This window comes from Sinohyriopsis cumingii, chromosome 19 (genome assembly GCF_028554795.1).
Source record: "Sinohyriopsis cumingii isolate HCF-2022 chromosome 19, ASM2855479v2, whole genome shotgun sequence".
Classification (NCBI taxonomy): Eukaryota; Metazoa; Mollusca; class Bivalvia; order Unionida; family Unionidae; genus Sinohyriopsis; species Sinohyriopsis cumingii.
Genome location: NC_142979.1, coordinates 37,998,013 through 38,057,402, shown reverse-complemented (window position 1 = coordinate 38,057,402; position 59,390 = coordinate 37,998,013). Strand labels below are relative to the sequence as shown.

The window sequence follows — 59,390 nt, the reverse complement described above, 5'->3', positions numbered from 1 at the left end:
ACTAAAGCTAACTCCCATGACACAGATGAGAGATCAAACTGAAGATGCAGAGCATGTGAAAGCTGCACTATATGTAATTGGCTATCCAGATTTGATATTTTCAAAATTCAAGAGAACAAAAAAAAACACCAAATAAAACCAGTAGTGGCCTAAATAAAACCAAATCAGTATGCCATACATGGTACATCAGAAGTCTAAGCTAGAGTATTCAGACAATACGGGATAATTTATATCAGAAACCATGCAATTCTCTGAGAGAACAACTTTTTGGTAAGGACAAAACATTATTTGAAAAAAATGTGGTGTGGTGTTGAGAATGACTGCTGGTACAGTATATTGGTGAATCTGCAGTGTTAGAAACAAGGATTAAGCAAAACATAAGTAGAGAATCAGCTGTAATATATGAACATTGTAGCAATATGGGACATTCCATCATTCCCAATCAGACCAATGTCATCATGTCTAAGGACAACACGTGGAAAAGGAAGGTGAAAGAGGCAGTTCAAATATGACAGCAGAGCCCAACATTAAACAGGGATGAGCAGTTTGAATTACTACCCATATACACCTGTCTCTTCATATCATGTGAACATTATAAGTCATGTGATCACAGTAGCTGCTGATGAAGGCAATGTGATATTACCAAAAGCTTTGAACTCTAAGATATCTAAGATATTTTTGCTCTGAGTAAGGGAAAATTCTAATAATTAGTTCACAATTACATCTAATATAGCAAAATTATTAGATCACATTATTCAATCTTGAGTAGTTTTGAAAGCATGAAACAGATCGCTGAGTGTAAAATTCAGTACTTCTTACTGACTGATACATTAATTAAAATGCTAGAATTGTTAAATATTTTGCTGATTGAAGCAAATTAATTGTCAGTACAAAACATTAGAGATTGTCCACTAACCATAGACAGCTGGCTTCGGAATCTACCATATTGCTGAGTTGTATCTAATTGATTATAATTGGATGAACATACAACAGCTGATATTTGATCAGAAAATTAATCTGTACTGTAAATGTCAAAGATATTCTCAACACAGGCTAACTTTTATTTCAATATGTACACATCATTATGACATCAATAACCTTTTTATTGGACCTGGTTAATATTGCTTTAACATCGATGCAATAATACCACCCAATATAGTGTAAATGGTGGTCTTACAGATGTGTAGCACTCGGTTATACAGTAAATGTTTTATGGACATTGTGCACACAGTTGGAAATTATGCTGAGTAATTAAAGGGTAATTCAAGAGTAATTGAGACTGATGTTCCATTCCAAATCAATGTGCATCATAAAAACACATAGGTTGGAATTTCTTTGCATCAGAAATGGATAAAATTCAAATTCCAGCATCAATACCTGAGAGTATGTATCTACTAAGAATCCTGTACAGGTATATGCTCTATGTTCCATCTAAAAATTGCAACATTTTTGTATTTAATTTGAAAATTGGTAGAAAATTTAGGAAACACTATAGATTTACATGTCCTTTCATTGAGTCATTTATATCATTCACTAGGCAGTTAGCAACTTAAAAAACAACCCAAACATACAGTTTATTATAACAATTATTTACCTAACGATGATTTGCTATATGAAGATATATTCAAGTCACATGTACATTTAACAATAGATACACATTATCTTTTTCAGGTTGATGTGGCAACAGATTTTATAGACTTTAACAACCATGGAAACCAAGGAAACAGAGCAATTTTTTTGCTGTGTATTTAACTTGCCAAAGAAATGCTATCCAAGATTCGATAAATTCCAGAAGCAGTTGCTTAGAATCAGCACAAGGTTTCAAGTGACACTAGAGAAGTTTAATAAACTGACCAAAACTGAAGGTTTATGTCATTTGTATCAACATATTAGCTGTAAAACATTAGGCAGTTATTGACTAAACTTTTCCTTTCATAATTTGATTTCATTAGTAAGTTTTTGAAGACAATTGGCATTACACTTATGTTCTCAAGAAAACATTTATTAGGAACTTTTTTCTGACCAATAATTTATCAGGTCAATCTAAGAAATTGTATCCTGCTAGAGGTTAATTGAAACAGCTTGTTGGCTATGAGGGAAGAATTGGCAACCCACTGGTTATAAATTAAATGTCCTCAGTTGTCCCACTCCTTGAAAATTACTGTTCTTATTTTAGGTAAACATATGAGTAAAATAATCTAATATTATAACTACTAATTGTGAATGATCTGTCAACAAGAGAAACTGCTATTTGCACCTTAACCATTCTTGAAAGGAAAATGTTTTGCCATTCAGGATTCAAATATGGCTGCCATGAGTAATTTTTTTATTATTTATAGTAATGATTGCAATAAATAATGAAGAAAATTAATCTGACATATTTTCAAATAACCATCAACAGCATTTAGCCAAATTTAGCAGTGTGCATGTTGACATCAATGTCTTTCAAGTTTTTACAAATGTACTTTATTTAAATGTGGCTGTTTTTTCAAAACCAAAAACCATAAGATAAATTTTCCTCAAAAACCCCACAGCAGAAATGAACTGAAATGTGAAAGAACATCTTAAAATTAGACCGTAGTTGTAAAATTGATTTGATTTCTGTAAAATATAAATTCAATAAACATTTAAATAAGCTTTCAAAAATTGAGTTGTCAGAATCAAATAAACTTTAGCCCAGGAACAGTGAAAACATTTAATTCTATACAAATTATATCAGTTTACCATCAGTTATTGTTGCATTCCTATAAATATGATTTCTTTTCTTGAAAAACTAAACGAAATTTAAAAGCAAATATTTAACCAAATAGCAGTGTTTATAAAAGGCAAATGTAAATACAAATCCTTGATGTTTGGGTACTTTATTCAGTAGAAATACAGATATTGTTCTTTAAACACGACATCTGCAATTTAATTCTCTAGAGGGAAAAAACTCCATCATCCTTGCAATCAACCTGCCTAGAGTTGGGTTTTCTTTATGTTGCTTGTTTGGATTTCATTGATAGTTTTGAAAAACAGAGCATTCTGGTTGAAATTAAAATTTGTAGTTTTGGTTGGGTTTAATCACACTTTTAACACATTATTGGCCATGCCATACCTAGAAAGTAGGATCTAAGTGCTTTTCCCAAGGTCACACTAATCCAACTGATGTAGGCTGGCCTGTGATGGTAAGATTACAAGATTAAAACTCTACCAAGTAAGCTACTGCAGTTTTGCCTAATAAAATAAGTGTTAAAGTAATATACATTATGTTAGTTAATGTTTAAAATGTTATTGATGAGTGAGAACCAAAACTGAACATGCCTGATAGGAATCATTAAAACAAGAGACTTTACTAAATCAAAATTAATAATGCAAGCAGTATCAAGGATGGTATTGCAACATTAACATCAGAAATCAACAGGTGCTTTTTGATGCTTTGTCTCAAACTGAATGCCTTCCCACTTGCTTCTACTGAATTAAAGTATATTGTTGTTATGGTGTATTTTTTCAAATGTATTTATGCACATTAAACTTTATTTCTTGCTAAGATAAATGTGTTAAATATGTGTGATGTGATGAATTTATCTCCCTTGATGATGTGGATGCATGCATAGCATATATATATATATATGAGTGTGTGTGTGTGTGTTATTTTCTAATTGTATATTACCAATCTCTTCTCAGGTAGGATGACTATTAATGCATATTACACTTTTGGGATATATATGTGACATAAGATTGGGTTACTGTTACTTTTCTCTTATTCAGTGCTGTTTCCTTTTATATAGGGATCATTTGTTATTTTTTCCTACAGGGACAGAAACTCTTCTGCAGATAAAACAAGCTGTTAAGAATTTGGCAGATGCACCAACTGTAAAGGTTGCCATTTTTGGAAATTTTCATGATGAACTGTCATCTTGTAACTTGGTTACTGCCAGAGACAGCAGACATCTTCCCAATGAATGTTTTCCTTCAAAGCTTAGAAGAAGTGAATGGATCAACAAGTATATGAAATGTGATGATGCTGAAGGAAAGCCATTGACTCATGTCTACATAATATGTGTGGACAAGAATGACAATTTGCAGGCAAGTGTTTTTTATCTCATGATATACCATCACATAGACATTATAAATTTCATGCTGAAGGTTCAATATTATGAGTTTATAATTATTATTTATGAAGAATCTTTGTATCATTCTATTTTTACAATCACCGTCAAGGAAAATTCATGATATTGTAGACAAGATGGGCTTCAGGGTGTGCCCTCCCATGTGTCCTACAAGGCTACTAATGGAGGCAGTAGTCACAACAGCACATTGGTTAGCATGCAGGAATTGCAATGGAGGATGCAGGTTAAAATCCTACAATCATAAATGTCTGGGTCAGTTGTCATGGTGCATCCTTGTACAAGTCACTTTACACCAATTGCCCAGGTATGACATAACTTTACCCCAATCTGCCCTGGTACCATATAACTTTATACCAATTGCCCTGCCATGAGATAACTTGATTATGCTGCAAAAGAAACCTAACCAAGAAAACATAATTGCTGTGATAAGTAGATATTAAAAACTCTCTGATATACCCTTATACAAACATTTGATCCATTTGAGACAAACTGCATCTTCTTTAGTATAATTAGTTTGGAAACAAAGAAAATTCAGACAAATATTTGATTTCACTTTTTTCATGGAGTACCAATTTTGGTGGACTTAATCATTGCTCTAGATCACATATTTGTAGACCTAACAAACCATGGTTCTTCTATGGAAACACAATGAAACATTATCCTACTGTGGAATACTTGGACTTACTCCCCCATACACAACTTTTTGTATTTGACAGAAATGTCATCATTCACAAAACTTTAAATAGGGGTACCCAGGAAGCAATACAAACTTGTTTCTTGGATCCATATCAATTCCAAAGAGGCATTTTCCAGTCAGTATTAAACAGAAAGAGGAAGTTAATATTAATCTTAAACATGCTTAATGTGAAAATAGAGTACAATATGCGTTTGCAAATTTTAATTGGAAAAGTTACATTATCCTCCAAAGATGCACATTTGACACATACAGAGGAAACATTTAACACTGAACAAAGAGATTTGAAAATAGATTTGCTATAACATAACAGAGCCACAAAATGCTCAGCAATTAATATTCCTCACTGTTAAACATTTTTGACCTTTTTCTGAATAATTTCCCATTTTAGCTCAACTAGCAAGAACAATCTGTGTTTATGCTAGGGTCCTTTATTCATTGCCCCACTGTCATCCAGTATGGCCATCATGACTAAAAATAGAAAGCCTGTAAACAAATTCTTCTCAAAAACTGCTCAAGAGAATTTAATCAGATGTGATGAAATCATCCAAGCATGAAGCTTAGATTTTTATAAATGATGCAATCCAGAAAACAAATATATATACCTTTAAGTGGCTTCTTTTCATGCACTGCACTTATAGAATTTGACCAAATTTGATAAAAAGCATTATGATGTAGAGGGGTATCAGAGTTATGCAAATGATACCAATCCATCATCAACTATAGTGACTGCTGCTAATAATTGAAAACCTTCAGTAGCCTTCTTCTCAAAAACTGATCATCAATGGAATTTGATCAAATTTCATAGAAAGCATCCAGGCCTGCAATAATGTGTATATGTGTGTGTGACTTCCATTACTTAAGATAGAAAAGCATTAAAAAATTTCAGATGCTGGACAGCAGAATTTATTCAACATTTAGAGGGTTCTATAAAAGGTGCAAATCTACCAGGAAATATCGATGCCAATACAAAGATTATAAAAATGTCAAACAAGTTCTCAGAAACTGTTCTGCAGAATTTGACCAGAATTGACAGTAGTAGGACAAAATAATGCTATATATTTGTAATCCAGTAATAAAACAACAGTGGAGGAGGGCATTACTATTGTTATGTTTTTATTTGTTTCTCTTTAAGTTTTGATATGTCAGCATCACAGTTTATATGCTGAAGTTACCAGTTCAGCTGTAAAAGATGGGCATGGTCAGTACTGATTTTGTTTTTGTTCCATATACGGTAAACTGTTACAGGGTTAGGGCTGTGATAAAATTGTGCAGGTTGGATTACCAGAATCAAATATACCTTTTGGCCCCAGGACAGTGATGCCTGGAAAATTGTACACAGATAATGCTGATTTGCCATCATACATGGCCATTAGTGTTAGCAATGGTAAATCCTTTAAATGATTTCTTCTCAGAAACACTCATCAGAATCTAACCAAATTTCACCGTTATGGCCTTGAGGGCTTTTAAGTTTGTATCAGTGGTGCCAATCTATGATGAAGTATGACTACTGTTACTTAAAATAGAAAAACTAACTTCTTTTAACAAATGCTTTAGTGAATTTGGCCAGATTTGACGAATATGTCCAACCTTTCATATTTCTGCAATTTTGCTGCTATTCCACCATTAAATATGGCCACCTTTATTAAAAGTAGATGAACATTTAGGCAGCTGTATCTAAATTAAACTGCTAAAAAATGTGACAAATTTTGAGATAATGGGCCATGGTGTAGGGTCCTGACCATATGGAACAAATGATGCTGAATGGCCATAATTATAGATGAGAGTATGAAATACAGAGAACCTTGAAACAGTTTTTTCATACCATATGCAATCAGCTGTACTGGAAGAAATCTCAACAGACAGCATCATATTTAGCAAGATTTCTTAGTTAACCTTTCTTGCATTTGGTCATTAGACAAATGGCATACAGACCAGTGATATCATGCTTATTAGACCTCTTTTTCTTATTATAACCAGTCTGGCAATTATAATTTCAGATGCAAGTTAGTTTTCATTTTTAAAGTTAATTCAGAACATAGTGCAGTTTAAATGGCATGCCCACCCATGTTGCCTAGACATGTGTCATATGTCAGGAATCAGAATCCCTTATGTGATGGAGACTTTTCTGAAAACCTTTTTATTCAATGTACAGTATAGTCTAGGATTTAAAGAACCATTTTATTATAGTCTTCTTCCCTGTCCCGTGTTCTTGTTGTCAAAATAACAAATCTGAGACAGTACCTAGGCACATCATCAGCATAATGGTAATTTCATCAGAAGTGAGTCTGTCCAGTCCTGATAAATGAAGTGGTGTTAATGATGGTGGAAAGAAACTTAATCCTTATTGGGAATGTGTAGAAACTACAGTAGGAGAGTATGTGATGTGTATAAGAGCATGCAGCAGTTATGTTACACTTTCATACTGAAAACACCCAAATCAGATATTATGTTGGGACTACATCTAAGACAGCAAAAGTTAACAATCTAACACAGGTGAATAAAATGTTGCAAGATCTCAGATTTTATCTTTGTTCTCAGAAACAAAATGTCAGATGTCAGAGCTTTCAGATTTTGATCCTGAGTATTGGTTCTTGCTCATAAAGTTTCAAGCATACATGAGTAGGACTAGAAACCTGATGTCCTAGAATTATGCGGCCTTACAAATTTAGATCTCTGCTTAATGACTATTTTTTCTTAACATAGGAATTGTCCCAGAAAATCCAGCAAGATATAGAGTCACTTGGGTTTTCATCCTTCAATGACTTTCTGTTACTGGTTGGGTTGGATCCTTCACTTCAAAGAGAGGATTCTTCCATTAAGAACTTTGAGAAGGCCATGAGAGATGCTTTCCATGACACTGTTGAAGAAGACTGTCAAGGAGAAAGAGTTTGTTTCAAGTCATCTACAGTACAAGATTTGATATCATCCAAAGGAGAGCTGCCTAAAATGATCCAGTGCCATCTAGAATGGAAGGTGATTCAGCCTTTGCTGGATATGAGAGAACTAATTGAATCAAATACCCACAAATACAAGAAGAATTTTGAGGAAAGCTTTCAGGGTCCAGTAGCTATTGAGGAATCCCTAAAAGATAGATTCTCTCAGACTTTCTTAAAGAAGTCTTTCTCAAGCATTCAGGGATATATTTTGGATGTGCTTCTTGGTAAATTATTCTTTCAGGAAGGAAAACTAGACCACAGCAATATGGCAGAAACACTACTGGAAAATTTTGCACGAGCTCTGCAATGCCTTATGGTTGATGTCCTGGCAAAAATCTATGGAATCAAAGAATATCATATTCTTGAAATATTAGAAGGGATGATATTTAAAGAATGCAGTAACACCATAGGCAATTGCATAAAGGAAATATTGCTTCCTAAACTTTCTGAAGGCTTTCAAAATTATGAATGCAGAGATTTGCAAAATGAACCAGATAGAAAAACATTTTGTGGCCTTTTCTCTGCAACTCACTGCAAGTCATTTTTATATAAACTGAAGAAAATTGCAGACACTGGAATGATGATGAAAATTGCATACCGAGTTCATGAAGAGTTAGAAAAGAGAGTGATGCCAACTGATAGAAATCTGGCCATACAGCACAAGCTTAAGTATGAGATAGAGAGCACCCTGAAGCAGACAGTTGCCTCAAACTACATAACTTACCAGCTGTCTTCAAGCGATAGTCTTATTGCAGGACTGAAGGATGATCTGATAAGGTGACTAATATTAGCTTTTGCACTTCAGGAATTTTTCACAACATATCAAATAAGTCCATTTATTATTCCCATGTTCATTTTCTTTTTGAAAGATTCAGGGATATTAATTGCCACACTTGTCAACAGAGCATACAAAATATTGTGCTGGCACCATCTGTTGATGCATCCATTAGGGCACAAATTCATGAAACTTGGTACATTGGTTGCTCATGTGATGGAATTCGGTGAGAGGTGTACAGTTTTTAGTACCAGGTGGGTGGGAGGTATGGAGTCAGAGATCAGAATACATCCATAGAGAAATGTATATCAAGTCAGTGTACATACGTAAATATTAATTATGTACCGAAATAATGCTTCGTGCTAGCCTACTCAGAAGGCATCTCATGAGCATTCGAAAGATCTTTCTAATTAGAGCATGGAACAGGAGACAAGTTAGATTGTTTTGAGAGATTTATCCTGATTAGATGAGCTTTTTTGCAGTACAAAAATATCTGTCACCTTTTCAGCAAATTTGTGAAACTTCAGTTTCTACATGTAAGAATCCAATCAGCACAATATTTGTTCAAGGTTCCATGTTTTGGAGGCACATATAATGTTTTTACTGATTTAGTAAGGCACTGTAATGATTTGCCAATAAGTTTAAAAGATGAAATTATTTATGAATTATGTTTGATATGTATTTACATTTGATCCATTTAAATAAATCCCGATTACATTTTTGTTTGGAACAATTACATTGGAAACAGTTACATTGTTATGTTTCTTTATCAGGATTGAGGGCTTTGTAGGAGTGGCCATGGTTTGTGGAGAGCTTCAGGTCCATTGCACAACATATTCCTCTGAAAAGAAGAAGAAAGAAGTTCTGAAACAGATCGATAATGTTATTGCAAAACACAAATATGGGCAAAGCTACAAGATTGGCATCATCACAAAGAAACCTGAACTATTCTATTCCATTGGTTCGACCTTGCATTGCCCCGTGCTCAATAAACGCGGTACCCTTGGCGGGTTTGTGACTGATACAGATGGGCACTTGTATTGTCTTACATGTGCTCATGTTGTTCCAGATGATGCTGATGTCTATGTTGAGATCGGTGGACAACAAATTGGACCAATAATTATAGGAAGATCTGTAAACATGCAGGTTCCAGCAAAGTTGTCATGTCCGACAGTGGATTGTGCTGATATCATGGCTGTAAAGGTTAATGAGGACCAAAGACCCAGTTGCAATCCTTATTTCAAAACATCAGATGGAGAATCTGGGTCAAATGTTATGATTCAACCTTTTGATTACTCATTGAGAGAATGCCATGAAGTTTACAAATGGGGAGCAAAATCAAATCTTACACATGGACTTTTGCATACAGGAGACTATAGCAGAGAACTTTTTGATACTTTAAGTTTGAATGATAAGAAGTACCTATATGTTTTTGTTGAGCCTCCACCAGTTGATGATGACAGTTATGGGACCTTTGCATTACCAGGTGACAGCGGGGCCATCATTTGCTCAGAAACAGAAGACAATACTATAGAAACTGTTGCTATGATCCAAGGTGGAGATATGAATATTAGGACTGGTTCATTAATTGTGAATTACTCTCTTGGATTTTATCTGTGGTGTGGTCTTGATAAGTTGCTCACGAGGTTAGGTTTAGAATTAACTCCAGTGGAGTTCCACCAGCTGAATGAACGGATGCAAAATGATGAAGTTATATATACACGAATCCCGTAACAGTTATATCAGATTGTTTTGATGACAAAATATAATGATTTCCAGGAGATAAATACAAATTTTTTTTTAGTGTCTATATAGTTCCAAATAAAAATTATCCTTTGACTCCCATAAGAGTTACTTAAAGTTCTTTTAGTGAAAAAATATAATGATTTCCAGGAGACAAATACAAATTTCAGTTTTGGTGTGTATATAGTTCCAAACAAAACTTCTCTTTTTCACTCATGTGATGTGACTGGTTTGGATTCATGTGTTGTTCTTTTTTGCACTTATGGACAATCAGCACCAGAAGAGATTGAGTGAGTTAGCATTATTGTTTTGTGAATTTTTCTTATTCATCTATTATCTTGAAGTAAGATGTTTTTTCACCTGGCATGTTAGTGAAGTTTTATTTTTGTATATACTGTTTTGTATCTTGTGAAATTTATTTTGAAATCATGAAATGCTATTTAACTTTACCCCGTGAATTTGTGTCTTCCTTTGTCAGCAGGAAATGTTTCTTATGTTAAATATAATCAGGTTATACCCATGTTGTAATAATCAGGTAAATAAGAAACTTCATTTTTATGTAATTTTGTATATAAAGTACACTATATTGTATGCTAGACTAGAAAAATATCAATCTGCATTACACAAAGAATTTGTTTTCAGACACAAATTTAGGGCAAGTGACTTTAAAAACAATGATATTCCCAACTCCAGTACCACTAGCCCTGATGCACATTCTCTGTGTCCAAAATGTGCCTATTTTTGTACTGTTATTTTCACACAATGTTGAAATTCCTGTGTTTTAAATATGAACAAAATAAACAAAATTCATATACAATAGACCTGTGTGTTTATTTACCTATCAAAATATTTCACCTAAAGCAGTGTTTTCCTCCAGGTTATGATATCAACCATTGTTCAATTGCCCCAGTGCTCAAATAATTTCTCAGACCAAGCTCAGGGCAAGTATCTTCAGCAAAATCATAATCACTTGCCCTACCATAATATTCACTTACCTTAGAAGGCCATATTTGTTTAATATTATTTTGATAACACCTGCCCTGTCCAGAAAAATTAATTGTTTGTCAATGATATTTGTGATATTGGTTACTGATCAGTGGTGAAGCAAGTGGTGTAGATTGTCTCTACTTTGTTATTTCCTGCTAATTAAATCCCAAGTGAACATTATCTATCCCTCTCTATCTATCCAAATGGGTCCTAATCAAAAATCAATCATGTCCCCAAACAAACAAGTTTAAACCATTGCTGTCTAGTGGTTTATCGCAGGCCTAGCCCATACATCAAAGTTAATTGTTATGTGGCATGCTGACTGTGACAGAATGTGCTGCAAGAACATCTACAAATATTACAAGCTCAGAAGTGAGATCTTTATTGCACCAAGACTAAAGCTAACTCCCATGACACAGATGAGAGATCAAACTGAAGATGCAGAGCATGTGAAAGCTGCACTATATGTAATTGGCTATCCAGATTTGATATTTTCAAAATTCAAGAGAACAAAAAAAAACACCAAATAAAACCAGTAGTGGCCTAAATAAAACCAAATCAGTATGCCATACATGGTACATCAGAAGTCTAAGCTAGAGTATTCAGACAATACGGGATAATTTATATCAGAAACCATGCAATTCTCTGAGAGAACAACTTTTTGGTAAGGACAAAACATTATTTGAAAAAAATGTGGTGTGGTGTTGAGAATGACTGCTGGTACAGTATATTGGTGAATCTGCAGTGTTAGAAACAAGGATTAAGCAAAACATAAGTAGAGAATCAGCTGTAATATATGAACATTGTAGCAATATGGGACATTCCATCATTCCCAATCAGACCAATGTCATCATGTCTAAGGACAACACGTGGAAAAGGAAGGTGAAAGAGGCAGTTCAAATATGACAGCAGAGCCCAACATTAAACAGGGATGAGCAGTTTGAATTACTACCCATATACACCTGTCTCTTCATATCATGTGAACATTATAAGTCATGTGATCACAGTAGCTGCTGATGAAGGCAATGTGATATTACCAAAAGCTTTGAACTCTAAGATATCTAAGATATTTTTGCTCTGAGTAAGGGAAAATTCTAATAATTAGTTCACAATTACATCTAATATAGCAAAATTATTAGATCACATTATTCAATCTTGAGTAGTTTTGAAAGCATGAAACAGATCGCTGAGTGTAAAATTCAGTACTTCTTACTGACTGATACATTAATTAAAATGCTAGAATTGTTAAATATTTTGCTGATTGAAGCAAATTAATTGTCAGTACAAAACATTAGAGATTGTCCACTAACCATAGACAGCTGGCTTCGGAATCTACCATATTGCTGAGTTGTATCTAATTGATTATAATTGGATGAACATACAACAGCTGATATTTGATCAGAAAATTAATCTGTACTGTAAATGTCAAAGATATTCTCAACACAGGCTAACTTTTATTTCAATATGTACACATCATTATGACATCAATAACCTTTTTATTGGACCTGGTTAATATTGCTTTAACATCGATGCAATAATACCACCCAATATAGTGTAAATGGTGGTCTTACAGATGTGTAGCACTCGGTTATACAGTAAATGTTTTATGGACATTGTGCACACAGTTGGAAATTATGCTGAGTAATTAAAGGGTAATTCAAGAGTAATTGAGACTGATGTTCCATTCCAAATCAATGTGCATCATAAAAACACATAGGTTGGAATTTCTTTGCATCAGAAATGGATAAAATTCAAATTCCAGCATCAATACCTGAGAGTATGTATCTACTAAGAATCCTGTACAGGTATATGCTCTATGTTCCATCTAAAAATTGCAACATTTTTGTATTTAATTTGAAAATTGGTAGAAAATTTAGGAAACACTATAGATTTACATGTCCTTTCATTGAGTCATTTATATCATTCACTAGGCAGTTAGCAACTTAAAAAACAACCCAAACATACAGTTTATTATAACAATTATTTACCTAACGATGATTTGCTATATGAAGATATATTCAAGTCACATGTACATTTAACAATAGATACACATTATCTTTTTCAGGTTGATGTGGCAACAGATTTTATAGACTTTAACAACCATGGAAACCAAGGAAACAGAGCAATTTTTTTGCTGTGTATTTAACTTGCCAAAGAAATGCTATCCAAGATTCGATAAATTCCAGAAGCAGTTGCTTAGAATCAGCACAAGGTTTCAAGTGACACTAGAGAAGTTTAATAAACTGACCAAAACTGAAGGTTTATGTCATTTGTATCAACATATTAGCTGTAAAACATTAGGCAGTTATTGACTAAACTTTTCCTTTCATAATTTGATTTCATTAGTAAGTTTTTGAAGACAATTGGCATTACACTTATGTTCTCAAGAAAACATTTATTAGGAACTTTTTTCTGACCAATAATTTATCAGGTCAATCTAAGAAATTGTATCCTGCTAGAGGTTAATTGAAACAGCTTGTTGGCTATGAGGGAAGAATTGGCAACCCACTGGTTATAAATTAAATGTCCTCAGTTGTCCCACTCCTTGAAAATTACTGTTCTTATTTTAGGTAAACATATGAGTAAAATAATCTAATATTATAACTACTAATTGTGAATGATCTGTCAACAAGAGAAACTGCTATTTGCACCTTAACCATTCTTGAAAGGAAAATGTTTTGCCATTCAGGATTCAAATATGGCTGCCATGAGTAATTTTTTTATTATTTATAGTAATGATTGCAATAAATAATGAAGAAAATTAATCTGACATATTTTCAAATAACCATCAACAGCATTTAGCCAAATTTAGCAGTGTGCATGTTGACATCAATGTCTTTCAAGTTTTTACAAATGTACTTTATTTAAATGTGGCTGTTTTTTCAAAACCAAAAACCATAAGATAAATTTTCCTCAAAAACCCCACAGCAGAAATGAACCGAAATGTGAAAGAACATCTTAAAATTAGACCGTAGTTGTAAAATTGATTTGATTTCTGTAAAATATAAATTCAATAAACATTTAAATAAGCTTTCAAAAATTGAGTTGTCAGAATCAAATAAACTTTAGCCCAGGAACAGTGAAAACATTTAATTCTATACAAATTATATCAGTTTACCATCAGTTATTGTTGCATTCCTATAAATATGATTTCTTTTCTTGAAAAACTAAACGAAATTTAAAAGCAAATATTTAACCAAATAGCAGTGTTTATAAAAGGCAAATGTAAATACAAATCCTTGATGTTTGGGTACTTTATTCAGTAGAAATACAGATATTGTTCTTTAAACACGACATCTGCAATTTAATTCTCTAGAGGGAAAAAACTCCATCATCCTTGCAATCAACCTGCCTAGAGTTGGGTTTTCTTTATGTTGCTTGTTTGGATTTCATTGATAGTTTTGAAAAACAGAGCATTCTGGTTGAAATTAAAATTTGTAGTTTTGGTTGGGTTTAATCACACTTTTAACACATTATTGGCCATGCCATACCTAGAAAGTAGGATCTAAGTGCTTTTCCCAAGGTCACACTAATCCAACTGATGTAGGCTGGCCTGTGATGGTAAGATTACAAGATTAAAACTCTACCAAGTAAGCTACTGCAGTTTTGCCTAATAAAATAAGTGTTAAAGTAATATACATTATGTTAGTTAATGTTTAAAATGTTATTGATGAGTGAGAACCAAAACTGAACATGCCTGATAGGAATCATTAAAACAAGAGACTTTACTAAATCAAAATTAATAATGCAAGCAGTATCAAGGATGGTATTGCAACATTAACATCAGAAATCAACAGGTGCTTTTTGATGCTTTGTCTCAAACTGAATGCCTTCCCACTTGCTTCTACTGAATTAAAGTATATTGTTGTTATGGTGTATTTTTTCAAATGTATTTATGCACATTAAACTTTATTTCTTGCTAAGATAAATGTGTTAAATATGTGTGATGTGATGAATTTATCTCCCTTGATGATGTGGATGCATGCATAGCATATATATATATATATGAGTGTGTGTGTGTGTGTTATTTTCTAATTGTATATTACCAATCTCTTCTCAGGTAGGATGACTATTAATGCATATTACACTTTTGGGATATATATGTGACATAAGATTGGGTTACTGTTACTTTTCTCTTATTCAGTGCTGTTTCCTTTTATATAGGGATCATTTGTTATTTTTTCCTACAGGGACAGAAACTCTTCTGCAGATAAAACAAGCTGTTAAGAATTTGGCAGATGCACCAACTGTAAAGGTTGCCATTTTTGGAAATTTTCATGATGAACTGTCATCTTGTAACTTGGTTACTGCCAGAGACAGCAGACATCTTCCCAATGAATGTTTTCCTTCAAAGCTTAGAAGAAGTGAATGGATCAACAAGTATATGAAATGTGATGATGCTGAAGGAAAGCCATTGACTCATGTCTACATAATATGTGTGGACAAGAATGACAATTTGCAGGCAAGTGTTTTTTATCTCATGATATACCATCACATAGACATTATAAATTTCATGCTGAAGGTTCAATATTATGAGTTTATAATTATTATTTATGAAGAATCTTTGTATCATTCTATTTTTACAATCACCGTCAAGGAAAATTCATGATATTGTAGACAAGATGGGCTTCAGGGTGTGCCCTCCCATGTGTCCTACAAGGCTACTAATGGAGGCAGTAGTCACAACAGCACATTGGTTAGCATGCAGGAATTGCAATGGAGGATGCAGGTTAAAATCCTACAATCATAAATGTCTGGGTCAGTTGTCATGGTGCATCCTTGTACAAGTCACTTTACACCAATTGCCCAGGTATGACATAACTTTACCCCAATCTGCCCTGGTACCATATAACTTTATACCAATTGCCCTGCCATGAGATAACTTGATTATGCTGCAAAAGAAACCTAACCAAGAAAACATAATTGCTGTGATAAGTAGATATTAAAAACTCTCTGATATACCCTTATACAAACATTTGATCCATTTGAGACAAACTGCATCTTCTTTAGTATAATTAGTTTGGAAACAAAGAAAATTCAGACAAATATTTGATTTCACTTTTTTCATGGAGTACCAATTTTGGTGGACTTAATCATTGCTCTAGATCACATATTTGTAGACCTAACAAACCATGGTTCTTCTATGGAAACACAATGAAACATTATCCTACTGTGGAATACTTGGACTTACTCCCCCATACACAACTTTTTGTATTTGACAGAAATGTCATCATTCACAAAACTTTAAATAGGGGTACCCAGGAAGCAATACAAACTTGTTTCTTGGATCCATATCAATTCCAAAGAGGCATTTTCCAGTCAGTATTAAACAGAAAGAGGAAGTTAATATTAATCTTAAACAGGCTTAATGTGAAAATAGAGTACAATATGCGTTTGCAAATTTTAATTGGAAAAGTTACATTATCCTCCAAAGATGCACATTTGACACATACAGAGGAAACATTTAACACTGAACAAAGAGATTTGAAAATAGATTTGCTATAACATAACAGAGCCACAAAATGCTCAGCAATTAATATTCCTCACTGTTAAACATTTTTGACCTTTTTCTGAATAATTTCCCATTTTAGCTCAACTAGCAAGAACAATCTGTGTTTATGCTAGGGTCCTTTATTCATTGCCCCACTGTCATCCAGTATGGCCATCATGACTAAAAATAGAAAGCCTGTAAACAAATTCTTCTCAAAAACTGCTCAAGAGAATTTAATCAGATGTGATGAAATCATCCAAGCATGAAGCTTAGATTTTTATAAATGATGCAATCCAGAAAACAAATATATATACCTTTAAGTGGCTTCTTTTCATGCACTGCACTTATAGAATTTGACCAAATTTGATAAAAAGCATTATGATGTAGAGGGGTATCAGAGTTATGCAAATGATACCAATCCATCATCAACTATAGTGACTGCTGCTAATAATTGAAAACCTTCAGTAGCCTTCTTCTCAAAAACTGATCATCAATGGAATTTGATCAAATTTCATAGAAAGCATCCAGGCCTGCAATAATGTGTGTATGTGTGTGTGACTTCCATTACTTAAGATAGAAAAGCATTAAAAAATTTCAGATGCTGGACAGCAGAATTTATTCAACATTTAGAGGGTTCTATAAAAGGTGCAAATCTACCAGGAAATATCGATGCCAATACAAAGATTATAAAAATGTCAAACAAGTTCTCAGAAACTGTTCTGCAGAATTTGACCAGAATTGACAGTAGTAGGACAAAATAATGCTATATATTTGTAATCCAGTAATAAAACAACAGTGGAGGAGGGCATTACTATTGTTATGTTTTTATTTGTTTCTCTTTAAGTTTTGATATGTCAGCATCACAGTTTATATGCTGAAGTTACCAGTTCAGCTGTAAAAGATGGGCATGGTCAGTACTGATTTTGTTTTTGTTCCATATACGGTAAACTGTTACAGGGTTAGGGCTGTGATAAAATTGTGCAGGTTGGATTACCAGAGTCAAATATACCTTTTGGCCCCAGGACAGTGATGCCCGGAAAATTGTACACAGATAATGCTGATTTGCCATCATACATGGCCATTAGTGTTAGCAATGGTAAATCCTTTAAATGATTTCTTCTCAGAAACACTCATCAGAATCTAACCAAATTTCACCGTTATGGCCTTGAGGGCTTTTAAGTTTGTATCAGTGGTGCCAATCTATGATGAAGTATGACTACTGTTACTTAAAATAGAAAAACTAACTTCTTTTAACAAATGCTTTAGTGAATTTGGCCAGATTTGACGAATATGTCCAACCTTTCATATTTCTGCAATTTTGCTGCTATTCCACCATTAAATATGGCCACCTTTATTAAAAGTAGATGAACATTTAGGCAGCTGTATCTAAATTAAACTGCTAAAAAATGTGACAAATTTTGAGATAATGGGCCATGGTGTAGGGTCCTGACCATATGGAACAAATGATGCTGAATGGCCATAATTATAGATGAGAGTATGAAATACAGAGAACCTTGAAACAGTTTTTTCATACCATATGCAATCAGCTGTACTGGAAGAAATCTCAACAGACAGCATCATATTTAGCAAGATTTCTTAGTTAACCTTTCTTGCATTTGGTCATTAGACAAATGGCATACAGACCAGTGATATCATGCTTATTAGACCTCTTTTTCTTATTATAACCAGTCTGGCAATTATAATTTCAGATGCAAGTTAGTTTTCATTTTTAAAGTTAATTCAGAACATAGTGCAGTTTAAATGGCATGCCCACCCATGTTGCCTAGACATGTGTCATATGTCAGGAATCAGAATCCCTTATGTGATGGAGACTTTTCTGAAAACCTTTTTATTCAATGTACAGTATAGTCTAGGATTTAAAGAACCATTTTATTATAGTCTTCTTCCCTGTCCCGTGTTCTTGTTGTCAAAATAACAAATCTGAGACAGTACCTAGGCACATCATCAGCATAATGGTAATTTCATCAGAAGTGAGTCTGTCCAGTCCTGATAAATGAAGTGGTGTTAATGATGGTGGAAAGAAACTTAAATGCACGCACCAAATCCTTATTGGGAATGTGTAGAAACTACAGTAGGAGACTATGTGATGTGTATAAGAGCATGCAGCAGTTATGTTACACTTTCATACTGAAAACACCCAAATCAGATATTATGTTGGGACTACATCTAAGACAGCAAAAGTTAACAATCTAACACAGGTGAATAAAATGTTGCAAGATCTCAGATTTTATCTTTGTTCTCAGAAACAAAATGTCAGATGTCAGAGCTTTCAGATTTTGATCCTGAGTATTGGTTCTTGCTCATAAAGTTTCAAGCATACATGAGTAGGACTAGAAACCTGATGTCCTAGAATTATGCGGCCTTACAAATTTAGATCTCTGCTTAATGACTATTTTTTCTTAACATAGGAATTGTCCCAGAAAATCCAGCAAGATATAAAGTCACTTGGGTTTTCATCCTTCAATGACTTTCTGTTACTGGTTGGGTTGGATCCTTCACTTCAAAGAGAGGATTCTTCCATTAAGAACTTTGAGAAGGCCATGAGAGATGCTTTCCATGACACTGTTGAAGAAGACTGTCAAGGAGAAAGAGTCTGTTTCAAGTCATCTACAGTACAAGATTTGATATCATCCAAAGGAGAGCTGCCTAAAATGATCCAGTGCCATCTAGAATGGAAGGTGATTCAGCCTTTGCTGGATATGAGAGAACTAATTGAATCAAATACCCACAAATACAAGAAGAATTTTGAGGAAAGCTTTCAGGGTCCAGTAGCTATTGAGGAATCCCTAAAAGATAGATTCTCTCAGACTTTCTTAAAGAAGTCTTTCTCAAGCATTCAGGGATATATTTTGGATGTGCTTCTTGGTAAATTATTCTTTCAGGAAGGAAAACTAGACCACAGCAATATGGCAGAAACACTACTGGAAAATTTTGCACGAGCTCTGCAATGCCTTATGGTTGATGTCCTGGCAAAAATCTATGGAATCAAAGAATATCATATTCTTGAAATATTAGAAGGGATGATATTTAAAGAATGCAGTAACACCATATGCAATTGCATAAAGGAAATATTGCTTCCTAAACTTTCTGAAGGCTTTCAAAATTATGAATGCAGAGATTTGCAAAATGAACCAGATAGAAAAACATTTTGTGGCCTTTTCTCTGCAACTCACTGCAAGTCATTTTTATATAAACTGAAGAAAATTGCAGACACTGGAATGATGATGAAAATTGCATACCGAGTTCATGAAGAGTTAGAAAAGAGAGTGATGCCAACTGATAGAAATCTGGCCATACAGCACAAGCTTAAGTATGAGATAGAGAGCATCCTGAAGCAGACAGTTGCCTCAAACTACATAACTTACCAGCTGTCTCCAAGCGATAGTCTTATTGCAGGACTGAAGGATGATCTGATAAGGTGACTAATATTAGCTTTTGCACTTGAGGAATTTTTCACAACATATCAAATAAGTCCATTTATTATTCCCATGTTCATTTTCTTTTTGAAAGATTCAGGGATATTAATTGCCACACTTGTCAACAGAGCATACAAAATATTGTGCTGGCACCATCTGTTGATGCATCCATTAGGGCACAAATTCATGAAACTTGGTACATTGGTTGCTCATGTGATGGAATTCGGTGAGAGGTGTACAGTTTTTAGTACCAGGTGGGTGGGAGGTATGGAGTCAGAGATCAGAATACACCCATAGGGAAATGTATATCAAGTCAGTGTACATACGTAAATATTAATTATGTACCGAAATAATGCTTCGTGCTAGCCTACTTAGAAGGCATCTCATGAGCATTCGAAAGATCTTTCTAATTAGAGCATGGAACAGGAGACAAGTTAGATTGTTTTGAGAGATTTATCCTGATTAGATGAGCTTTTTTGCAGTACAAAAATATCTGTCACCTTTTCAGCAAATTTGTGAAACTTCAGTTTCTACATGTAAGAATCCAATCAGCACAATATTTGTTCAAGGTTCCATGTTTTGGAGGCACATATAATGTTTTTACTGATTTAGTAAGGCACTGTAATGATTTGCCAATAAGTTTAAAAGATGAAATTATTTATGAATTATGTTTGATATGTATTTACATTTGATCCATTTAAATAAATCCCGATTACATTTTTGTTTGGAACAATTACATTGGAAACAGTTACATTGTTATGTTTCTTTATCAGGATTGAGGGCTTTGTAGGAGTGGCCATGGTTTGTGGAGAGCTTCAGGTCCATTGCACAACATATTCCTCTGAAAAGAAGAAGAAAGAAGTTCTGAAACAGATCGATAATGTTATTGCAAAACACAAATATGGGCAAAGCTACAAGATTGGCATCATCACAAAGAAACCTGAACTATTCTATTCCATTGGTTCGACCTTGCATTGCCCCGTGCTCAATAAACGCGGTACCCTTGGCGGGTTTGTGACTGATACAGATGGGCACTTGTATTGTCTTACATGTGCTCATGTTGTTCCAGATGATGCTGATGTCTATGTTGAGATCGGTGGACAACAAATTGGACCAATAATTATAGGAAGATCTGTAAACATGCAGGTTCCAGCAAAGTTGTCATGTCCGACAGTGGATTGTGCTGATATCATGGCTGTAAAGGTTAATGAGGACCAAAGACCCAGTTGCAATCCTTATTTCAAAACATCAGATGGAGAATCTGGGTCAAATGTTATGATTCAACCTTTTGATTACTCATTGAGAGAATGCCATGAAGTTTACAAATGGGGAGCAAAATCAAATCTTACACATGGACTTTTGCATACAGGAGACTATAGCAGAGAACTTTTTGATACTTTAAGTTTGAATGATAAGAAGTACCTATATGTTTTTGTTGAGCCTCCACCAGTTGATGATGACAGTTATGGGACCTTTGCATTACCAGGTGACAGCGGGGCCATCATTTGCTCAGAAACAGAAGACAATACTATAGAAACTGTTGCTATGATCCAAGGTGGAGATATGAATATTAGGACTGGTTCATTAATTGTGAATTACTCTCTTGGATTTTATCTGTGGTGTGGTCTTGATAAGTTGCTCACGAGGTTAGGTTTAGAATTAACTCCAGTGGAGTTCCACCAGCTGAATGAACGGATGCAAAATGATGAAGTTATATATACACGAATCCCGTAACAGTTATATCAGATTGTTTTGATGACAAAATATAATGATTTCCAGGAGATAAATACAAATTTTTTTTTAGTGTCTATATAGTTCCAAATAAAAATTATCCTTTGACTCCCATAAGAGTTACTTAAAGTTCTTTTAGTGAAAAAATATAATGATTTCCAGGAGACAAATACAAATTTCAGTTTTGGTGTGTATATAGTTCCAAACAAAACTTCTCTTTTTCACTCATGTGATGTGACTGGTTTGGATTCATGTGTTGTTCTTTTTTGCACTTATGGACAATCAGCACCAGAAGAGATTGAGTGAGTTAGCATTATTGTTTTGTGAATTTTTCTTATTCATCTATTATCTTGAAGTAAGATGTTTTTTCACCTGGCATGTTAGTGAAGTTTTATTTTTGTATATACTGTTTTGTATCTTGTGAAATTTATTTTGAAATCATGAAATGCTATTTAACTTTACCCCGTGAATTTGTGTCTTCCTTTGTCAGCAGGAAATGTTTCTTATGTTAAATATAATCAGGTTATACCCATGTTGTAATAATCAGGTAAATAAGAAACTTCATTTTTATGTAATTTTGTATATAAAGTACACTATATTGTATGCTAGACTAGAAAAATATCAATCTGCATTACACAAAGAATTTGTTTTCAGACACAAATTTAGGGCAAGTGACTTTAAAAACAATGATATTCCCAACTCCAGTACCACTAGCCCTGATGCACATTCTCTGTGTCCAAAATGTGCCTATTTTTGTACTGTTATTTTCACACAATGTTGAAATTCCTGTGTTTTAAATATGAACAAAATAAACAAAATTCATATACAATAGACCTGTGTGTTTATTTACCTATCAAAATATTTCACCTAAAGCAGTGTTTTCCTCCAGGTTATGATATCAACCATTGTTCAATTGCCCCAGTGCTCAAATAATTTCTCAGACCAAGCTCAGGGCAAGTATCTTCAGCAAAATCATAATCACTTGCCCTACCATAATATTCACTTACCTTAGAAGGCCATATTTGTTTAATATTATTTTGATAACACCTGCCCTGTCCAGAAAAATTAATTGTTTGTCAATGATATTTGTGATATTGGTTACTGATCAGTGGTGAAGCAAGTGGTGTAGATTGTCTCTACTTTGTTATTTCCTGCTAATTAAATCCCAAGTGAACATTATCTATCCCTCTCTATCTATCCAAATGGGTCCTAATCAAAAATCAATCATGTCCCCAAACAAACAAGTTTAAACCATTGCTGTCTAGTGGTTTATCGCAGGCCTAGCCCATACATCAAAGTTAATTGTTATGTGGCATGCTGACTGTGACAGAATGTGCTGCAAGAACATCTACAAATATTACAAGCTCAGAAGTGAGATCTTTATTGCACCAAGACTAAAGCTAACTCCCATGACACAGATGAGAGATCAAACTGAAGATGCAGAGCATGTGAAAGCTGCACTATATGTAATTGGCTATCCAGATTTGATATTTTCAAAATTCAAGAGAACAAAAAAAAACACCAAATAAAACCAGTAGTGGCCTAAATAAAACCAAATCAGTATGCCATACATGGTACATCAGAAGTCTAAGCTAGAGTATTCAGACAATACGGGATAATTTATATCAGAAACCATGCAATTCTCTGAGAGAACAACTTTTTGGTAAGGACAAAACATTATTTGAAAAAAATGTGGTGTGGTGTTGAGAATGACTGCTGGTACAGTATATTGGTGAATCTGCAGTGTTAGAAACAAGGATTAAGCAAAACATAAGTAGAGAATCAGCTGTAATATATGAACATTGTAGCAATATGGGACATTCCATCATTCCCAATCAGACCAATGTCATCATGTCTAAGGACAACACGTGGAAAAGGAAGGTGAAAGAGGCAGTTCAAATATGACAGCAGAGCCCAACATTAAACAGGGATGAGCAGTTTGAATTACTACCCATATACACCTGTCTCTTCATATCATGTGAACATTATAAGTCATGTGATCACAGTAGCTGCTGATGAAGGCAATGTGATATTACCAAAAGCTTTGAACTCTAAGATATCTAAGATATTTTTGCTCTGAGTAAGGGAAAATTCTAATAATTAGTTCACAATTACATCTAATATAGCAAAATTATTAGATCACATTATTCAATCTTGAGTAGTTTTGAAAGCATGAAACAGATCGCTGAGTGTAAAATTCAGTACTTCTTACTGACTGATACATTAATTAAAATGCTAGAATTGTTAAATATTTTGCTGATTGAAGCAAATTAATTGTCAGTACAAAACATTAGAGATTGTCCACTAACCATAGACAGCTGGCTTCGGAATCTACCATATTGCTGAGTTGTATCTAATTGATTATAATTGGATGAACATACAACAGCTGATATTTGATCAGAAAATTAATCTGTACTGTAAATGTCAAAGATATTCTCAACACAGGCTAACTTTTATTTCAATATGTACACATCATTATGACATCAATAACCTTTTTATTGGACCTGGTTAATATTGCTTTAACATCGATGCAATAATACCACCCAATATAGTGTAAATGGTGGTCTTACAGATGTGTAGCACTCGGTTATACAGTAAATGTTTTATGGACATTGTGCACACAGTTGGAAATTATGCTGAGTAATTAAAGGGTAATTCAAGAGTAATTGAGACTGATGTTCCATTCCAAATCAATGTGCATCATAAAAACACATAGGTTGGAATTTCTTTGCATCAGAAATGGATAAAATTCAAATTCCAGCATCAATACCTGAGAGTATGTATCTACTAAGAATCCTGTACAGGTATATGCTCTATGTTCCATCTAAAAATTGCAACATTTTTGTATTTAATTTGAAAATTGGTAGAAAATTTAGGAAACACTATAGATTTACATGTCCTTTCATTGAGTCATTTATATCATTCACTAGGCAGTTAGCAACTTAAAAAACAACCCAAACATACAGTTTATTATAACAATTATTTACCTAACGATGATTTGCTATATGAAGATATATTCAAGTCACATGTACATTTAACAATAGATACACATTATCTTTTTCAGGTTGATGTGGCAACAGATTTTATAGACTTTAACAACCATGGAAACCAAGGAAACAGAGCAATTTTTTTGCTGTGTATTTAACTTGCCAAAGAAATGCTATCCAAGATTCGATAAATTCCAGAAGCAGTTGCTTAGAATCAGCACAAGGTTTCAAGTGACACTAGAGAAGTTTAATAAACTGACCAAAACTGAAGGTTTATGTCATTTGTATCAACATATTAGCTGTAAAACATTAGGCAGTTATTGACTAAACTTTTCCTTTCATAATTTGATTTCATTAGTAAGTTTTTGAAGACAATTGGCATTACACTTATGTTCTCAAGAAAACATTTATTAGGAACTTTTTTCTGACCAATAATTTATCAGGTCAATCTAAGAAATTGTATCCTGCTAGAGGTTAATTGAAACAGCTTGTTGGCTATGAGGGAAGAATTGGCAACCCACTGGTTATAAATTAAATGTCCTCAGTTGTCCCACTCCTTGAAAATTACTGTTCTTATTTTAGGTAAACATATGAGTAAAATAATCTAATATTATAACTACTAATTGTGAATGATCTGTCAACAAGAGAAACTGCTATTTGCACCTTAACCATTCTTGAAAGGAAAATGTTTTGCCATTCAGGATTCAAATATGGCTGCCATGAGTAATTTTTTTATTATTTATAGTAATGATTGCAATAAATAATGAAGAAAATTAATCTGACATATTTTCAAATAACCATCAACAGCATTTAGCCAAATTTAGCAGTGTGCATGTTGACATCAATGTCTTTCAAGTTTTTACAAATGTACTTTATTTAAATGTGGCTGTTTTTTCAAAACCAAAAACCATAAGATAAATTTTCCTCAAAAACCCCACAGCAGAAATGAACCGAAATGTGAAAGAACATCTTAAAATTAGACCGTAGTTGTAAAATTGATTTGATTTCTGTAAAATATAAATTCAATAAACATTTAAATAAGCTTTCAAAAATTGAGTTGTCAGAATCAAATAAACTTTAGCCCAGGAACAGTGAAAACATTTAATTCTATACAAATTATATCAGTTTACCATCAGTTATTGTTGCATTCCTATAAATATGATTTCTTTTCTTGAAAAACTAAACGAAATTTAAAAGCAAATATTTAACCAAATAGCAGTGTTTATAAAAGGCAAATGTAAATACAAATCCTTGATGTTTGGGTACTTTATTCAGTAGAAATACAGATATTGTTCTTTAAACACGACATCTGCAATTTAATTCTCTAGAGGGAAAAAACTCCATCATCCTTGCAATCAACCTGCCTAGAGTTGGGTTTTCTTTATGTTGCTTGTTTGGATTTCATTGATAGTTTTGAAAAACAGAGCATTCTGGTTGAAATTAAAATTTGTAGTTTTGGTTGGGTTTAATCACACTTTTAACACATTATTGGCCATGCCATACCTAGAAAGTAGGATCTAAGTGCTTTTCCCAAGGTCACACTAATCCAACTGATGTAGGCTGGCCTGTGATGGTAAGATTACAAGATTAAAACTCTACCAAGTAAGCTACTGCAGTTTTGCCTAATAAAATAAGTGTTAAAGTAATATACATTATGTTAGTTAATGTTTAAAATGTTATTGATGAGTGAGAACCAAAACTGAACATGCCTGATAGGAATCATTAAAACAAGAGACTTTACTAAATCAAAATTAATAATGCAAGCAGTATCAAGGATGGTATTGCAACATTAACATCAGAAATCAACAGGTGCTTTTTGATGCTTTGTCTCAAACTGAATGCCTTCCCACTTGCTTCTACTGAATTAAAGTATATTGTTGTTATGGTGTATTTTTTCAAATGTATTTATGCACATTAAACTTTATTTCTTGCTAAGATAAATGTGTTAAATATGTGTGATGTGATGAATTTATCTCCCTTGATGATGTGGATGCATGCATAGCATATATATATATATATGAGTGTGTGTGTGTGTGTTATTTTCTAATTGTATATTACCAATCTCTTCTCAGGTAGGATGACTATTAATGCATATTACACTTTTGGGATATATATGTGACATAAGATTGGGTTACTGTTACTTTTCTCTTATTCAGTGCTGTTTCCTTTTATATAGGGATCATTTGTTATTTTTTCCTACAGGGACAGAAACTCTTCTGCAGATAAAACAAGCTGTTAAGAATTTGGCAGATGCACCAACTGTAAAGGTTGCCATTTTTGGAAATTTTCATGATGAACTGTCATCTTGTAACTTGGTTACTGCCAGAGACAGCAGACATCTTCCCAATGAATGTTTTCCTTCAAAGCTTAGAAGAAGTGAATGGATCAACAAGTATATGAAATGTGATGATGCTGAAGGAAAGCCATTGACTCATGTCTACATAATATGTGTGGACAAGAATGACAATTTGCAGGCAAGTGTTTTTTATCTCATGATATACCATCACATAGACATTATAAATTTCATGCTGAAGGTTCAATATTATGAGTTTATAATTATTATTTATGAAGAATCTTTGTATCATTCTATTTTTACAATCACCGTCAAGGAAAATTCATGATATTGTAGACAAGATGGGCTTCAGGGTGTGCCCTCCCATGTGTCCTACAAGGCTACTAATGGAGGCAGTAGTCACAACAGCACATTGGTTAGCATGCAGGAATTGCAATGGAGGATGCAGGTTAAAATCCTACAATCATAAATGTCTGGGTCAGTTGTCATGGTGCATCCTTGTACAAGTCACTTTACACCAATTGCCCAGGTATGACATAACTTTACCCCAATCTGCCCTGGTACCATATAACTTTATACCAATTGCCCTGCCATGAGATAACTTGATTATGCTGCAAAAGAAACCTAACCAAGAAAACATAATTGCTGTGATAAGTAGATATTAAAAACTCTCTGATATACCCTTATACAAACATTTGATCCATTTGAGACAAACTGCATCTTCTTTAGTATAATTAGTTTGGAAACAAAGAAAATTCAGACAAATATTTGATTTCACTTTTTTCATGGAGTACCAATTTTGGTGGACTTAATCATTGCTCTAGATCACATATTTGTAGACCTAACAAACCATGGTTCTTCTATGGAAACACAATGAAACATTATCCTACTGTGGAATACTTGGACTTACTCCCCCATACACAACTTTTTGTATTTGACAGAAATGTCATCATTCACAAAACTTTAAATAGGGGTACCCAGGAAGCAATACAAACTTGTTTCTTGGATCCATATCAATTCCAAAGAGGCATTTTCCAGTCAGTATTAAACAGAAAGAGGAAGTTAATATTAATCTTAAACAGGCTTAATGTGAAAATAGAGTACAATATGCGTTTGCAAATTTTAATTGGAAAAGTTACATTATCCTCCAAAGATGCACATTTGACACATACAGAGGAAACATTTAACACTGAACAAAGAGATTTGAAAATAGATTTGCTATAACATAACAGAGCCACAAAATGCTCAGCAATTAATATTCCTCACTGTTAAACATTTTTGACCTTTTTCTGAATAATTTCCCATTTTAGCTCAACTAGCAAGAACAATCTGTGTTTATGCTAGGGTCCTTTATTCATTGCCCCACTGTCATCCAGTATGGCCATCATGACTAAAAATAGAAAGCCTGTAAACAAATTCTTCTCAAAAACTGCTCAAGAGAATTTAATCAGATGTGATGAAATCATCCAAGCATGAAGCTTAGATTTTTATAAATGATGCAATCCAGAAAACAAATATATATACCTTTAAGTGGCTTCTTTTCATGCACTGCACTTATAGAATTTGACCAAATTTGATAAAAAGCATTATGATGTAGAGGGGTATCAGAGTTATGCAAATGATACCAATCCATCATCAACTATAGTGACTGCTGCTAATAATTGAAAACCTTCAGTAGCCTTCTTCTCAAAAACTGATCATCAATGGAATTTGATCAAATTTCATAGAAAGCATCCAGGCCTGCAATAATGTGTGTATGTGTGTGTGACTTCCATTACTTAAGATAGAAAAGCATTAAAAAATTTCAGATGCTGGACAGCAGAATTTATTCAACATTTAGAGGGTTCTATAAAAGGTGCAAATCTACCAGGAAATATCGATGCCAATACAAAGATTATAAAAATGTCAAACAAGTTCTCAGAAACTGTTCTGCAGAATTTGACCAGAATTGACAGTAGTAGGACAAAATAATGCTATATATTTGTAATCCAGTAATAAAACAACAGTGGAGGAGGGCATTACTATTGTTATGTTTTTATTTGTTTCTCTTTAAGTTTTGATATGTCAGCATCACAGTTTATATGCTGAAGTTACCAGTTCAGCTGTAAAAGATGGGCATGGTCAGTACTGATTTTGTTTTTGTTCCATATACGGTAAACTGTTACAGGGTTAGGGCTGTGATAAAATTGTGCAGGTTGGATTACCAGAGTCAAATATACCTTTTGGCCCCAGGACAGTGATGCCCGGAAAATTGTACACAGATAATGCTGATTTGCCATCATACATGGCCATTAGTGTTAGCAATGGTAAATCCTTTAAATGATTTCTTCTCAGAAACACTCATCAGAATCTAACCAAATTTCACCGTTATGGCCTTGAGGGCTTTTAAGTTTGTATCAGTGGTGCCAATCTATGATGAAGTATGACTACTGTTACTTAAAATAGAAAAACTAACTTCTTTTAACAAATGCTTTAGTGAATTTGGCCAGATTTGACGAATATGTCCAACCTTTCATATTTCTGCAATTTTGCTGCTATTCCACCATTAAATATGGCCACCTTTATTAAAAGTAGATGAACATTTAGGCAGCTGTATCTAAATTAAACTGCTAAAAAATGTGACAAATTTTGAGATAATGGGCCATGGTGTAGGGTCCTGACCATATGGAACAAATGATGCTGAATGGCCATAATTATAGATGAGAGTATGAAATACAGAGAACCTTGAAACAGTTTTTTCATACCATATGCAATCAGCTGTACTGGAAGAAATCTCAACAGACAGCATCATATTTAGCAAGATTTCTTAGTTAACCTTTCTTGCATTTGGTCATTAGACAAATGGCATACAGACCAGTGATATCATGCTTATTAGACCTCTTTTTCTTATTATAACCAGTCTGGCAATTATAATTTCAGATGCAAGTTAGTTTTCATTTTTAAAGTTAATTCAGAACATAGTGCAGTTTAAATGGCATGCCCACCCATGTTGCCTAGACATGTGTCATATGTCAGGAATCAGAATCCCTTATGTGATGGAGACTTTTCTGAAAACCTTTTTATTCAATGTACAGTATAGTCTAGGATTTAAAGAACCATTTTATTATAGTCTTCTTCCCTGTCCCGTGTTCTTGTTGTCAAAATAACAAATCTGAGACAGTACCTAGGCACATCATCAGCATAATGGTAATTTCATCAGAAGTGAGTCTGTCCAGTCCTGATAAATGAAGTGGTGTTAATGATGGTGGAAAGAAACTTAAATGCACGCACCAAATCCTTATTGGGAATGTGTAGAAACTACAGTAGGAGACTATGTGATGTGTATAAGAGCATGCAGCAGTTATGTTACACTTTCATACTGAAAACACCCAAATCAGATATTATGTTGGGACTACATCTAAGACAGCAAAAGTTAACAATCTAACACAGGTGAATAAAATGTTGCAAGATCTCAGATTTTATCTTTGTTCTCAGAAACAAAATGTCAGATGTCAGAGCTTTCAGATTTTGATCCTGAGTATTGGTTCTTGCTCATAAAGTTTCAAGCATACATGAGTAGGACTAGAAACCTGATGTCCTAGAATTATGCGGCCTTACAAATTTAGATCTCTGCTTAATGACTATTTTTTCTTAACATAGGAATTGTCCCAGAAAATCCAGCAAGATATAAAGTCACTTGGGTTTTCATCCTTCAATGACTTTCTGTTACTGGTTGGGTTGGATCCTTCACTTCAAAGAGAGGATTCTTCCATTAAGAACTTTGAGAAGGCCATGAGAGATGCTTTCCATGACACTGTTGAAGAAGACTGTCAAGGAGAAAGAGTCTGTTTCAAGTCATCTACAGTACAAGATTTGATATCATCCAAAGGAGAGCTGCCTAAAATGATCCAGTGCCATCTAGAATGGAAGGTGATTCAGCCTTTGCTGGATATGAGAGAACTAATTGAATCAAATACCCACAAATACAAGAAGAATTTTGAGGAAAGCTTTCAGGGTCCAGTAGCTATTGAGGAATCCCTAAAAGATAGATTCTCTCAGACTTTCTTAAAGAAGTCTTTCTCAAGCATTCAGGGATATATTTTGGATGTGCTTCTTGGTAAATTATTCTTTCAGGAAGGAAAACTAGACCACAGCAATATGGCAGAAACACTACTGGAAAATTTTGCACGAGCTCTGCAATGCCTTATGGTTGATGTCCTGGCAAAAATCTATGGAATCAAAGAATATCATATTCTTGAAATATTAGAAGGGATGATATTTAAAGAATGCAGTAACACCATATGCAATTGCATAAAGGAAATATTGCTTCCTAAACTTTCTGAAGGCTTTCAAAATTATGAATGCAGAGATTTGCAAAATGAACCAGATAGAAAAACATTTTGTGGCCTTTTCTCTGCAACTCACTGCAAGTCATTTTTATATAAACTGAAGAAAATTGCAGACACTGGAATGATGATGAAAATTGCATACCGAGTTCATGAAGAGTTAGAAAAGAGAGTGATGCCAACTGATAGAAATCTGGCCATACAGCACAAGCTTAAGTATGAGATAGAGAGCATCCTGAAGCAGACAGTTGCCTCAAACTACATAACTTACCAGCTGTCTCCAAGCGATAGTCTTATTGCAGGACTGAAGGATGATCTGATAAGGTGACTAATATTAGCTTTTGCACTTGAGGAATTTTTCACAACATATCAAATAAGTCCATTTATTATTCCCATGTTCATTTTCTTTTTGAAAGATTCAGGGATATTAATTGCCACACTTGTCAACAGAGCATACAAAATATTGTGCTGGCACCATCTGTTGATGCATCCGTTAGGGCACAAATTCATGAAACTTGGTACATTGGTTGCTCATGTGATGGAATTCGGTGAGAGGTGTACAGTTTTTAGTACCAGGTGGGTGGGAGGTATGGAGTCAGAGATCAGAATACACCCATAGGGAAATGTATATCAAGTCAGTGTACATACGTAAATATTAATTATGTACCGAAATAATGCTTCGTGCTAGCCTACTTAGAAGGCATCTCATGAGCATTCGAAAGATCTTTCTAATTAGAGCATGGAACAGGAGACAAGTTAGATTGTTTTGAGAGATTTATCCTGATTAGATGAGCTTTTTTGCAGTACAAAAATATCTGTCACCTTTTCAGCAAATTTGTGAAACTTCAGTTTCTACATGTAAGAATCCAATCAGCACAATATTTGTTCAAGGTTCCATGTTTTGGAGGCACATATAATGTTTTTACTGATTTAGTAAGGCACTGTAATGATTTGCCAATAAGTTTAAAAGATGAAATTATTTATGAATTATGTTTGATATGTATTTACATTTGATCCATTTAAATAAATCCCGATTACATTTTTGTTTGGAACAATTACATTGGAAACAGTTACATTGTTATGTTTCTTTATCAGGATTGAGGGCTTTGTAGGAGTGGCCATGGTTTGTGGAGAGCTTCAGGTCCATTGCACAACATATTCCTCTGAAAAGAAGAAGAAAGAAGTTCTGAAACAGATCGATAATGTTATTGCAAAACACAAATATGGGCAAAGCTACAAGATTGGCATCATCACAAAGAAACCTGAACTATTCTATTCCATTGGTTCGACCTTGCATTGCCCCGTGCTCAATAAACGCGGTACCCTTGGCGGGTTTGTGACTGATACAGATGGGCACTTGTATTGTCTTACATGTGCTCATGTTGTTCCAGATGATGCTGATGTCTATGTTGAGATCGGTGGACAACAAATTGGACCAATAATTATAGGAAGATCTGTAAACATGCAGGTTCCAGCAAAGTTGTCATGTCCGACAGTGGATTGTGCTGATATCATGGCTGTAAAGGTTAATGAGGACCAAAGACCCAGTTGCAATCCTTATTTCAAAACATCAGATGGAGAATCTGGGTCAAATGTTATGATTCAACCTTTTGATTACTCATTGAGAGAATGCCATGAAGTTTACAAATGGGGAGCAAAATCAAATCTTACACATGGACTTTTGCATACAGGAGACTATAGCAGAGAACTTTTTGATACTTTAAGTTTGAATGATAAGAAGTACCTATATGTTTTTGTTGAGCCTCCACCAGTTGATGATGACAGTTATGGGACCTTTGCATTACCAGGTGACAGCGGGGCCATCATTTGCTCAGAAACAGAAGACAATACTATAGAAACTGTTGCTATGATCCAAGGTGGAGATATGAATATTAGGACTGGTTCATTAATTGTGAATTACTCTCTTGGATTTTATCTGTGGTGTGGTCTTGATAAGTTGCTCACGAGGTTAGGTTTAGAATTAACTCCAGTGGAGTTCCACTAGCTGAATGAACGGATGCAAAATGATGAAGTTATATATACACGAATCCCGTAACAGTTATATCAGATTGTTTTGATGACAAAATATAATGATTTCCAGGAGATAAATACAAATTTTTTTTTAGTGTCTATATAGTTCCAAATAAAAATTATCCTTTGACTCCCTTAAGAGTTACTTAAAGTTCTTTTAGTGAAAAAATATAATGATTTCCAGGAGACAAATACAAATTTCAGTTTTGGTGTGTATATAGTTCCAAACAAAACTTCTCTTTTTCACTCATGTGATGTGACTGGTTTGGATTCATGTGTTGTTCTTCTTGGCACTTATGGACAATCAGCACCAGAAGAGATTGAGTGAGTTAGCATTATTGTTTTGTGAATTTTTCTTATTCATCTATTATCTTGAAGTAAGATGTTTTTTCACCTGGCATGTTAGTGAAGTTTTATTTTTGTATATACTGTTTTGTATCTTGTGAAATTTATTTTGAAATCATGAAATGCTATTTAACTTTACCCCGTGAATTTGTGTCTTCCTTTGTCAGCAGGAAATGTTTCTTATGTTAAATATAATCAGGTTATACCCATGTTGTAATAATCAGGTAAATAAGAAACTTCATTTTTATGTAATTTTGTATATAAAGTACACTATATTGTATGCTAGACTAGAAAAATATCAATCTGCATTACACAAAGAATTTGTTTTCAGACACAAATTTAGGGCAAGTGACTTTAAAAACAATGATATTCCCAACTCCAGTACCACTAGCCCTGATGCACATTCTCTGTGTCCAAAATGTGCCTATTTTTGTACTGTTATTTTCACACAATGTTGAAATTCCTGTGTTTTAAATATGAACAAAATAAACAAAATTCATATACAATAGACCTGTGTGTTTATTTACCTATCAAAATATTTCACCTAAAGCAGTGTTTTCCTCCAGGTTATGATATCAACCATTGTTCAATTGCCCCAGTGCTCAAATAATTTCTCAGACCAAGCTCAGGGCAAGTATCTTCAGCAAAATCATAATCACTTGCCCTACCATAATATTCACTTACCTTAGAAGGCCATATTTGTTTAATATTATTTTGATAACACCTGCCCTGTCCAGAAAAATTAATTGTTTGTCAATGATATTTGTGATATTGGTTACTGATCAGTGGTGAAGCAAGTGGTGTAGATTGTCTCTACTTTGTTATTTCCTGCTAATTAAATCCCAAGTGAACATTATCTATCCCTCTCTATCTATCCAAATGGGTCCTAATCAAAAATCAATCATGTCCCCAAACAAACAAGTTTAAACCATTGCTGTCTAGTGGTTTATCGCAGGCCTAGCCCATACATCAAAGTTAATTGTTATGTGGCATGCTGACTGTGACAGAATGTGCTGCAAGAACATCTACAAATATTACAAGCTCAGAAGTGAGATCTTTATTGCACCAAGACTAAAGCTAACTCCCATGACACAGATGAGAGATCAAACTGAAGATGCAGAGCATGTGAAAGCTGCACTATATGTAATTGGCTATCCAGATTTGATATTTTCAAAATTCAAGAGAACAAAAAAAAACACCAAATAAAACCAGTAGTGGCCTAAATAAAACCAAATCAGTATGCCATACATGGTACATCAGAAGTCTAAGCTAGAGTATTCAGACAATACGGGATAATTTATATCAGAAACCATGCAATTCTCTGAGAGAACAACTTTTTGGTAAGGACAAAACATTATTTGAAAAAAATGTGGTGTGGTGTTGAGAATGACTGCTGGTACAGTATATTGGTGAATCTGCAGTGTTAGAAACAAGGATTAAGCAAAACATAAGTAGAGAATCAGCTGTAATATATGAACATTGTAGCAATATGGGACATTCCATCATTCCCAATCAGACCAATGTCATCATGTCTAAGGACAACACGTGGAAAAGGAAGGTGAAAGAGGCAGTTCAAATATGACAGCAGAGCCCAACATTAAACAGGGATGAGCAGTTTGAATTACTACCCATATACACCTGTCTCTTCATATCATGTGAACATTATAAGTCATGTGATCACAGTAGCTGCTGATGAAGGCAATGTGATATTACCAAAAGCTTTGAACTCTAAGATATCTAAGATATTTTTGCTCTGAGTAAGGGAAAATTCTAATAATTAGTTCACAATTACATCTAATATAGCAAAATTATTAGATCACATTATTCAATCTTGAGTAGTTTTGAAAGCATGAAACAGATCGCTGAGTGTAAAATTCAGTACTTCTTACTGACTGATACATTAATTAAAATGCTAGAATTGTTAAACATTTTGCTGATTGAAGCAAATTAATTGTCAGTACAAAACATTAGAGATTGTCCACTAACCATAGACAGCTGGCTTCGGAATCTACCATATTGCTGAGTTGTATCTAATTGATTATAATTGGATGAACATACAACAGCTGATATTTGATCAGAAAATTAATCTGTACTGTAAATGTCAAAGATATTCTCAACACAGGCTAACTTTTATTTCAATATGTACACATCATTATGACATCAATAACCTTTTTATTGGACCTGGTTAATATTGATTTAACATCGATGCAATAATACCACCCAATATAGTGTAAATGGTGGTCTTACAGATGTGTAGCACTCGGTTATACAGTAAATGTTTTATGGACATTGTGCACACAGTTGGAAATTATGCTGAGTAATTAAAGGGTAATTCAAGAGTAATTAAGACTGATGTTCCATTCCAAATCAATGTGCATCATAAAAACACATAGGTTGGAATTTCTTTGCATCAGAAATGGATAAAATTCAAATTCCAGCATCAATACCTGAGAGTATGTATCTACTAAGAATCCTGTACAGGTATATGCTCTATGTTCCATCTAAAAATTGCAACATTTTTGTATTTAATTTGAAAATTGGTAGAAAATTTAGGAAACACTATAGATTTACATGTCCTTTCATTGAGTCATTTATATCATTCACTAGGCAGTTAGCAACTTAAAAAACAACCCAAACATACAGTTTATTATAACAATTATTTACCTAACGATGATTTGCTATATGAAGATATATTCAAGTCACATGTACATTTAACAATAGATACACATTATCTTTTTCAGGTTGATGTGGCAACAGATTTTATAGACTTTAACAACCATGGAAACCAAGGAAACAGAGCAATTTTTTTGCTGTGTATTTAACTTGCCAAAGAAATGCTATCCAAGATTCGATAAATTCCAGAAGCAGTTGCTTAGAATCAGCACAAGGTTTCAAGTGACACTAGAGAAGTTTAATAAACTGACCAAAACTGAAGGTTTATGTCATTTGTATCAACATATTAGCTGTAAAACATTAGGCAGTTATTGACTAAACTTTTCCTTTCATAATTTGATTTCATTAGTAAGTTTTTGAAGACAATTGGCATTACACTTATGTTCTCAAGAAAACATTTATTAGGAACTTTTTTCTGACCAATAATTTATCAGGTCAATCTAAGAAATTGTATCCTGCTAGAGGTTAATTGAAACAGCTTGTTGGCTATGAGGGAAGAATTGGCAACCCACTGGTTATAAATTAAATGTCCTCAGTTGTCCCACTCCTTGAAAATTACTGTTCTTATTTTAGGTAAACATATGAGTAAAATAATCTAATATTATAACTACTAATTGTGAATGATCTGTCAACAAGAGAAACTGCTATTTGCACCTTAACCATTCTTGAAAGGAAAATGTTTTGCCATTCAGGATTCAAATATGGCTGCCATGAGTAATTTTTTTATTATTTATAGTAATGATTGCAATAAATAATGAAGAAAATTAATCTGACATATTTTCAAATAACCATCAACAGCATTTAGCCAAATTTAGCAGTGTGCATGTTGACATCAATGTCTTTCAAGTTTTTACAAATGTACTTTATTTAAATGTGGCTGTTTTTTCAAAACCAAAAACCATAAGATAAATTTTCCTCAAAAACCCCACAGCAGAAATGAACCGAAATGTGAAAGAACATCTTAAAATTAGACCATAGTTGTAAAATTGATTTGATTTCTGTAAAATATAAATTCAATAAACATTTAAATAAGCTTTCAAAAATTGAGTTGTCAGAATCAAATAAACTTTAGCCCAGGAACAGTGAAAACATTTAATTCTATACAAATTATATCAGTTTACCATCAGTTATTGTTGCATTCCTATAAATATGATTTCTTTTCTTGAAAAACTAAACGAAATTTAAAAGCAAATATTTAACCAAATAGCAGTGTTTATAAAAGGCAAATGTAAATACAAATCCTTGATGTTTGGGTACTTTATTCAGTAGAAATACAGATATTGTTCTTTAAACACGACATCTGCAATTTAATTCTCTAGAGGGAAAAAACTCCATCATCCTTGCAATCAACCTGCCTAGAGTTGGGTTTTCTTTATGTTGCTTGTTTGGATTTCATTGATAGTTTTGAAAAACAGAGCATTCTGGTTGAAATTAAAATTTGTAGTTTTGGTTGGGTTTAATCACACTTTTAACACATTATTGGCCATGCCATACCTAGAAAGTAGGATCTAAGTGCTTTTCCCAAGGTCACACTAATCCAACTGATGTAGGCTGGCCTGTGATGGTGAGATTACAAGATTAAAACTCTACCAAGTAAGCTACTGCAGTTTTGCCTAATAAAATAAGTGTTAAAGTAATATACATTATGTTAGTTAATGTTTAAAATGTTATTGATGAGTGAGAACCAAAACTGAACATGCCTGATAGGAATCATTAAAACAAGAGACTTTACTAAATCAAAATTAATAATGCAAGCAGTATCAAGGATGGTATTGCAACATTAACATCAGAAATCAACAGGTGCTTTTTGATGCTTTGTCTCAAACTGAATGCCTTCCCACTTGCTTCTACTGAATTAAAGTATATTGTTGTTATGGTGTATTTTTTCAAATGTATTTATGCACATTAAACTTTATTTCTTGCTAAGATAAATGTGTTAAATATGTGTGATGTGATGAATTTATCTCCCTTGATGATGTGGATGCATGCATAGCATATATATATATATATGAGTGTGTGTGTGTGTGTTATTTTCTAATTGTATATTACCAATCTCTTCTCAGGTAGGATGACTATTAATGCATATTACACTTTTGGGATATATATGTGACATAAGATTGGGTTACTGTTACTTTTCTCTTATTCAGTGCTGTTTCCTTTTATATAGGGATCATTTGTTATTTTTTCCTACAGGGACAGAAACTCTTCTGCAGATAAAACAAGCTGTTAAGAATTTGGCAGATGCACCAACTGTAAAGGTTGCCATTTTTGGAAATTTTCATGATGAACTGTCATCTTGTAACTTGGTTACTGCCAGAGACAGCAGACATCTTCCCAATGAATGTTTTCCTTCAAAGCTTAGAAGAAGTGAATGGATCAACAAGTATATGAAATGTGATGATGCTGAAGGAAAGCCATTGACTCATGTCTACATAATATGTGTGGACAAGAATGACAATTTGCAGGCAAGTGTTTTTTATCTCATGATATACCATCACATAGACATTATAAATTTCATGCTGAAGGTTCAATATTATGAGTTTATAATTATTATTTATGAAGAATCTTTGTATCATTCTATTTTTACAATCACCGTCAAGGAAAATTCATGATATTGTAGACAAGATGGGCTTCAGGGTGTGCCCTCCCATGTGTCCTACAAGGCTACTAATGGAGGCAGTAGTCACAACAGCACATTGGTTAGCATGCAGGAATTGCAATGGAGGATGCAGGTTAAAATCCTACAATCATAAATGTCTGGGTCAGTTGTCATGGTGCATCCTTGTACAAGTCACTTTACACCAATTGCCCAGGTATGACATAACTTTACCCCAATCTGCCCTGGTACCATATAACTTTATACCAATTGCCCTGCAATGAGATAACTTGATTATGCTGCAAAAGAAACCTAACCAAGAAAACATAATTGCTGTGATAAGTAGATATTAAAAACTCTCTGATATACCCTTATACAAACATTTGATCCATTTGAGACAAACTGCATCTTCTTTAGTATAATTAGTTTGGAAACAAAGAAAATTCAGACAAATATTTGATTTCACTTTTTTCATGGAGTACCAATTTTGGTGGACTTAATCATTGCTCTAGATCACATATTTGTAGACCTAACAAACCATGGTTCTTCTATGGAAACACAATGAAACATTATCCTACTGTGGAATACTTGGACTTACTCCCCCATACACAACTTTTTGTATTTGACAGAAATGTCATCATTCACAAAACTTTAAATAGGGGTACCCAGGAAGCAATACAAACTTGTTTCTTGGATCCATATCAATTCCAAAGAGGCATTTTCCAGTCAGTATTAAACAGAAAGAGGAAGTTAATATTAATCTTAAACAGGCTTAATGTGAAAATAGAGTACAATATGCGTTTGCAAATTTTAATTGGAAAAGTTACATTATCCTCCAAAGATGCACATTTGACACATACAGAGGAAACATTTAACACTGAACAAAGAGATTTGAAAATAGATTTGCTATAACATAACAGAGCCACAAAATGCTCAGCAATTAATATTCCTCACTGTTAAACATTTTTGACCTTTTTCTGAATAATTTCCCATTTTAGCTCAACTAGCAAGAACAATCTGTGTTTATGCTAGGGTCCTTTATTCATTGCCCCACTGTCATCCAGTATGGCCATCATGACTAAAAATAGAAAGCCTGTAAACAAATTCTTCTCAAAAACTGCTCAAGAGAATTTAATCAGATGTGATGAAATCATCCAAGCATGAAGCTTAGATTTTTATAAATGATGCAATCCAGAAAACAAATATATATACCTTTAAGTGGCTTCTTTTCATGCACTGCACTTATAGAATTTGACCAAATTTGATAAAAAGCATTATGATGTAGAGGGGTATCAGAGTTATGCAAATGATACCAATCCATCATCAACTATAGTGACTGCTGCTAATAATTGAAAACCTTCAGTAGCCTTCTTCTCAAAAACTGATCATCAATGGAATTTGATCAAATTTCATAGAAAGCATCCAGGCCTGCAATAATGTGTGTATGTGTGTGTGACTTCCATTACTTAAGATAGAAAAGCATTAAAAAATTTCAGATGCTGGACAGCAGAATTTATTCAACATTTAGAGGGTTCTATAAAAGGTGCAAATCTACCAGGAAATATCGATGCCAATACAAAGATTATAAAAATGTCAAACAAGTTCTCAGAAACTGTTCTGCAGAATTTGACCAGAATTGACAGTAGTAGGACAAAATAATGCTATATATTTGTAATCCAGTAATAAAACAACAGTGGAGGAGGGCATTACTATTGTTATGTTTTTATTTGTTTCTCTTTAAGTTTTGATATGTCAGCATCACAGTTTATATGCTGAAGTTACCAGTTCAGCTGTAAAAGATGGGCATGGTCAGTACTGATTTTGTTTTTGTTCCATATACGGTAAACTGTTACAGGGTTAGGGCTGTGATAAAATTGTGCAGGTTGGATTACCAGAATCAAATATACCTTTTGGCCCCAGGACAGTGATGCCCGGAAAATTGTACACAGATAATGCTGATTTGCCATCATACATGGCCATTAGTGTTAGCAATGGTAAATCCTTTAAATGATTTCTTCTCAGAAACACTCATCAGAATCTAACCAAATTTCACCGTTATGGCCTTGAGGGCTTTTAAGTTTGTATCAGTGGTGCCAATCTATGATGAAGTATGACTACTGTTACTTAAAATAGAAAAACTAACTTCTTTTAACAAATGCTTTAGTGAATTTGGCCAGATTTGACGAATATGTCCAACCTTTCATATTTCTGCAATTTTGCTGCTATTCCACCATTAAATATGGCCACCTTTATTAAAAGTAGATGAACATTTAGGCAGCTGTATCTAAATTAAACTGCTAAAAAATGTGACAAATTTTGAGATAATGGGCCATGGTGTAGGGTCCTGACCATATGGAACAAATGATGCTGAATGGCCATAATTATAGATGAGAGTATGAAATACAGAGAACCTTGAAACAGTTTTTTCATACCATATGCAATCAGCTGTACTGGAAGAAATCTCAACAGACAGCATCATATTTAGCAAGATTTCTTAGTTAACCTTTCTTGCATTTGGTCATTAGACAAATGGCATACAGACCAGTGATATCATGCTTATTAGACCTCTTTTTCTTATTATAACCAGTCTGGCAATTATAATTTCAGATGCAAGTTAATTTTCATTTTTAAAGTTAATTCAGAACATAGTGCAGTTTAAATGGCATGCCCACCCATGTTGCCTAGACATGTGTCATATGTCAGGAATCAGAATCCCTTATGTGATGGAGACTTTTCTGAAAACCTTTTTATTCAATGTACAGTATAGTCTAGGATTTAAAGAACCATTTTATTATAGTCTTCTTCCCTGTCCCGTGTTCTTGTTGTCAAAATAACAAATCTGAGACAGTACCTAGGCACATCATCAGCATAATGGTAATTTCATCAGAAGTGAGTCTGTCCAGTCCTGATAAATGAAGTGGTGTTAATGATGGTGGAAAGAAACTTAAATGCACGCACCAAATCCTTATTGGGAATGTGTAGAAACTACAGTAGGAGAGTATGTGATGTGTATAAGAGCATGCAGCAGTTATGTTACACTTTCATACTGAAAACACCCAAATCAGATATTATGTTGGGACTACATCTAAGACAGCAAAAGTTAACAATCTAACACAGGTGAATAAAATGTTGCAAGATCTCAGATTTTATCTTTGTTCTCAGAAACAAAATGTCAGATGTCAGAGCTTTCAGATTTTGATCCTGAGTATTGGTTCTTGCTCATAAAGTTTCAAGCATACATGAGTAGGACTAGAAACCTGATGTCCTAGAATTATGCGGCCTTACAAATTTAGATCTCTGCTTAATGACTATTTTTTCTTAACATAGGAATTGTCCCAGAAAATCCAGCAAGATATAAAGTCACTTGGGTTTTCATCCTTCAATGACTTTCTGTTACTGGTTGGGTTGGATCCTTCACTTCAAAGAGAGGATTCTTCCATTAAGAACTTTGAGAAGGCCATGAGAGATGCTTTCCATGACACTGTTGAAGAAGACTGTTAAGGAGAAAGAGTCTGTTTCAAGTCATCTACAGTACAAGATTTGATATCATCCAAAGGAGAGCTGCCTAAAATGATCCAGTGCCATCTAGAATGGAAGGTGATTCAGCCTTTGCTGGATATGAGAGAACTAATTGAATCAAATACCCACAAATACAAGAAGAATTTTGAGGAAAGCTTTCAGGGTCCAGTAGCTATTGAGGAATCCCTAAAAGATAGATTCTCTCAGACTTTCTTAAAGAAGTCTTTCTCAAGCATTCAGGGATATATTTTGGATGTGCTTCTTGGTAAATTATTCTTTCAGGAAGGAAAACTAGACCACAGCAATATGGCAGAAACACTACTGGAAAATTTTGCACGAGCTCTGCAATGCCTTATGGTTGATGTCCTGGCAAAAATCTATGGAATCAAAGAATATCATATTCTTGAAATATTAGAAGGGATGATATTTAAAGAATGCAGTAACACCATATGCAATTGCATAAAGGAAATATTGCTTCCTAAACTTTCTGAAGGCTTTCAAAATTATGAATGCAGAGATTTGCAAAATGAACCAGATAGAAAAACATTTTGTGGCCTTTTCTCTGCAACTCACTGCAAGTCATTTTTATATAAACTGAAGAAAATTGCAGACACTGGAATGATGATGAAAATTGCATACCGAGTTCATGAAGAGTTAGAAAAGAGAGTGATGCCAACTGATAGAAATCTGGCCATACAGCACAAGCTTAAGTATGAGATAGAGAGCATCCTGAAGCAGACAGTTGCCTCAAACTACATAACTTACCAGCTGTCTCCAAGCGATAGTCTTATTGCAGGACTGAAGGATGATCTGATAAGGTGACTAATATTAGCTTTTGCACTTGAGGAATTTTTCACAACATATCAAATAAGTCCATTTATTATTCCCATGTTCATTTTCTTTTTGAAAGATTCAGGGATATTAATTGCCACACTTGTCAACAGAGCATACAAAATATTGTGCTGGCACCATCTGTTGATGCATCCGTTAGGGCACAAATTCATGAAACTTGGTACATTGGTTGCTCATGTGATGGAATTCGGTGAGAGGTGTACAGTTTTTAGTACCAGGTGGGTGGGAGGTATGGAGTCAGAGATCAGAATACACCCATAGGGAAATGTATATCAAGTCAGTGTACATACGTAAATATTAATTATGTACCGAAATAATGCTTCGTGCTAGCCTACTTAGAAGGCATCTCATGAGCATTCGAAAGATCTTTCTAATTAGAGCATGGAACAGGAGACAAGTTAGATTGTTTTGAGAGATTTATCCTGATTAGATGAGCTTTTTTGCAGTACAAAAATATCTGTCACCTTTTCAGCAAATTTGTGAAACTTCAGTTTCTACATGTAAGAATCCAATCAGCACAATATTTGTTCAAGGTTCCATGTTTTGGAGGCACATATAATGTTTTTACTGATTTAGTAAGGCACTGTAATGATTTGCCAATAAGTTTAAAAGATGAAATTATTTATGAATTATGTTTGATATGTATTTACATTTGATCCATTTAAATAAATCCCGATTACATTTTTGTTTGGAACAATTACATTGGAAACAGTTACATTGTTATGTTTCTTTATCAGGATTGAGGGCTTTGTAGGAGTGGCCATGGTTTGTGGAGAGCTTCAGGTCCATTGCACAACATATTCCTCTGAAAAGAAGAAGAAAGAAGTTCTGAAACAGATCGATAATGTTATTGCAAAACACAAATATGGGCAAAGCTACAAGATTGGCATCATCACAAAGAAACCTGAACTATTCTATTCCATTGGTTCGACCTTGCATTGCCCCGTGCTCAATAAACGCGGTACCCTTGGCGGGTTTGTGACTGATACAGATGGGCACTTGTATTGTCTTACATGTGCTCATGTTGTTCCAGATGATGCTGATGTCTATGTTGAGATCGGTGGACAACAAATTGGACCAATAATTATAGGAAGATCTGTAAACATGCAGGTTCCAGCAAAGTTGTCATGTCCGACAGTGGATTGTGCTGATATCATGGCTGTAAAGGTTAATGAGGACCAAAGACCCAGTTGCAATCCTTATTTCAAAACATCAGATGGAGAATCTGGGTCAAATGTTATGATTCAACCTTTTGATTACTCATTGAGAGAATGCCATGAAGTTTACAAATGGGGAGCAAAATCAAATCTTACACATGGACTTTTGCATACAGGAGACTATAGCAGAGAACTTTTTGATACTTTAAGTTTGAATGATAAGAAGTACCTATATGTTTTTGTTGAGCCTCCACCAGTTGATGATGACAGTTATGGGACCTTTGCATTACCAGGTGACAGCGGGGCCATCATTTGCTCAGAAACAGAAGACAATACTATAGAAACTGTTGCTATGATCCAAGGTGGAGATATGAATATTAGGACTGGTTCATTAATTGTGAATTACTCTCTTGGATTTTATCTGTGGTGTGGTCTTGATAAGTTGCTCACGAGGTTAGGTTTAGAATTAACTCCAGTGGAGTTCCACTAGCTGAATGAACGGATGCAAAATGATGAAGTTATATATACACGAATCCCGTAACAGTTATATCAGATTGTTTTGATGACAAAATATAATGATTTCCAGGAGATAAATACAAATTTTTTTTTAGTGTCTATATAGTTCCAAATAAAAATTATCCTTTGACTCCCTTAAGAGTTACTTAAAGTTCTTTTAGTGAAAAAATATAATGATTTCCAGGAGACAAATACAAATTTCAGTTTTGGTGTGTATATAGTTCCAAACAAAACTTCTCTTTTTCACTCATGTGATGTGACTGGTTTGGATTCATGTGTTGTTCTTCTTGGCACTTATGGACAATCAGCACCAGAAGAGATTGAGTGAGTTAGCATTATTGTTTTGTGAATTTTTCTTATTCATCTATTATCTTGAAGTAAGATGTTTTTTCACCTGGCATGTTAGTGAAGTTTTATTTTTGTATATACTGTTTTGTATCTTGTGAAATTTATTTTGAAATCATGAAATGCTATTTAACTTTACCCCGTGAATTTGTGTCTTCCTTTGTCAGCAGGAAATGTTTCTTATGTTAAATATAATCAGGTTATACCCATGTTGTAATAATCAGGTAAATAAGAAACTTCATTTTTATGTAATTTTGTATATAAAGTACACTATATTGTATGCTAGACTAGAAAAATATCAATCTGCATTACACAAAGAATTTGTTTTCAGACACAAATTTAGGGCAAGTGACTTTAAAAACAATGATATTCCCAACTCCAGTACCACTAGCCCTGATGCACATTCTCTGTGTCCAAAATGTGCCTATTTTTGTACTGTTATTTTCACACAATGTTGAAATTCCTGTGTTTTAAATATGAACAAAATAAACAAAATTCATATACAATAGACCTGTGTGTTTATTTACCTATCAAAATATTTCACCTAAAGCAGTGTTTTCCTCCAGGTTATGATATCAACCATTGTTCAATTGCCCCAGTGCTCAAATAATTTCTCAGACCAAGCTCAGGGCAAGTATCTTCAGCAAAATCATAATCACTTGCCCTACCATAATATTCACTTACCTTAGAAGGCCATATTTGTTTAATATTATTTTGATAACACCTGCCCTGTCCAGAAAAATTAATTGTTTGTCAATGATATTTGTGATATTGGTTACTGATCAGTGGTGAAGCAAGTGGTGTAGATTGTCTCTACTTTGTTATTTCCTGCTAATTAAATCCCAAGTGAACATTATCTATCCCTCTCTATCTATCCAAATGGGTCCTAATCAAAAATCAATCATGTCCCCAAACAAACAAGTTTAAACCATTGCTGTCTAGTGGTTTATCGCAGGCCTAGCCCATACATCAAAGTTAATTGTTATGTGGCATGCTGACTGTGACAGAATGTGCTGCAAGAACATCTACAAATATTACAAGCTCAGAAGTGAGATCTTTATTGCACCAAGACTAAAGCTAACTCCCATGACACAGATGAGAGATCAAACTGAAGATGCAGAGCATGTGAAAGCTGCACTATATGTAATTGGCTATCCAGATTTGATATTTTCAAAATTCAAGAGAACAAAAAAAAACACCAAATAAAACCAGTAGTGGCCTAAATAAAACCAAATCAGTATGCCATACATGGTACATCAGAAGTCTAAGCTAGAGTATTCAGACAATACGGGATAATTTTTATCAGAAACCATGCAATTCTCTGAGAGAACAACTTTTTGGTAAGGACAAAACATTATTTGAAAAAAATGTGGTGTGGTGTTGAGAATGACTGCTGGTACAGTATATTGGTGAATCTGCAGTGTTAGAAACAAGGATTAAGCAAAACATAAGTAGAGAATCAGCTGTAATATATGAACATTGTAGCAATATGGGACATTCCATCATTCCCAATCAGACCAATGTCATCATGTCTAAGGACAACACGTGGAAAAGGAAGGTGAAAGAGGCAGTTCAAATATGACAGCAGAGCCCAACATTAAACAGGGATGAGCAGTTTGAATTACTACCCATATACACCTGTCTCTTCATATCATGTGAACATTATAAGTCATGTGATCACAGTAGCTGCTGATGAAGGCAATGTGATATTACCAAAAGCTTTGAACTCTAAGATATCTAAGATATTTTTGCTCTGAGTAAGGGAAAATTCTAATAATTAGTTCACAATTACATCTAATATAGCAAAATTATTAGATCACATTATTCAATCTTGAGTAGTTTTGAAAGCATGAAACAGATCGCTGAGTGTAAAATTCAGTACTTCTTACTGACTGATACATTAATTAAAATGCTAGAATTGTTAAATATTTTGCTGATTGAAGCAAATTAATTGTCAGTACAAAACATTAGAGATTGTCCACTAACCATAGACAGCTGGCTTCGGAATCTACCATATTGCTGAGTTGTATCTAATTGATTATAATTGGATGAACATACAACAGCTGATATTTGATCAGAAAATTAATCTGTACTGTAAATGTCAAAGATATTCTCAACACAGGCTAACTTTTATTTCAATATGTACACATCATTATGACATCAATAACCTTTTTATTGGACCTGGTTAATATTGATTTAACATCGATGCAATAATACCACCCAATATAGTGTAAATGGTGGTCTTACAGATGTGTAGCACTCGGTTATACAGTAAATGTTTTATGGACATTGTGCACACAGTTGGAAATTATGCTGAGTAATTAAAGGGTAATTCAAGAGTAATTAAGACTGATGTTCCATTCCAAATCAATGTGCATCATAAAAACACATAGGTTGGAATTTCTTTGCATCAGAAATGGATAAAATTCAAATTCCAGCATCAATACCTGAGAGTATGTATCTACTAAGAATCCTGTACAGGTATATGCTCTATGTTCCATCTAAAAATTGCAACATTTTTGTATTTAATTTGAAAATTGGTAGAAAATTTAGGAAACACTATAGATTTACATGTCCTTTCATTGAGTCATTTATATCATTCACTAGGCAGTTAGCAACTTAAAAAACAACCCAAACATACAGTTTATTATAACAATTATTTACCTAACGATGATTTGCTATATGAAGATATATTCAAGTCACATGTACATTTAACAATAGATACACATTATCTTTTTCAGGTTGATGTGGCAACAGATTTTATAGACTTTAACAACCATGGAAACCAAGGAAACAGAGCAATTTTTTTGCTGTGTATTTAACTTGCCAAAGAAATGCTATCCAAGATTCGATAAATTCCAGAAGCAGTTGCTTAGAATCAGCACAAGGTTTCAAGTGACACTAGAGAAGTTTAATAAACTGACCAAAACTGAAGGTTTATGTCATTTGTATCAACATATTAGCTGTAAAACATTAGGCAGTTATTGACTAAACTTTTCCTTTCATAATTTGATTTCATTAGTAAGTTTTTGAAGACAATTGGCATTACACTTATGTTCTCAAGAAAACATTTATTAGGAACTTTTTTCTGACCAATAATTTATCAGGTCAATCTAAGAAATTGTATCCTGCTAGAGGTTAATTGAAACAGCTTGTTGGCTATGAGGGAAGAATTGGCAACCCACTGGTTATAAATTAAATGTCCTCAGTTGTCCCACTCCTTGAAAATTACTGTTCTTATTTTAGGTAAACATATGAGTAAAATAATCTAATATTATAACTACTAATTGTGAATGATCTGTCAACAAGAGAAACTGCTATTTGCACCTTAACCATTCTTGAAAGGAAAATGTTTTGCCATTCAGGATTCAAATATGGCTGCCATGAGTATTTTTTTTATTATTTATAGTAATGATTGCAATAAATAATGAAGAAAATTAATCTGACATATTTTCAAATAACCATCAACAGCATTTAGCCAAATTTAGCAGTGTGCATGTTGACATCAATGTCTTTCAAGTTTTTACAAATGTACTTTATTTAAATGTGGCTGTTTTTTCAAAACCAAAAACCATAAGATAAATTTTCCTCAAAAACCCCACAGCAGAAATGAACCGAAATGTGAAAGAACATCTTAAAATTAGACCATAGTTGTAAAATTGATTTGATTTCTGTAAAATATAAATTCAATAAACATTTAAATAAGCTTTCAAAAATTGAGTTGTCAGAATCAAATAAACTTTAGCCCAGGAACAGTGAAAACATTTAATTCTATACAAATTATATCAGTTTACCATCAGTTATTGTTGCATTCCTATAAATATGATTTCTTTTCTTGAAAAACTAAACGAAATTTAAAAGCAAATATTTAACCAAATAGCAGTGTTTATAAAAGGCAAATGTAAATACAAATCCTTGATGTTTGGGTACTTTATTCAGTAGAAATACAGATATTGTTCTTTAAACACGACATCTGCAATTTAATTCTCTAGAGGGAAAAAACTCCATCATCCTTGCAATCAACCTGCCTAGAGTTGGGTTTTCTTTATGTTGCTTGTTTGGATTTCATTGATAGTTTTGAAAAACAGAGCATTCTGGTTGAAATTAAAATTTGTAGTTTTGGTTGGGTTTAATCACACTTTTAACACATTATTGGCCATGCCATACCTAGAAAGTAGGATCTAAGTGCTTTTCCCAAGGTCACACTAATCCAACTGATGTAGGCTGGCCTGTGATGGTGAGATTACAAGATTAAAACTCTACCAAGTAAGCTACTGCAGTTTTGCCTAATAAAATAAGTGTTAAAGTAATATACATTATGTTAGTTAATGTTTAAAATGTTATTGATGAGTGAGAACCAAAACTGAACATGCCTGATAGGAATCATTAAAACAAGAGACTTTACTAAATCAAAATTAATAATGCAAGCAGTATCAAGGATGGTATTGCAACATTAACATCAGAAATCAACAGGTGCTTTTTGATGCTTTGTCTCAAACTGAATGCCTTCCCACTTGCTTCTACTGAATTAAAGTATATTGTTGTTATGGTGTATTTTTTCAAATGTATTTATGCACATTAAACTTTATTTCTTGCTAAGATAAATGTGTTAAATATGTGTGATGTGATGAATTTATCTCCCTTGATGATGTGGATGCATGCATAGCATATATATATATATATGAGTGTGTGTGTGTGTGTTATTTTCTAATTGTATATTACCAATCTCTTCTCAGGTAGGATGACTATTAATGCATATTACACTTTTGGGATATATATGTGACATAAGATTGGGTTACTGTTACTTTTCTCTTATTCAGTGCTGTTTCCTTTTATATAGGGATCATTTGTTATTTTTTCCTACAGGGACAGAAACTCTTCTGCAGATAAAACAAGCTGTTAAGAATTTGGCAGATGCACCAACTGTAAAGGTTGCCATTTTTGGAAATTTTCATGATGAACTGTCATCTTGTAACTTGGTTACTGCCAGAGACAGCAGACATCTTCCCAATGAATGTTTTCCTTCAAAGCTTAGAAGAAGTGAATGGATCAACAAGTATATGAAATGTGATGATGCTGAAGGAAAGCCATTGACTCATGTCTACATAATATGTGTGGACAAGAATGACAATTTGCAGGCAAGTGTTTTTTATCTCATGATATACCATCACATAGACATTATAAATTTCATGCTGAAGGTTCAATATTATGAGTTTATAATTATTATTTATGAAGAATCTTTGTATCATTCTATTTTTACAATCACCGTCAAGGAAAATTCATGATATTGTAGACAAGATGGGCTTCAGGGTGTGCCCTCCCATGTGTCCTACAAGGCTACTAATGGAGGCAGTAGTCACAACAGCACATTGGTTAGCATGCAGGAATTGCAATGGAGGATGCAGGTTAAAATCCTACAATCATAAATGTCTGGGTCAGTTGTCATGGTGCATCCTTGTACAAGTCACTTTACACCAATTGCCCAGGTATGACATAACTTTACCCCAATCTGCCCTGGTACCATATAACTTTATACCAATTGCCCTGCCATGAGATAACTTGATTATGCTGCAAAAGAAACCTAACCAAGAAAACATAATTGCTGTGATAAGTAGATATTAAAAACTCTCTGATATACCCTTATACAAACATTTGATCCATTTGAGACAAACTGCATCTTCTTTAGTATAATTAGTTTGGAAACAAAGAAAATTCAGACAAATATTTGATTTCACTTTTTTCATGGAGTACCAATTTTGGTGGACTTAATCATTGCTCTAGATCACATATTTGTAGACCTAACAAACCATGGTTCTTCTATGGAAACACAATGAAACATTATCCTACTGTGGAATACTTGGACTTACTCCCCCATACACAACTTTTTGTATTTGACAGAAATGTCATCATTCACAAAACTTTAAATAGGGGTACCCAGGAAGCAATACAAACTTGTTTCTTGGATCCATATCAATTCCAAAGAGGCATTTTCCAGTCAGTATTAAACAGAAAGAGGAAGTTAATATTAATCTTAAACAGGCTTAATGTGAAAATAGAGTACAATATGCGTTTGCAAATTTTAATTGGAAAAGTTACATTATCCTCCAAAGATGCACATTTGACACATACAGAGGAAACATTTAACACTGAACAAAGAGATTTGAAAATAGATTTGCTATAACATAACAGAGCCACAAAATGCTCAGCAATTAATATTCCTCACTGTTAAACATTTTTGACCTTTTTCTGAATAATTTCCCATTTTAGCTCAACTAGCAAGAACAATCTGTGTTTATGCTAGGGTCCTTTATTCATTGCCCCACTGTCATCCAGTATGGCCATCATGACTAAAAATAGAAAGCCTGTAAACAAATTCTTCTCAAAAACTGCTCAAGAGAATTTAATCAGATGTGATGAAATCATCCAAGCATGAAGCTTAGATTTTTATAAATGATGCAATCCAGAAAACAAATATATATACCTTTAAGTGGCTTCTTTTCATGCACTGCACTTATAGAATTTGACCAAATTTGATAAAAAGCATTATGATGTAGAGGGGTATCAGAGTTATGCAAATGATACCAATCCATCATCAACTATAGTGACTGCTGCTAATAATTGAAAACCTTCAGTAGCCTTCTTCTCAAAAACTGATCATCAATGGAATTTGATCAAATTTCATAGAAAGCATCCAGGCCTGCAATAATGTGTGTATGTGTGTGTGACTTCCATTACTTAAGATAGAAAAGCATTAAAAAATTTCAGATGCTGGACAGCAGAATTTATTCAACATTTAGAGGGTTCTATAAAAGGTGCAAATCTACCAGGAAATATCGATGCCAATACAAAGATTATAAAAATGTCAAACAAGTTCTCAGAAACTGTTCTGCAGAATTTGACCAGAATTGACAGTAGTAGGACAAAATAATGCTATATATTTGTAATCCAGTAATAAAACAACAGTGGAGGAGGGCATTACTATTGTTATGTTTTTATTTGTTTCTCTTTAAGTTTTGATATGTCAGCATCACAGTTTATATGCTGAAGTTACCAGTTCAGCTGTAAAAGATGGGCATGGTCAGTACTGATTTTGTTTTTGTTCCATATACGGTAAACTGTTACAGGGTTAGGGCTGTGATAAAATTGTGCAGGTTGGATTACCAGAATCAAATATACCTTTTGGCCCCAGGACAGTGATGCCCGGAAAATTGTACACAGATAATGCTGATTTGCCATCATACATGGCCATTAGTGTTAGCAATGGTAAATCCTTTAAATGATTTCTTCTCAGAAACACTCATCAGAATCTAACCAAATTTCACCGTTATGGCCTTGAGGGCTTTTAAGTTTGTATCAGTGGTGCCAATCTATGATGAAGTATGACTACTGTTACTTAAAATAGAAAAACTAACTTCTTTTAACAAATGCTTTAGTGAATTTGGCCAGATTTGACGAATATGTCCAACCTTTCATATTTCTGCAATTTTGCTGCTATTCCACCATTAAATATGGCCACCTTTATTAAAAGTAGATGAACATTTAGGCAGCTGTATCTAAATTAAACTGCTAAAAAATGTGACAAATTTTGAGATAATGGGCCATGGTGTAGGGTCCTGACCATATGGAACAAATGATGCTGAATGGCCATAATTATAGATGAGAGTATGAAATACAGAGAACCTTGAAACAGTTTTTTCATACCATATGCAATCAGCTGTACTGGAAGAAATCTCAACAGACAGCATCATATTTAGCAAGATTTCTTAGTTAACCTTTCTTGCATTTGGTCATTAGACAAATGGCATACAGACCAGTGATATCATGCTTATTAGACCTCTTTTTCTTATTATAACCAGTCTGGCAATTATAATTTCAGATGCAAGTTAGTTTTCATTTTTAAAGTTAATTCAGAACATAGTGCAGTTTAAATGGCATGCCCACCCATGTTGCCTAGACATGTGTCATATGTCAGGAATCAGAATCCCTTATGTGATGGAGACTTTTCTGAAAACCTTTTTATTCAATGTACAGTATAGTCTAGGATTTAAAGAACCATTTTATTATAGTCTTCTTCCCTGTCCCGTGTTCTTGTTGTCAAAATAACAAATCTGAGACAGTACCTAGGCACATCATCAGCATAATGGTAATTTCATCAGAAGTGAGTCTGTCCAGTCCTGATAAATGAAGTGGTGTTAATGATGGTGGAAAGAAACTTAAATGCACGCACCAAATCCTTATTGGGAATGTGTAGAAACTACAGTAGGAGACTATGTGATGTGTATAAGAGCATGCAGCAGTTATGTTACACTTTCATACTGAAAACACCCAAATCAGATATTATGTTGGGACTACATCTAAGACAGCAAAAGTTAACAATCTAACACAGGTGAATAAAATGTTGCAAGATCTCAGATTTTATCTTTGTTCTCAGAAACAAAATGTCAGATGTCAGAGCTTTCAGATTTTGATCCTGAGTATTGGTTCTTGCTCATAAAGTTTCAAGCATACATGAGTAGGACTAGAAACCTGATGTCCTAGAATTATGCGGCCTTACAAATTTAGATCTCTGCTTAATGACTATTTTTTCTTAACATAGGAATTGTCCCAGAAAATCCAGCAAGATATAAAGTCACTTGGGTTTTCATCCTTCAATGACTTTCTGTTACTGGTTGGGTTGGATCCTTCACTTCAAAGAGAGGATTCTTCCATTAAGAACTTTGAGAAGGCCATGAGAGATGCTTTCCATGACACTGTTGAAGAAGACTGTCAAGGAGAAAGAGTCTGTTTCAAGTCATCTACAGTACAAGATTTGATATCATCCAAAGGAGAGCTGCCTAAAATGATCCAGTGCCATCTAGAATGGAAGGTGATTCAGCCTTTGCTGGATATGAGAGAACTAATTGAATCAAATACCCACAAATACAAGAAGAATTTTGAGGAAAGCTTTCAGGGTCCAGTAGCTATTGAGGAATCCCTAAAAGATAGATTCTCTCAGACTTTCTTAAAGAAGTCTTTCTCAAGCATTCAGGGATATATTTTGGATGTGCTTCTTGGTAAATTATTCTTTCAGGAAGGAAAACTAGACCACAGCAATATGGCAGAAACACTACTGGAAAATTTTGCACGAGCTCTGCAATGCCTTATGGTTGATGTCCTGGCAAAAATCTATGGAATCAAAGAATATCATATTCTTGAAATATTAGAAGGGATGATATTTAAAGAATGCAGTAACACCATATGCAATTGCATAAAGGAAATATTGCTTCCTAAACTTTCTGAAGGCTTTCAAAATTATGAATGCAGAGATTTGCAAAATGAACCAGATAGAAAAACATTTTGTGGCCTTTTCTCTGCAACTCACTGCAAGTCATTTTTATATAAACTGAAGAAAATTGCAGACACTGGAATGATGATGAAAATTGCATACCGAGTTCATGAAGAGTTAGAAAAGAGAGTGATGCCAACTGATAGAAATCTGGCCATACAGCACAAGCTTAAGTATGAGATAGAGAGCATCCTGAAGCAGACAGTTGCCTCAAACTACATAACTTACCAGCTGTCTCCAAGCGATAGTCTTATTGCAGGACTGAAGGATGATCTGATAAGGTGACTAATATTAGCTTTTGCACTTGAGGAATTTTTCACAACATATCAAATAAGTCCATTTATTATTCCCATGTTCATTTTCTTTTTGAAAGATTCAGGGATATTAATTGCCACACTTGTCAACAGAGCATACAAAATATTGTGCTGGCACCATCTGTTGATGCATCCATTAGGGCACAAATTCATGAAACTTGGTACATTGGTTGCTCATGTGATGGAATTCGGTGAGAGGTGTACAGTTTTTAGTACCAGGTGGGTGGGAGGTATGGAGTCAGAGATCAGAATACACCCATAGGGAAATGTATATCAAGTCAGTGTACATACGTAAATATTAATTATGTACCGAAATAATGCTTCGTGCTAGCCTACTTAGAAGGCATCTCATGAGCATTCGAAAGATCTTTCTAATTAGAGCATGGAACAGGAGACAAGTTAGATTGTTTTGAGAGATTTATCCTGATTAGATGAGCTTTTTTGCAGTACAAAAATATCTGTCACCTTTTCAGCAAATTTGTGAAACTTCAGTTTCTACATGTAAGAATCCAATCAGCACAATATTTGTTCAAGGTTCCATGTTTTGGAGGCACATATAATGTTTTTACTGATTTAGTAAGGCACTGTAATGATTTGCCAATAAGTTTAAAAGATGAAATTATTTATGAATTATGTTTGATATGTATTTACATTTGATCCATTTAAATAAATCCCGATTACATTTTTGTTTGGAACAATTACATTGGAAACAGTTACATTGTTATGTTTCTTTATCAGGATTGAGGGCTTTGTAGGAGTGGCCATGGTTTGTGGAGAGCTTCAGGTCCATTGCACAACATATTCCTCTGAAAAGAAGAAGAAAGAAGTTCTGAAACAGATCGATAATGTTATTGCAAAACACAAATATGGGCAAAGCTACAAGATTGGCATCATCACAAAGAAACCTGAACTATTCTATTCCATTGGTTCGACCTTGCATTGCCCCGTGCTCAATAAACGCGGTACCCTTGGCGGGTTTGTGACTGATACAGATGGGCACTTGTATTGTCTTACATGTGCTCATGTTGTTCCAGATGATGCTGATGTCTATGTTGAGATCGGTGGACAACAAATTGGACCAATAATTATAGGAAGATCTGTAAACATGCAGGTTCCAGCAAAGTTGTCATGTCCGACAGTGGATTGTGCTGATATCATGGCTGTAAAGGTTAATGAGGACCAAAGACCCAGTTGCAATCCTTATTTCAAAACATCAGATGGAGAATCTGGGTCAAATGTTATGATTCAACCTTTTGATTACTCATTGAGAGAATGCCATGAAGTTTACAAATGGGGAGCAAAATCAAATCTTACACATGGACTTTTGCATACAGGAGACTATAGCAGAGAACTTTTTGATACTTTAAGTTTGAATGATAAGAAGTACCTATATGTTTTTGTTGAGCCTCCACCAGTTGATGATGACAGTTATGGGACCTTTGCATTACCAGGTGACAGCGGGGCCATCATTTGCTCAGAAACAGAAGACAATACTATAGAAACTGTTGCTATGATCCAAGGTGGAGATATGAATATTAGGACTGGTTCATTAATTGTGAATTACTCTCTTGGATTTTATCTGTGGTGTGGTCTTGATAAGTTGCTCACGAGGTTAGGTTTAGAATTAACTCCAGTGGAGTTCCACCAGCTGAATGAACGGATGCAAAATGATGAAGTTATATATACACGAATCCCGTAACAGTTATATCAGATTGTTTTGATGACAAAATATAATGATTTCCAGGAGATAAATACAAATTTTTTTTTAGTGTCTATATAGTTCCAAATAAAAATTATCCTTTGACTCCCATAAGAGTTACTTAAAGTTCTTTTAGTGAAAAAATATAATGATTTCCAGGAGACAAATACAAATTTCAGTTTTGGTGTGTATATAGTTCCAAACAAAACTTCTCTTTTTCACTCATGTGATGTGACTGGTTTGGATTCATGTGTTGTTCTTTTTTGCACTTATGGACAATCAGCACCAGAAGAGATTGAGTGAGTTAGCATTATTGTTTTGTGAATTTTTCTTATTCATCTATTATCTTGAAGTAAGATGTTTTTTCACCTGGCATGTTAGTGAAGTTTTATTTTTGTATATACTGTTTTGTATCTTGTGAAATTTATTTTGAAATCATGAAATGCTATTTAACTTTACCCCGTGAATTTGTGTCTTCCTTTGTCAGCAGGAAATGTTTCTTATGTTAAATATAATCAGGTTATACCCATGTTGTAATAATCAGGTAAATAAGAAACTTCATTTTTATGTAATTTTGTATATAAAGTACACTATATTGTATGCTAGACTAGAAAAATATCAATCTGCATTACACAAAGAATTTGTTTTCAGACACAAATTTAGGGCAAGTGACTTTAAAAACAATGATATTCCCAACTCCAGTACCACTAGCCCTGATGCACATTCTCTGTGTCCAAAATGTGCCTATTTTTGTACTGTTATTTTCACACAATGTTGAAATTCCTGTGTTTTAAATATGAACAAAATAAACAAAATTCATATACAATAGACCTGTGTGTTTATTTACCTATCAAAATATTTCACCTAAAGCAGTGTTTTCCTCCAGGTTATGATATCAACCATTGTTCAATTGCCCCAGTGCTCAAATAATTTCTCAGACCAAGCTCAGGGCAAGTATCTTCAGCAAAATCATAATCACTTGCCCTACCATAATATTCACTTACCTTAGAAGGCCATATTTGTTTAATATTATTTTGATAACACCTGCCCTGTCCAGAAAAATTAATTGTTTGTCAATGATATTTGTGATATTGGTTACTGATCAGTGGTGAAGCAAGTGGTGTAGATTGTCTCTACTTTGTTATTTCCTGCTAATTAAATCCCAAGTGAACATTATCTATCCCTCTCTATCTATCCAAATGGGTCCTAATCAAAAATCAATCATGTCCCCAAACAAACAAGTTTAAACCATTGCTGTCTAGTGGTTTATCGCAGGCCTAGCCCATACATCAAAGTTAATTGTTATGTGGCATGCTGACTGTGACAGAATGTGCTGCAAGAACATCTACAAATATTACAAGCTCAGAAGTGAGATCTTTATTGCACCAAGACTAAAGCTAACTCCCATGACACAGATGAGAGATCAAACTGAAGATGCAGAGCATGTGAAAGCTGCACTATATGTAATTGGCTATCCAGATTTGATATTTTCAAAATTCAAGAGAACAAAAAAAAACACCAAATAAAACCAGTAGTGGCCTAAATAAAACCAAATCAGTATGCCATACATGGTACATCAGAAGTCTAAGCTAGAGTATTCAGACAATACGGGATAATTTTTATCAGAAACCATGCAATTCTCTGAGAGAACAACTTTTTGGTAAGGACAAAACATTATTTGAAAAAAATGTGGTGTGGTGTTGAGAATGACTGCTGGTACAGTATATTGGTGAATCTGCAGTGTTAGAAACAAGGATTAAGCAAAACATAAGTAGAGAATCAGCTGTAATATATGAACATTGTAGCAATATGGGACATTCCATCATTCCCAATCAGACCAATGTCATCATGTCTAAGGACAACACGTGGAAAAGGAAGGTGAAAGAGGCAGTTCAAATATGACAGCAGAGCCCAACATTAAACAGGGATGAGCAGTTTGAATTACTACCCATATACACCTGTCTCTTCATATCATGTGAACATTATAAGTCATGTGATCACAGTAGCTGCTGATGAAGGCAATGTGATATTACCAAAAGCTTTGAACTCTAAGATATCTAAGATATTTTTGCTCTGAGTAAGGGAAAATTCTAATAATTAGTTCACAATTACATCTAATATAGCAAAATTATTAGATCACATTATTCAATCTTGAGTAGTTTTGAAAGCATGAAACAGATCGCTGAGTGTAAAATTCAGTACTTCTTACTGACTGATACATTAATTAAAATGCTAGAATTGTTAAATATTTTGCTGATTGAAGCAAATTAATTGTCAGTACAAAACATTAGAGATTGTCCACTAACCATAGACAGCTGGCTTCGGAATCTACCATATTGCTGAGTTGTATCTAATTGATTATAATTGGATGAACATACAACAGCTGATATTTGATCAGAAAATTAATCTGTACTGTAAATGTCAAAGATATTCTCAACACAGGCTAACTTTTATTTCAATATGTACACATCATTATGACATCAATAACCTTTTTATTGGACCTG

At 33.9% G+C, this 59,390-nt stretch overlaps 9 protein-coding genes across 9 annotated transcripts; all 9 read left to right on the top strand.

The window, feature by feature from the left end:
- Window positions 1-1,449: 1,449 nt before the first annotated feature.
- On the top strand, window positions 1,450-11,080 carry LOC149775512 (uncharacterized). The gene is made up of 4 exons (XM_089943721.1): window positions 1,450-1,865; window positions 3,797-4,068; window positions 7,513-8,522; window positions 9,294-11,080. Exons 1-4 carry the CDS (start codon window positions 1,709-1,711, stop codon window positions 10,252-10,254), a joined length of 2,400 nt encoding a protein of 799 aa, XP_089799847.1. The 5' UTR covers window positions 1,450-1,708; the 3' UTR covers window positions 10,255-11,080.
- Window positions 11,081-13,074: 1,994 nt separating this feature from the next.
- LOC149775511 (uncharacterized) lies at window positions 13,075-17,854 on the top strand. The gene is made up of 3 exons (XM_089943490.1): window positions 13,075-13,509; window positions 15,441-15,712; window positions 17,705-17,854. The coding sequence occupies exons 1-3, from the start codon at window positions 13,353-13,355 to the stop codon at window positions 17,852-17,854; spliced, it is 579 nt and encodes a 192-aa protein (XP_089799616.1). The 5' UTR covers window positions 13,075-13,352.
- A 1,297-nt stretch (window positions 17,855-19,151) lies between these two features.
- LOC149775510 (uncharacterized) lies at window positions 19,152-22,738 on the top strand. The gene is made up of 2 exons (XM_089943774.1): window positions 19,152-20,180; window positions 20,952-22,738. The coding sequence occupies exons 1-2, from the start codon at window positions 19,303-19,305 to the stop codon at window positions 21,910-21,912; spliced, it is 1,839 nt and encodes a 612-aa protein (XP_089799900.1). The 5' UTR covers window positions 19,152-19,302; the 3' UTR covers window positions 21,913-22,738.
- A 1,994-nt stretch (window positions 22,739-24,732) lies between these two features.
- LOC149775509 (uncharacterized) lies at window positions 24,733-29,512 on the top strand. Its single transcript, XM_089943489.1, has 3 exons — window positions 24,733-25,167; window positions 27,099-27,370; window positions 29,363-29,512. Exons 1-3 carry the CDS (start codon window positions 25,011-25,013, stop codon window positions 29,510-29,512), a joined length of 579 nt encoding a protein of 192 aa, XP_089799615.1. The 5' UTR covers window positions 24,733-25,010.
- A 1,295-nt stretch (window positions 29,513-30,807) lies between these two features.
- Window positions 30,808-34,396, top strand: LOC149775508 (uncharacterized). Its single transcript, XM_089943838.1, has 2 exons — window positions 30,808-31,838; window positions 32,610-34,396. The coding sequence occupies exons 1-2, from the start codon at window positions 30,961-30,963 to the stop codon at window positions 33,517-33,519; spliced, it is 1,788 nt and encodes a 595-aa protein (XP_089799964.1). The 5' UTR covers window positions 30,808-30,960; the 3' UTR covers window positions 33,520-34,396.
- A 1,461-nt stretch (window positions 34,397-35,857) lies between these two features.
- Window positions 35,858-42,660, top strand: LOC149775507 (uncharacterized). The gene is made up of 3 exons (XM_089943487.1): window positions 35,858-36,825; window positions 38,757-39,028; window positions 42,487-42,660. Exons 1-3 carry the CDS (start codon window positions 36,669-36,671, stop codon window positions 42,658-42,660), a joined length of 603 nt encoding a protein of 200 aa, XP_089799613.1. The 5' UTR covers window positions 35,858-36,668.
- Window positions 42,661-42,679: 19 nt separating this feature from the next.
- LOC149775506 (uncharacterized) lies at window positions 42,680-46,054 on the top strand. The gene is made up of 2 exons (XM_089943052.1): window positions 42,680-43,496; window positions 44,268-46,054. Exons 1-2 carry the CDS (start codon window positions 42,730-42,732, stop codon window positions 45,175-45,177), a joined length of 1,677 nt encoding a protein of 558 aa, XP_089799178.1. The 5' UTR covers window positions 42,680-42,729; the 3' UTR covers window positions 45,178-46,054.
- A 962-nt stretch (window positions 46,055-47,016) lies between these two features.
- On the top strand, window positions 47,017-52,828 carry LOC149775505 (uncharacterized). The gene is made up of 3 exons (XM_089943486.1): window positions 47,017-48,483; window positions 50,415-50,686; window positions 52,679-52,828. The coding sequence occupies exons 1-3, from the start codon at window positions 48,327-48,329 to the stop codon at window positions 52,826-52,828; spliced, it is 579 nt and encodes a 192-aa protein (XP_089799612.1). The 5' UTR covers window positions 47,017-48,326.
- A 1,297-nt stretch (window positions 52,829-54,125) lies between these two features.
- On the top strand, window positions 54,126-57,712 carry LOC149775504 (uncharacterized). The gene is made up of 2 exons (XM_089943803.1): window positions 54,126-55,154; window positions 55,926-57,712. Exons 1-2 carry the CDS (start codon window positions 54,277-54,279, stop codon window positions 56,884-56,886), a joined length of 1,839 nt encoding a protein of 612 aa, XP_089799929.1. The 5' UTR covers window positions 54,126-54,276; the 3' UTR covers window positions 56,887-57,712.
- Window positions 57,713-59,390: the final 1,678 nt, after the last annotated feature.

Excerpts from the sequence above, each read along its gene's own strand:
- LOC149775507 (XM_089943487.1), top strand. The coding sequence starts at position 36,669 with ATGGAAACCAAGGAAACAGAGCAATTTTTTTGCTGTGTATTTAACTTG. Across the intron at positions 36,826-38,756 it reads TAAACTGACCAAAACTGAAG|GGACAGAAACTCTTCTGCAG; the intron begins GTTTATGTCATT and ends TTTTTCCTACAG. Across the intron at positions 39,029-42,486 it reads ACAAGAATGACAATTTGCAG|GAATTGTCCCAGAAAATCCA; the intron begins GCAAGTGTTTTT and ends TTCTTAACATAG.
- LOC149775511 (XM_089943490.1), top strand. The coding sequence starts at position 13,353 with ATGGAAACCAAGGAAACAGAGCAATTTTTTTGCTGTGTATTTAACTTG. Across the intron at positions 13,510-15,440 it reads TAAACTGACCAAAACTGAAG|GGACAGAAACTCTTCTGCAG; the intron begins GTTTATGTCATT and ends TTTTTCCTACAG. Across the intron at positions 15,713-17,704 it reads ACAAGAATGACAATTTGCAG|GGCTGTGATAAAATTGTGCA; the intron begins GCAAGTGTTTTT and ends TTACAGGGTTAG.
- LOC149775506 (XM_089943052.1), top strand. The coding sequence starts at position 42,730 with ATGATCCAGTGCCATCTAGAATGGAAGGTGATTCAGCCTTTGCTGGAT. Across the intron at positions 43,497-44,267 it reads CTGAAGGATGATCTGATAAG|GATTGAGGGCTTTGTAGGAG; the intron begins GTGACTAATATT and ends TTTCTTTATCAG.
- LOC149775509 (XM_089943489.1), top strand. The coding sequence starts at position 25,011 with ATGGAAACCAAGGAAACAGAGCAATTTTTTTGCTGTGTATTTAACTTG. Across the intron at positions 25,168-27,098 it reads TAAACTGACCAAAACTGAAG|GGACAGAAACTCTTCTGCAG; the intron begins GTTTATGTCATT and ends TTTTTCCTACAG. Across the intron at positions 27,371-29,362 it reads ACAAGAATGACAATTTGCAG|GGCTGTGATAAAATTGTGCA; the intron begins GCAAGTGTTTTT and ends TTACAGGGTTAG.
- LOC149775510 (XM_089943774.1), top strand. The coding sequence starts at position 19,303 with ATGAGAGATGCTTTCCATGACACTGTTGAAGAAGACTGTCAAGGAGAA. Across the intron at positions 20,181-20,951 it reads CTGAAGGATGATCTGATAAG|GATTGAGGGCTTTGTAGGAG; the intron begins GTGACTAATATT and ends TTTCTTTATCAG.
- LOC149775508 (XM_089943838.1), top strand. The coding sequence starts at position 30,961 with ATGAGAGATGCTTTCCATGACACTGTTGAAGAAGACTGTCAAGGAGAA. Across the intron at positions 31,839-32,609 it reads CTGAAGGATGATCTGATAAG|GATTGAGGGCTTTGTAGGAG; the intron begins GTGACTAATATT and ends TTTCTTTATCAG.
- LOC149775512 (XM_089943721.1), top strand. The coding sequence starts at position 1,709 with ATGGAAACCAAGGAAACAGAGCAATTTTTTTGCTGTGTATTTAACTTG. Across the intron at positions 1,866-3,796 it reads TAAACTGACCAAAACTGAAG|GGACAGAAACTCTTCTGCAG; the intron begins GTTTATGTCATT and ends TTTTTCCTACAG. Across the intron at positions 8,523-9,293 it reads CTGAAGGATGATCTGATAAG|GATTGAGGGCTTTGTAGGAG; the intron begins GTGACTAATATT and ends TTTCTTTATCAG.
- LOC149775504 (XM_089943803.1), top strand. The coding sequence starts at position 54,277 with ATGAGAGATGCTTTCCATGACACTGTTGAAGAAGACTGTCAAGGAGAA. Across the intron at positions 55,155-55,925 it reads CTGAAGGATGATCTGATAAG|GATTGAGGGCTTTGTAGGAG; the intron begins GTGACTAATATT and ends TTTCTTTATCAG.
- LOC149775505 (XM_089943486.1), top strand. The coding sequence starts at position 48,327 with ATGGAAACCAAGGAAACAGAGCAATTTTTTTGCTGTGTATTTAACTTG. Across the intron at positions 48,484-50,414 it reads TAAACTGACCAAAACTGAAG|GGACAGAAACTCTTCTGCAG; the intron begins GTTTATGTCATT and ends TTTTTCCTACAG. Across the intron at positions 50,687-52,678 it reads ACAAGAATGACAATTTGCAG|GGCTGTGATAAAATTGTGCA; the intron begins GCAAGTGTTTTT and ends TTACAGGGTTAG.